The following is a 72,089-nucleotide window of genomic DNA, read 5'->3' on the forward strand; positions in this document are numbered from 1 at the left end:
GAAATGCAAATAATATTTCATATAATGATATACAATACAGTACAATGCATTTTAGAATCCTTCTAGCTTGGTAATAACATTTAAAATCTAATTTAATGATAAATGTAAATCTTACTTCTCAACTGTGCAGTTCTTCGATGAAATTGTTTTAAAATATTATTTTCATAGTTATGTCCTCTGATCCATGCATGAAGCCTTCGGGATGCTCCTGTTCTTGTTTGCACTTCACATCAAAACCAGCTGACTCCCCATAATCCCTCTTTCCCCCAACCTCCTCCTGACATAATGACTGTCTGTGGCAATTATACTCTCCATTGGCTTGCATTGACATCAAATGCACAGACTGGGAAATGTGTAAACATGAATCACCGATTCGACATTGATTACAAATCAATTCTCCTGTATACAGGGCACCCAGAAAGTATTCACAACACTTCACTTTTTCCACATTTTGTTATCTTACAGCCTTTGTCCATTTTTGTCTCCAAATTCTACAGAAAATACCATGTATTGACAATGTGACAAGTATTTCAATTTGTTTTTATTTTGCAAATGTATTAAAATTAAAAAGTAAAAATAATCACATGTACATAAGTATTCACAGCCTTTGCTCAAAACTTTGTTGATGAACCTTTGGCAGTAATTACAGCCTCAAGTATTTTTTGATACGATGCCACACGCTTGGCATATCTATCTTAGGGCAGTTTCTCCCCTTCCTCTTTGCAGCACATCTCAAGCTCCATCAGATTGGATGGGAAGTGTTAGTTTTCATCCAGGATGTCTCTGTACATTGACACACTCATCTCAATCTAGTCAGGGAGGTGACCAAGAACCCGATGGTCACTCTGTCAGAGCTACAGCATTCCTCTGTAGAGAGAGGAGAACCTTCCAGAAGAACAACCATCTCTGCAGCACACCACCAATCAGGTCTGTATGGTATAGTGACCAGACGGAAGCCATTTCTTCGTAAAAGTTTGCCAAATTGCACCTGAAAGACTCTCAGACCATGAGAAACTAAATTATCTGGTCTGATGAGACAAAGATTGAACTGTGAATGTCAGGCGTCATGTTTGGAGGAAACCAGGCACCGCTCATCACCAGGCCAACACCATCCCGACAGTGAAGCATGTTGGTGGCAGCATCATGCTGTGGGGACGTTTCTCAGCGGCAGGAACTGGGAGACTAGTCAGGATAGAGGGAAAGATGAATGCAGCAATGTACAGAGACATCCTGGATAAAAACTTACGCTCCCCATCCAACTTGCCCAAAGATAGGTGTGCAAAGCTTGTGGTGTCGTTATTTAGACCTGAGGCTCTAATTTCTGCCAAAGTTGCATCAACAAAGTATTGAACAAAGGCTGTGAGTTGTTATGTACGTGTGATTTTTTTAAATAGATTTGCATTTTTAAAAAAAACCTTTTCACATTGAATTATTTGGTATTTTCTGTAGAATTTTGAGGACAAAAATGAATGTATTCCATTTTGGAATAAGTCTGTAACATAAAAAATATGGGGAAAAAGTAAAGCACTGTTAATACTTTTTGATGCACTGTACACTTTAGATGCCGAAGATTTTATAATGTTAATATCGATTCAATACCAAGTAAATAGAGGGTGAGTATATCGTAGATGCTGATACTTTTCACTTGGACAATTAGTTTTATATTTTTTAATGAGTTAGTGAGTTTTGCCTTTTAATTTGTTGATCATGATGGTAATCAGAATACAACTCAGGACTAAGATTTTTTGGGAAAAAATGTAGCAACACACTTATTTGTGAACAATTTACCAATACACGACAAAGGAACAAAACAAGACAATGGAGCAATGATAACTACATAATACAATTCATTTTAATTACAATTACAATTTATTTCATTACAATCGAGCAATATAAAAGCAATACTGAAAAACAAGTAAGCAAATGCAACATTGGCTGTCATTCAAATACTTAAGATTTTTTCCCCCAAAGCCTTAGATACAAGCCATTATTTTCTGTTTTTAAAAAAAAAAATTTTTTTTTAAATGCATATTATATTTTAAACAGCACAACATAAACTCACGGATTTTGGTGAAAATTGAAAGTAAAAATAGAACTGCAAATATCGAATTCGTAATATATTATTGTTGTTCTAGCTTCATTTGCACGTATAGCCTAGTATTTATATAACGCTATTTAAATTGAATATCTACAATAAATGGAACAATAAGAGGGGAACTAACACCTCACTCTTTTTTACACACAACAGCAATGGTCTCATGTTTGCTATTTTGTGTGGATTATCATTTGTTATTAATAAAGTAAGCATTTGTTTTTAATAAAGTAAAAATTGTGTCCATCCGGAAACAATTTCGGTTGCACAATCCGTTGGTCGCAAACTACCAGAAACATCTCTCATCTCAACATCTCTACAAGACTGACAAATAAATAACACAATATTTACATGCTATATCTCTGTTTGTTGGCATTTTTAAACAATAATTGGAAAACATTTTTTTACAATGTAAGTAGATTTTTTGCGCTCGGACATAGATTTGGTTGCACTATCCGCATACCGATTTCCGGTTTTAAGCAACAAACAGCCGTCAAACATCTCGAATGTGCTGCATTAGTTGTTCATTATTTTGAACTATATTTTGTGTTTTCTTTCGCCAGAATGTCTCGAGGGTCCATCGAGATCCCCCTGCGGGACACAGATGAGGTAAACGTTGTCTAATTTAAATGTTCGTTCCCTAATGGATGTTGCTAGCCATGCATGTGTGCTAGTTAATGCTACTTGAACAAGTGCTTAGTAGCACAGTCTGGATGATGCATTTCCAACTAAGTCGTGTAACTAAGTGTACCGTTAGAAATTGTAGAACAGGAAAATATTATATTAGCTTGAGATATCACTCTTGGAATGAAGCCAAGTTTACTGTATGTGTTTTTTTCCTCTTAATATATGAAAAGTCAACAAAATGTTAACACTTTTCAGTAGGACATAGAAAAGCGCAAACTACAAGCACAATAATAAACATTGTTAAGACGTTAGCAACCTTCTTATCTTTGTGAATGCACAATTATACATTTATTGTGTTGCATCTCTTAAATGTAAGCATGGTACATGATGTTAAAGTCATGTGTTGCTACAGTTTATTGGTCTACTCAAAATCATTCAAACCGTCAGCTTAAACTATACACTATTGCATTCACGGTGGTTGATTTAGTGCAAACTGTTTATTTTATTAATTTGTTAAATAGAGAAGAGCGTGTACTGTGGTATATGATGAAAGCTTCTGGATAAAAAAATTCAAAACGTTAACGCAGTGGTGATTGCCTTGTATACAGTATATGTTACCATAGCACCCAATATTGTTCATAACATGTATTAATTTTTCTCTGCAGGTCATTGAGCTTGACTTTGACCAGCTGCCTGAAGGGGATGAAGTCATCAGTATCCTGAAGCAAGAACACACGCAGCTGCACATATGGATTGCCTTGGCGGTAAGGTTATACTGTACTTGTTGTTATGATTCTATAAAGTTCCTTAAGCAAAGCGTTCAAATGTTATTAGCAGTGCATGCTAGGAGGTATGTCTGGAAAAAAAGTATACTTTTTTCCATTTTTATTGCAATTAAACAGAAAAATCTGAATGTGAGATATACAACAAATTGTTCACTTGAATTAGTTGGTAATACTGTCTTTGTTTTCCAGCTGGAGTACTACAAGCAGGGCAAAACAGAGGACTTTGTCAAACTTTTAGAGGCGGCGCGTATCGATGGCAACTTGGACTATAGAGACCACGAAAAGGACCAGATGACCTGTCTGGATACTCTGGCAGCTTACTACGTGCAGCAGGCACGCAAAGAGAAAAACAAAGATGCCAAAAAAGAGCTCATCACACAGGCCACGCTGTTGTACACCATGGCAGACAAGATCATCATGTATGATCAGGTGAGAACAAGAGTGCAGAACAGATTAATCTAAATTAAAAAGAGAGAAAACAGTTACAATCTGAACTGTCTTGTCTCTTCCAGAACCATTTGCTGGGAAGAGCTTGTTTCTGCCTTCTGGAAGGAGACAAGATGGACCAGGCTGACGCTCAGTTCCACTTTGTCCTGAACCAGTCTACCAATAATATCCCTGCTTTACTTGGTAATTTGAATTAAAGAAACTTCTAATAATAAGGGTTTGTTTAGCACATATCTACCAAAATCTTTGTGGGGCTGGTTTAGGACCTTATGCAGTATAGCAACCAAAGAACTGTGGCCATTTGCTTCAACAAGCTGGATTACAGATACACAAAGTATAGTGGGATGAGAAAACAACGCACACACTGTTATAACAGCAACCATAGTATTTGATCGATTATGGATTGATATCTTTTAAATATTGCTGTATGAGACATAAGTTCAATATAATACTGATTTAGGAATTTGCCATGGCACCCAGCCTTACAAGTACTACTACCTTAATAACTGAATACCAACAGTATTTTTGTGGGTATAGATCAGGTTAGGGCTGGGCGATTATATGATAGTGATCGATGATTGCGATTAATTTCAGTTCGATCACGGTGATCAGCTGTTGCCATAATTACCTCGATTAAACATGGCGGAAATGTCTGTTAGAATATAGTAGTAGTAAACAATAGAGAAGCAATGGTGCTAGGTATAATTCTGCGTATAAAATCCGTCTTTATTGACCATTGTCCCGTGTGTGTCTGTGAATGTGTGTGAATATGTGTACGTGTGCATGTCGTGTGAATGGGTTTGTGTCCCTGTATGTGCACGACTGTCTCGATAGTCATGCTCATCACAATGTAATTAATGTTCAATCAGTTGTGTCGCTTCCCCTTCACACAGCTGTAAATGCAGCCCAGAAGAATAAAATAAAGAAATATCGCCAACACTAGCATATAAGTTGAAACACAACATTTAAAAGGAGCAGCGACTTCAGTGACAGACTTTAGTCTCACTGACTGCTTGGGCTCACGACTCAAGTTGTGTTGTGTGCAGTAATCCTGCCCAGAATGCGGTTTAGCAGGCAGGCACATGATGTCTATTGGTCTCGATTTGGAGAATAAACACACCTACTAATACAATCAGGAAAAAAATAAATTCTATATCTAAATATTTTTTAATCAGACTTTTTGTTCGTGTTTGCGCTGATTCAACTCCTCTGATATAGCATGTACTAAAAAACTTTGCATATACTTTTATTCAAATAATTTTTGAGTTTGTGGATAAAAACATTTTGTTCCTGAAATAATCATCAAACATGTTTTATGTGTTGGAACTCGGTACGCATTATTTTTTAATTTATTTGTTATTATTATTTTTTCAAACTGCACTTTAATGTATTTTCAATAAATATAAGATACAGAATTTGAGTTTTAAAAAACTCAAAAATTTGGGTGACGGCTTGCCCTTTGCCAAACCACTGGTGAGAAACACTGATGTATACAAGTAATGAAGGAATACAAATAATAAATACATTTTGAAAGTATTGTTTAGTAAATGTTAACTTAAAAAAAGTCTTATGCTAGTATTCAGTACATCACTTGTTTACTGCAGAATGAAGTTTGTAATGACAAGAATAATAACAAATCAACTTTGAGAAGAAAAAAAGTCGGGGAAAAAATGTTTACCCCCCAAAATGTACCGAAAAAGAAGCAAAACCGAGGTATGGAACCTAGCGTCTACCGTTGCACCTCTCATAAACACAATGATAGATATGAATAAAACAATGCCAGTTGTCAGCTGTTAGCATATTGATCAAACAGGGTGGAAATGTCTGCTACAAGATACTAAAGTTATAAAGAGTAGTGTTGCAACGGGACTCTCTGTAGTCGTGCACAGGACAATCCGACTTTATTAAAAATTGTGATATTAATCAAGGTAGAATGTTATGAAAAAAATAATTGTGATACTTTTTTTGACATATGGTCCAGCCCAGATCAGGGGATGATGTTGTAGTTTGGTGAAGACCCCTGTGCTACTTGTGATTAAGGGCTGAAAAAATAAATTGTGATTGATTGAATGATTGAATTGTACCCTGAAAAAGAGGTAATGTTTTATCAGATGTCTATTAGATTAATTAGATTTAGACATGCAAACCAACCGGCCTTGTCTAATGACTTTTCACCCAGGTAGTCTGATCTTCTTCCTCTCACTCACATACACCATTGACCTGCAGAGATTCAGCCACAACCAGGTCTGGGCCATTAGTCGATAATTCAATTAATAAAACAATAAATGAAAATTAACTGGATAACTTTGCCGCCATCCATAAATTACTATGTCCGTGTGAGTGTTTGATTTATTAATCTCCTGCTTTCAAACAGTGTGCAAGGGGGTTCACCTTCAGCACCTAAGCTTTATTCAATAGCAGAATTAAATTATATAATTCTCTTGTCAGTCATCCACAATATTTGTCTCGGTGGGCGGAGGCAGGACCTCTAGCTTACATACACAGAGGATGCACAGGAGCCTCACTAGTTGCGGCCTGCTGGTAAGAAGCACTGCAAGATAACAAAAATTAGGAGTAAAAAAAGATGATTTTAAAGTCAAATAATGTCTTAAAAAGAGTGCGCAAGATGAGCTCATCAAAATGGACGAACAAGCCTGTATGTTCAATTTGTTGCAGAGTGATGGCAACAACAACAAAAAGAAAACGAAACAAACCACCCTACCCAGTTTTTCCAACTGCGGGAAAAATAAACTTCAAGATTTGTTTTGTAAAAGAGGTAGTTTTATATTCAGGGTTGTCTCATATTTCGGTCAATACGATACACAATGCAGTCTTGCAAATCTACTATAAACAAGACTATTGCTATTGTAACTGCTAATAATGATACATGTGGTATTGTTGTTGTCTGCTACACTAAATATATGAGCATTGTAAAAAAAAAAAGTGTGAAAACTCTACACAGGATTGATAATGATGAGTCAAGCTTCACTTTATATTTGATCACATAATGAGCGCTATTTCACTAAATGAACCCTCTTTCTGTTGTTTAACAGGTAAGGCTTGTATATCCTTCAATAAAAAGGATTACAGAGGTGCACTCGCGTACTACAAAAAGGCTCTACGCACAAACCCAGGCTGTCCAGGTGAACCTTTTTTTTAAACTCCAATCACAGTTCTTGTGTAAAGAGAAATTTTAGTTTTTGTCATCTCAAGGCATTCAATCGATCGCAACTGGACTGATTGGTTTGTCTTAGAAGACATTTTGCCGCTCATCCGAGTAGGCTTCATCAGTTCATGCTCATAGACTTGGATTGGTCAGATCTAGTCCGGACCTAGTCAAATCAAACAGTCCAGTTGCGACTGATTGAATGCCCTGAGATGACAATGACCTGGATGAATGAGAACATTCATGGACGTGTCCTCTGTGTCTTCTCTTTCCAGCTGAGGTAAGACTGGGGATGGGCCACTGCTTTGTCAAACTCAACAAACTGGAGAAAGCCCGCTTGGCTTTCGGCCGCGCCCTGGAGCTCAATTCCAAATGTGTGGGAGCTCTTGTCGGCTTGGCTGTGCTGGAGCTCAACAACAAGGAAGCAGACTCCATCAAGAACGGAGTCCAGCTCTTGTCACGCGCATACACCATTGACCCAAGCAATCCCATGGTGCTCAACCACCTCGCCAACCACTTTTTCTTTAAAAAGGTAACCACTGGTATTTGAAGTTCTGTCTATATATGGTTTTAACCATCCTTCACAATATTTTGTGTTGTGTTCTTTAAGGACTACAGCAAAGTGCAGCATTTGGCTCTGCATGCTTTTCACAACACAGAAGTAGAGGCCATGCAGGCTGAGAGTTGCTATCAGTTGGCTCGCTCTTTTCACGTGCAGGTAATGCCCACAATTGGCCATAAGTAGCTTCTGGCTTGTTTACTGCATGTCATTTAATTTCCTCTTCTCTACCCTCAGGAGGACTATGACCAAGCCTTTCAGTATTACTACCAGGCTACTCAGTTTGCCTCGTCCACATTCGTGCTGCCCTTTTTCGGCCTGGGACAGATGTACGTTTATCGAAGAGACAAAGAGAACGCAGCACAGTGCTTTGAAAAGGTGTTAAAGGCCTACCCTAACAACTATGAGACAATCAAAATTTTGGGCTCTCTATATGCAACATCTGAGGACCAGGAGAAGCGAGACATTGCCAAAGTATGTCCCATACCTTCCTCTATCCTCTCATTCATTTCATTGTACATACCACTGAGGTTTTTTTTATTTATTAATGCGACAATACAGTTTTGAATTACATTTTTACCTCTAAATTGTCATACAAGTGTGTGAAATAATTTACTGCTGTTTAAACACATTTATTTTTTACTTAAGTGACAACGCATATCAAGCCGCTTAGCAGTAAGAAATCAGTGTATATTTTTCTCTTAACACCGTTTTAAAGCTGGTGCTTCTTTTTAGAATACGCATTTAACTACGGGACCAAAAACACAATACACATGCCGTGATTGTACTTTTAAACTGACTGAAATGAGCTCTCAGAAAGGTACGCTGAGGTCTTACGATATTTGCTGACATGTCACGTGATTTTGTATCATGGCAGTCAAATAAGGCTAAAGAGAAAACAAATAAAAAGCAGAACCACAACCGCTGTAGTCTTAATCCTTTCATACTCACTTAACTGCACTTCATGGGCATATTTTTAAACTTTAGACTTTTCATTTTGAACAGTTGGACAATTCTTACAAAGAATCCTCATCTCTTCTTCCTAGGGTCATCTAAAGAAAGTTACAGAGCAGTACCCTGATGACGTGGAGGCCTGGATCGAGCTGGCTCAGATTCTAGAGCAGACCGACATCCAAGGAGCGCTTTCCGCCTATGGCACAGCTACACGCATACTGCAGGAGAAGGTGCAGGCTGATGTCCCACCCGAGATTCTCAACAACCTGGGGGCTCTTCACTTCAGACTGGGCAACCTGGAAGAGGCCAAGGTACGTAGCATGTAGACCATATGATGGTCTGTCGGTGTAGGTACAGAGCACCCGTAAAGTATTCACAGCGTTTCACTTTTTCCACATTTTGTTATGTAGCAGCCGTATTCGAAAACAGAATAAATCCACTTTTGTCCTCAAAATTCTACAAACAATACCCCAAAATGACAATGTAATTTGTTTTTTAATTTGCAAATTTGTTAAAAATAAAAAAATCACATTTACCACAGCTTTTGCTCGACACTTTGTTGATGCACCTTTGGCAGCAATTACAGCCTCAAATATTTTTGAATAAGGTGCCACAAGCTTGACACACCTATCTTTCGGCAGTTTCGCCCATTCCTCTTTGCAGCACCTCTCGAACTCCATCAGATTGGATGGGAAGTGTTGGTTTTCATCCAGGATGTCTCTGTACATTGCTGCATTCATCTTAGTATAGTCAGAGAGGTGACTAAGAAACCGATGGTCAGTCTGTCAGAGCTACAGCGTTCCTCTGTAGACAGAAGAGAACCTTCCAGAAAGACAACCATCTCTGCAGCACTCCCCCATCAGGCCTGTATGGTATAGAGGACAGAAGGAAGCTATTTCATAGTAAAAAGTTTGCCAACATGCACCTGAAAGACTCTCACACCATGAGTTACAAAATGATCTGGTCTCATGAGACCAAGATTGAATTCTTTGACATGAATATCAGGCATCATGTTTGGAGGAAACCAGGCACCATTCATCACCAGGCCAATACTGTCCCTACAGTGAAGCATGGTTGTGGCAGCATAATGCTGTGGGGATGTTTTTCAGCAGCAGGAACTAGTCAGGATAGAGGGAAAGATGAACATTCTGGATGAAAACTAACACTTCTCATCCAACCTGATGGAGCTTGAGAGGTTCTGCAAAGAGGAACGGGCGAAACTGCCTAAAGATAGGTGTGCCAAACTTGTGGCATCAAAAGACTTGAGAAAAAAGAACTTGAGGCTGTAATTGCTGCCAAGGGTGCGTTAACAAAGTATTAAGCAAATGCTGTAAATACTTATTATGTATATGTGTATATTTTATTTTATTTTAATATATTTTTACATTTGCAAACAAAAAAAAGCTTTTCACATTGTCATTATGTGGTATTGCTAGGGCTGGACAATTATGACAAAATAAATAATCACAATTGTTTTGACTGATATTGTAATCACAGTTAATAACACAATTATTAATTAGTTTGAAAACATTTGTATTTATTGTACCACCAAAACTCAACTTTAAATATAATTTAAAAAACAGATACAAATTAGTAATGAATAAACCACAAGTAAAATAATAATACCAATACACTTAAATAACAATGGCAATATTAAAAATAAACAATACAATTACGTTTTTTCGTTTTAATTGTTTTTAATTCCTTTTTTTATGTTTTACACTTATTCTACCACCATAGTGTGTGCTTTTTGTGTAAAATTAAATATATCTAAATGTAAAAATTCTCACATTTATTGGTGCAATATATCTCTTGACAGTTTTGGTCGGTGGTGAGCTGCTGCTATCGTAGTGATGCTCAGCCGTCCATCACTCCTAAGGGGTTTAAGCAGTGGCTAAGGTGTGTGTTGGGGGGTGTGCATATGCAGCCATGGTCTATGGTGTGTGTCTGTTAAGTCTGTAGGCCTGGAGTCGCTCTGCAGGTGGTGGCACAGGAACAGAGTTTATCTTTACAGGCGTTGTTGACACAGAAGGAATTTGTTCCGTCTTTGCTGCACTGTCCTCGAGTGGAATCTTGAAGCAACAACCCTGTTATGTCGAAGCCAGAGAAAACAATCAAGGTTAGAATAGTTGTGTTTGAGCGAGCGAAAACAAATTTAAACTTTTCACTCATAATTGTCCATTTTTGATCCTCAAATTCATCCTGCAGGGCAGATAATCCAATGTTATCCAAAATCACAAAAGTCTTGAGTGTCGAGAGTTCTTCCCACATCCTCCAATCATTTGTGGCAGCTTTAGAGTACTTTGAATGGCTGCCAAAGTCTTTTAATTTGTTGATACATCAAGGCAACGCTTACTCCAATCAGCAGCTGTTTTGTTATCATGGTTCCGAATAGGTGCTCAGTGGCCTAGAGGTTAGAGTGTCCGCCCTGAGATCTGTAGGTTGTGAGTTCAAACCCCTGCCGAGTCATACCAAAGACTATAAAAATGGGACCCATTACCTCACTACTTGGCACTCAGCATCAAGGGTTGGAATTGGGGGTTAAATCACCAAAAATGATTGCCGGGCGCTGCTCACTGCTCCCCTCACCTCCTAGGGGGTGAAGGTGATGGGTCAAATGCAGAGGATAATCTCACCACACCTAGTGTGTGTGTGGAAATCATTGGTACTTTAACTTTAACTTTAGATATCGTCAACGTCCTCAACTGAAAGGGTCACCAGGCAAGCGGCACTTCTCCCAAGAGTCCGTCGTATGTCCAGCAAAAAACGTTCTGACAGGACAGACAGATTTCCCTGAACCTGAGAGCTTGTCAATTTGTTGAGAGAAAAGTTGATCAATTCCATTGTTTAGATTTTGGAGAGCAGTGCTAAAAAAAAGAGGCAACGAGAAAGTTAAACAAGACAGGACGAGACAAAGAGGCAGGCAGGGCAGACACGGAGAGGGGAGGGAGTGTGACCGCCCTTGCCATAAGCCAAGAGAGAAAGTGCAGTCAGGCCGGATGTGGCGCACTCTATTATTGTTAAGCAGGGAAGTCTGCTGTGCTTTTGTTCTCAGCTTGACAATTAAAGAAAGGACTTGAGGCTGTTGGGAGAGAAAATAAAGAGTGATTCTCTAGTTGCGGTTGCTGTCCTCCCTGTTTGTACATTGTTACATCGATGATGTCGTTCACAACAACACAAGAAGATAAGGTGTGTTGTGGGTGTACGAATAGTTCCTGCTATCTTTAGCTTCGTAGCTTAGTCGCTGTTTTAAGTAAATGTCTCGACATTTTTTAGTATAGGACGTGTTTCAGGGGTGAATGAGCGGTCCCCGGCACAATATTTTCCCAGACAAATGTTCGTTCTCCTTACAATGACAGTACTTCAGTCACGTTTATGTAAATTTCCCTGATATTATTTTGCGTTTATCAGCTGATTCCGTTTTATTGGCCAAAGTGACTCTGTGCGCAGTTACTTCAACTTGGAAATCATATGCCTTACTTTTTTTGTTGTGTTTAGTGATGATTGATTAAGCATACTAGTGCTTTGTCAAATAAAAAGTAACAACCATGATGGCATCCCAAACTTCTATTAGACGCTATCTTTTTTCGACTCACGCTCACTCATCTGTTCCACTGTTACAAGCTCTGCATGGCCCATTAATCGTTTTCTTTCGATTATTATACTCTTACGATCGTGAGAAGCCATAATCAAAATTGAAATCAAAATTTGATTAAGTGTCTAGCCCTAGGTATTGCGTGTAGAATTTTGTTAACAAAAATGAATTGATTCCAATTCGGACTAAGGCTGTAACATAACACAATGTGGAAAAAGTGAAGTGCTGTAAATACTTTCTGAATACACTGTACTTACACAGGTGCCAAAAAAATAAATTTAAATATTTGTCCACAACAAAATACATATGGCATTTTTATTTATTTATTTATTTTTTTTCATTTGGCATTTTAACACTTAACTATATTCTAGGTTTTGTCACCCAGTAACCTGAACAAAGTCCCCTTTGAATAACCACATTAACAACAACAGCTTAGCCAGAAAAAGGATAGTACTGTATATAGAGATGTCCCACTCTTGATCATATTTGCCTTTTTTAAATGATCGTCTGATGAGCTTCTAAGCCCAGCCAATATTTACCACAGCTGTGTCCCAGTGTTTACATGGGTAAAGATTGTACTCTAGTGAACGAGTATTTCAAAATGATGCACTCTCAGGTAAACATAATTACTTTTCCATATTCCTTGTTACACACATGCAGGAGTTGCATGAATTCCAGGAGAGTCCGTGTCATGCCAGAACACTGGCTCGAATTTCAGAGCAAGCTGCAATGAATGTGTCGTCTATCCACCGTGTGAAGCTGTTTCTAAGATATTAATCCTCACTAACATGGCAAAAAAAAACACATTTTCTTCCAAGTAGCATTATCACTGGAGGACTCAGGGAAAAGGAATGGGTAAGCATGCTACAAATACACACCGAGCAGGATGACACAAGAAGCTAACCGCTTAAGTTTCAATGTTAAGTGAGAGTGATCGATCCAGATGTTGATTCTATTGATACCTAGTATAGTATCAGTATGTAAATAATACTAAAGTGATTAGATGGATATATTATTTTTCTTGTTCTTATTACAAAATAATGTTTGGTTGTTTTTTTTTATTATGTAAAAACTCAGGGAGTAAGTCTCTGGTTACAGGAAAGCTATGAGGGCAAAACCCTAATGATTTAAATGGGAACCAAAGTAGTTTTTGCTTTTTTTTGTTACTGTTCACTAGCCACGTTATTTGTACGTAGCATTTAATGCCACTACATCATCACTATAATATTAGCAAACACTACATTTAATATGATAGGCTTTCTAAAAATGTGTTATTGTGTTTACTTTAGTTACATGCTATACAATATAGTTAGTTCCATAATTTATTGTCAAAGCATCTGATCCCAAATGAGAGGCCAAAATGTTGATTGTGACATCCCTAATAGATTTACCGCATTTCCTCAAATACAGTCCATCACAATTAACTAAACTTCGGAGAGTATATGATGTTTATTAAATGCAAAGTGTTTTAATCGCATCGTTTGGCTTGAAAATCATGGCGGAACACAACTACACAGACTTTGCTACGGAGATTTCCCCTCAGAGTTAACAGAACCTAGTGCTTGGTTTAACTTAATTTTCCCTTGCTTCATTTCCGTGGAGTCTCGGGGTGCATTTAAAGAGCGCACTGCTGTTTTCAGATGGCGACAAGTATGGACAATATTGGAGATAAACTCATTTGTCTCACACTAAAAGTAGACAGCAAAGTAGAAAACTGTTTGATGTTGCTTTTATTTTCCCATACAGCGTCCTTCAGCTGCTGTGACTGAGAGTTAATGATGTGAGGAAACATGCAGCAGGCAATGTGTCGTGAACGTTGCTACAACTTGTCTTTAATTTGTTTACTGGGATTTACTTTATCTAACTCTCTAACTGCAACATTTATCAGTGTTCAAATAACATCAATACTAGCTATAATGTTTTGTAATCTCATCGAATTGAACGCAGGCTATGAAGATTGTGTATTCTTCGTGAGAGGTATCACTCGTGTTTATTTTTCTTGGCCAAACTGTTGCACTAGGAGGCGTTGTTTGAGAAAAACAAAGCTTGTTTATAATACTTTTCCTTCATTAGCCAAACTGCTTTGAGTTTAATATTGATATCAAAAAGTAAACACAATAGGTTTTTTTTAAATGCCTTGTTTTTTTGTTTTTTCAAAGTTATTACTTAAAAAAACATTCATGTGACATAGCGTTTTGTTAATGTTTTATTGTCTATAGTTAATTCCTATACGACCTATTTCTGCTAAAACTCTTAATGGATTTGTCCTGATACAGCATCTACACATAAATGTACATACGGTAACTTAAAATAAATATCTCCCTCCATCAAAATGTAAAAGTAGAGATAAAGGCGTCATGTAATGAGAAAAATATGACACGTTGATTCTATTATTGAACACAAAAAATAATATTTGTCTTTAAATATATGGATAACGTGTATCTATAGACATTACAAATTACACGACAGCGTCGCGTTCACACCACACCCCAAATCTGTTTTACCTAACATACTGGTAATCAATAATCGTGATTTAAATATTAATAAAAAATTATCCTAATTTTTATTTTGGCCATAATAATGCAGTCCTATGTATAAAACTAGATCTCATACATGAACACTATTTTTATCTATATGGACAAAAAGTGCAGTTATGTCTTATGGGCATCGGGTGCCATCTTTCAAAATTCTTACATTAGTTTTTATTTTTGTATCTCTTATATTCATAAAGTGCTATCTTGCACAATTTTCACATTTATTTTATTTATTTATATATTTTTTTGCCATATTACTTTGTTTATCAGGTTTTTGTTGCTTTTATATACACATTCAATTTCTACTTGAGGTCCATGAAACAGTGTTTTTATCTACAATAATGTTTGTTCTACAAAGAAAATAATTTTGAATGTGTTTGTGTTTTTTAAATACAAGTTTGAGCACATTTAAAAATACCGCGATAATGATAACCATGATAAGAAATGTTCATACCGTGACATCCCTTATTTATATATATATATATATATATATATATATATATATATATATGTATATATATATACGTATATATATATATATACACTAGAGATGCGCGGATAGGCAAATATTTCATCCGCAACCGCATCAGAAAGTCGTCAACTATCCGCCATCCACCCGATGTAACGTTTGATCAGAACTGCACCCGCCCGCCATCCGCCCGCACCCGCCCGTTATATCTAATATAGACGATGCAAGGCATTAGTGAGGCACCTGCCAACTACTCTGGTTTTCCCGTAATTCGTACGGTTTTCATAAACCTATTCCGGGTTACGGTTGCAGTGATAAAAAATACGGTTTTTCATTAATTAAAAAAAAAAAAAGGGTGAAAACTACGCGAATTGCACCTTGTGCAGACAAGATTTTTCGATCGGACACGGAGGAATTAGCGATGTAAAAGACCACTTTGGGACAAAAAAACACAAGTCTAATGCCGTTGCTAGCGATACAAGTGGAAAACTTTCAACGTTTTTCGTCGCCCAAACAGATTCTTTGGATGTGATAAATGCCGAAGTTTTATTTACGGAGGCAATAATTGAGCATGGACTTCCAATCGCACTGGCTGATCACATGGGACAGTTAAATGTTTGTAATGCAACCTTTAAAAATCATTACGCGGTGATCGCGGTCCCAAAAATAAACTTTTCTTGCATGATAATGTCCAGAAAAATTCGCTTTATATTACTATAGAGTCCTTTTAACAAATGAGTTTGATGGTTTATCACAAACCTTAAATGAAAGAAGTCCTTTGTTCTCCTGCACTGCATGCGCTTTGGCCTTGCTTCGTGTTTGGTGCGCAATCCTGTCGGCTGTATTTCACAGCACGACATACTGTTAAAAGTGTTTATACTATTTATGCTTTCAAGTCCAAGTTGAGGAAATCTTGTTAAATGTTGACAGCATAACTACCAAAATACAGAAGTATGTCCTTAATATTTTTGCAGTGCTATTTCTGTTGAAAAGTTCAAATGATTACATTAGAGATGTGATGTGCCACTTTTCAAGTGTCTGATGGCTTCAATTAATTTTCATTAATTTTTCATATTTTGAATTCTTTTGAAAGGCTTACAAAAAGACTACATTTGAATTGTAATTCCATGCTATTGACAGGACTATTAATTTTAATGAAGTTAGCTTACCATGTTTACAGTATGATAATTGTGATAGAAATGTGAATTTTAGGCACAGAATATTTTTTACAATTGAACAAGGCAGTAGATTATACAAGCTTGGACAGAAAGTTAATAATGACACCAATTTTTTTTTTATTGGAATTGTTTAGTACTGTTTTACCATTTGTTTACTGTAAAAAGTGTTTATACTGTTTATACTTTCAATTAACAAATTGAAGTCTTGTGAAAGGTTGACAGGATAACTGGCATTGACTGTCAAAATAATTTCAAACTATTGAAGTTAGCTTACAGAATAAACATGCCAATCAACCCATATGATTTTTGCTGTAATATTTTTGTTTTGAAAAGTCACTGTGACTGATAGAAAAGTGATGGTTTTAGCAACATTTTAACCTGTCTGAATGCTAATAATCATTTTGCGTCGGGGGGCGAAGCCCTGAACCCTCCACCAGGACTTTGTCCTGGACCTACCGGGGCCTGCGGCCCTTGGACCCTGGCTACTAGGTTTTTCTGATTTCAAAAGTTGGCAGGTATGGTGAGGTTATAAAGCTTTTGCCTGTTAAAGAAAGGAGACTGATCCAATGCAGCACAGACTTTCGCGTGCCACGCTGTCACGACCCAGACGCACACCAGTGCGCAATCATATGGGAGCCGCGCTGAGCGCACCTCCAAGCGCGTCTCGCTGCCGGCGACGGCCGGGTATGTGCCCAACGCTCCAGCGCCATCCATTTTCAGGGCTAGTTGATTCGGCAGGTGGGTTGTTACACACTCCTTAGCGGGTTCCGACTTCCATGGCCACCGTCCTGCTCTCTATATCAACCAGAGTGAGCCCCACCCCTTTCGTGAGCGCACTGCACGCGGAGTGACCCCTGTTACACGCCCCCGGCAACAGGGGTGGCGGGCAGGTAAGCTGCGCGGGCGGAGCGCGTGGAGTGACCCCTGTTACGAGCCCCCGGCCACGGGGGTGCCGGGCAGGTAAGCTGCTTACCTGCTGCGCGTGACGCCGGCCGCGGCGAAGGCGGACGAGGCGGGGTGTCGGTGCGGTGGGCGCGGTAGTGACCCTGGACGTGCGTCGGGCCCTTCTCGCGGATCGCCTCAGCTACGGCTCCTGGTGGGGCCCTCTCGGGGGAAGGGGCCTCGGTCCCGGACCCCGGCGAGACGTCCCTTCTCCGCTCCGTAAAAGTGTCCATCGCTTTTCTTTTTTTTTCTTCTGTTGTGGCATATGCAGCAGGTGCCTGCTCGTTTTTCGTATGTGGGTAACAACATTTAACTATGTATATATATTTCCGAATTGGTTTAACTGCCACCCGCCTGAATCTATTTAAAATCTAATTTTTTTAAATTTCAATCGCCCGACCCGATCCGACCCGACCCGCGGATAAAATCTAATTTTTTTTAATTTCATCCGCCCGATCCGCGGATAATCCGCGGACTCCGCGGTTGTGCCCGCAAACCGCGCATCTCTAATATACACATATACAGTACGGGCCAAAAGTTTGGACACACCTCATTTCAATGCGTTTTTTTTTTTGTCAAGACTTTTTACCTTGTAGATTGTCATTGAAGGCATCAAAACTATGACACCTGTGAAGTGAAAACCTTTTCAGGTGACTACCTCTTGAAGCTTATAGAGAGAATGCCAAGAGTGTGCAAAGCAGTAATCAGATCAAAGAGTGGCTATTTTGAAGAAACTAGAATATAAAATATGTTTTCAGTTATTTCACCTTTTTTTTGTTAAGTACATAACTCCACATGTGTTTATACATAATTTTGACAATGTGACAATCTACAATGTAAATAGTCATGAAAATACAGAACACGCATTGAATGAGAAGGTGTGTCCAAACTTTTGGCCTGTACTGTATATGTATATATTTATATGTACTGTATGTGTGTGTATATATGTATGTGTATATGTATGCGTATGTATGTATATGTATATATGTATATGTATGTTTATATATATATATATATATATATATATATATATATATATATATATGTGTGTGTGTATATATGTATGTACATGTGTATTTGTATATATGTGTGTATATATGTATATATTGTGTATATATTTGCATATATGTATTTGTTTATATTTGTGTATGTGTGTATTGTATTGACATTTATATCAGATGTCATAGTACAGCCATCTAGTGGGGAAAATAAGGCATTCATATGAGGTAAAGAAATTATTTGCTCAATCGATTGATTACCTGAGGCACAGCATTAAAGCTAATTCCACAGGAAATACAGTACATCTATTTATAGCTTTTTTGTTGTTGTTTCTGTACCATGTATTCCCTCAGTAATTGTAGCTATGAAAGCATGGATTTCATGGTCCTGCCCTTGTTTTTTCTCCTCCAGAAATACTTCTTAGCATCTCTGGATCGGGCAAAAGCTGAGGGCGAACATGACGAGCACTACTACAACGCCATTTCTGTTACCACGTCTTACAACCTGGCCCGTCTGTATGAGGCCATGTGTGAATTCCATGAAGCGGAGAAGCTCTACAAGAACATCCTGAGAGAGCATCCTAACTATGTGGACTGTAAGCATGTCAACCAGTAACTGTCCACCATGCAGCTGAAAATGGTTTGCATGCCAATCATTGTTTTTCGCTTCACAGGCTATTTGCGTCTGGGTGCAATGGCACGTGACAAAGGCAATTTCTACGAAGCTTCTGACTGGTTCAAAGAGGCCCTGCAGATTAATCAGGTATCTTTGTCAAGACGAACAACATATTTTTGCCTCTTTTTACTTCAGCACTTTCTGTTGTTGTTTGTTGCAGGATCACCCAGACGCCTGGTCCCTCATAGGGAACCTTCACTTGGCCAAACAGGAGTGGGGACCGGGACAAAAGAAGTTTGAGCGTATTCTGAAGCAGCCGTCCACCCAGAACGACACCTACTCCATGTTGGCTTTGGGCAACGTGTGGCTGCAGACCCTCCATCAGCCCACTAGAGACAGAGAGAAGGTGCAAACACAAAAATACCTGAACTTTGGCTCATTAGTTTATTTAATTGATGTTTACTTACAAACTATACAAACCCTGGTTAGAAGACAATACCGGTACCTTTTTTTCACAACAACGATTTAGTTAAAAAAAAATACGACCAAATGTCAAAAAGACCAACTTTATCTTTTTTTATCATCATGTTTTTACTCTGTTACTGATGGCTTGCAATATAAACATGCAATCAAACTTTATTTACATTGTACTTTTCAAGCACAGGCAAGTTACAACACAAAGTGTTTTACACTCGTAAAAGAAGAAGAAAATACACATGCACACACACAAAGACATGATCAAAAACAATTTTTTAAAAGAAAATATGAAAACATACTGTGGGATTGGCATTAAAAGAATAGGGATTTCACATATTGTAGGAGGTGCATAGCATTGTTTGTCCTAGTTGGAGGTCTGCTCAGCTAAGTGTTAGCCTAGCTGTGTGTGTAAGAATGTGTCTCTTTCCCTTCTTTTACAGGAAAAGAGACACCAGGATCGTGCCTTGGCCATATACAAACAAGTCCTACGGAATGACTCCAAGAACCTTTACGCTGCGAACGGCATCGGTGTGGCTTCTTTTCTCAATAATAAAACATCATGGTTGTGGGAATTCGATTAAAGAGGAACACTCTGTTCCCAGGTGCCGTCCTGGCCCATAAGGGCTACTTCAGAGAAGCCCGGGACGTGTTTGCCCAGGTGAGGGAAGCCACAGCAGACATCAGCGACGTGTGGTTGAACCTGGCTCACATCTACGTGGAGCAGAAGCAGTACATCAGTGCTGTGCAGATGGTAAGACACCCTTCTTTAACAAACGTGTCCGTACATTTCTTATGAGCGCATTTCTCCCGTTCAGTATGAGAACTGCTTGAAGAAGTTTTACAAACACCAGAACACAGAGGTCCTGCTCTACTTGGCACGAGCTCTCTTCAAATGTGGGAAACTTCAGGAGTGCAAGCAGATGCTGCTCAAGGTTAATCATTTTATTACTCAATATGTGCCTCTTAACAAGGAAGATTAAAACTTGTTTTTCTTTTGTGTGTTTGTGCTTGTAATCAGGCACGCCACGTAGCTCCCAGCGACACTGTGCTCATGTTCAACGTGGCCCTGGTGCTTCAGCGGCTTGCCACTGTAGTGCTGAAAGATGAGAAGAGCAACCTGAAGGCTGTGCTGAGCGCCGTCAAAGAGCTGGAACTGGCTCACAGGTAGCATTCAGTATTTCTTCCTAACATAATGAACTCCGCTTTACTTGAATACTTCAACTTATTTATTCATTACTAATCATTTTCACAAAATGGAATAAAAAATCAGGTATCCGAGATGTCTGCTATTTAACGTATTTTTGCTGTTTTTCTAGCCAAAGTGGTATTTCTTTTAGATTTCCATTTAAAACCGCTAACTCGGCCACACAGTAGGCCTAGTGAAGCCTGCGCTAACTAGTGTGTCCACGCTGTCAAAATATATCTTATTATTTTGTTCTAACATGTGGACACTTGCCTCCAGCAGGGAGAACCTGTCTAAGAGAATTGTGCAATTGTTACACAAAGCCATACTTGCCCTTGTGTCGGAGTGGTAATGTTTTCGGAGCTAGCGAAGCTAGGCTAAGCTAGCCTGCGATGAAAAATCAGAGTGAATGCTTTAAATGATTCAAAATATGTCGCGTGTGTGCCACGTTATAGTATAGGTTCACTCGTGAGGCGGTAAAGAGGGTGAAAGCAGTCAGTAAATGAGAGGGAAAAGACATCGTAATTCAGAATCAGAATCGATTTATTGCCATTGTTTGAGAACGGGTTCACAAACTAGGAATTTTTCTTGGTGCAATCGTGCAACATAAAACACATATAACACAGATTTGGTAATAACAAGAGCTGTAACTGAGCTATCAGATCTTGTTATAGACTTAGAAGGAATTCTAGGGAGCTACTGTTAGGAGTCTTAAGTGTATGGATTCTCTGTGCCACACACTAACTATCACTATCACTGTGTTGTCTACTTTTAGGTATTTTAGTTACCTGAGCAAAGCTGGAGACAAGATGAGATTTGATCTTGCACACGCTGCTTCTGAAGCCAGGTTTGTTATTACACGCTCTCTCTTCTTTCTCGCCCCCTTCAGAAAGCATTTAAAGACAGTAGGTAAACAATTAAATGAAATGAGCTCTGTTTCTTACTACTCTTATGCGCACATGTTGAATTGAAAGTGTAAACGTGTTGTGTAACCTATACAAATACAGTACACATTACTATTTTCTTAGAGGAATATCTTTCTCACAGTGTCAATCAAAGCTGTCTTTATTTATCTTTGTGAAGGCAGAATTATTATTACATATCAATAGATTGTGCAGTAACTTTGCCGTGTGATACAATGTGCTCATCTGCATTTTCTATGTCGACTTGTTCAGTAAACCACTTCATATAGTACTATACTATAAATGTATATTCAGATTCAGAAAACTTTATTCATCCCTGTAGCAGCAACAGAAAAGGGAGGGTAAAAAAACAGTTTAAAATATATTACAATAAAAATAGAGTACAGACACTAATGTACACAACCTAAGGCAGCTGGTGGTTCTGTTAATACAGAATATTGCACATATACAAATATTGTACGTCAACTCTGTGACACAGCTCTTAACTCAAAACACTTGTATCTCAAATCATTTCCTATTTAAATTAATTTAATTGGTGCTTGACCCCCCCAAAACAGCACCATATTAACATGTAACATGACTTAAAAAAACCAAAAATACATTTAGTTAAGAAATATTGTATGAGAACTACAATGGAATGTAGTACGACGACTACAGTAGTTTTTATGAAGTAATGTAATAACAATGCATTGGAGAGTGCACTTCTACGATATCTCCTTCCAGCTGCTTCTCCGTCAAACACACCATCAGCAGCTTGTCCATATTTACGTGGATAAATGTCTGCTGTTTAGATATTATTGTAACATTCTTGGCTGGCGTTGGACTCATTCTGCTTCAGTATGGTGCAGAATCGCCAAGTTGGTGACACATTCAGTCATCATTTTGTTTATTTATTTTTTTAATTCAATGAATATCATTCACACTCACTTTCTTCCTAAATTTCCATGTTTGAAAAACAATGTTATGTCCATCTCTAGCTATAAGCTAATAGTAGCAAGTACGACCAGGTGTTTTGGGCGTGGTTCACTGTGACATTTGCTACACCAAATCATGGCGGGACGCTTGTTACTCAAATGTTTGCTTGCAACTTAAAGCCTTTGTCTCAAAATGCTCTTAAGTTGGGCTACACTGTATAAGAGTGAAGGTGTCCATATTGCACACAAGTATATTCTAAAAGTCGTTTAGTGCAGTGTTGTATTTAATTGTCCATGTGTTGCATTGTGTGCCTTGTGAAACCTTCAGGCAGTGCTCAGATCTGCTGAGTCAGGCGCAGTACCACGTAGCGAGGGCCAGGAAGCAGGACGAGGAGGAGAAGGAACTGCGTGCCAAACAAGAACAAGAGAGGGACCTTCTGCGCCAACAGATGCTAAAAGAGCAGGTGCGTGACTGTTGGCCATGATAGCAATGGAGGCCATGTTGACCTTTGCCCTCTTTGGAACGCTTCAGGAGGACAGAAGGAACAGAGAGGCGGAAGAACAGAAAAAGTTGCTGGAACAAAGAGCTTTGTTTGTGGAGAAGACCAAGAACCTGCTCACCTTCGCCGAGGGCTCCAAGGAGGTGTCCAAGGATAAGAAGAAGGGAGGAGGTGGTGGACGTGTGAGTGGCAACACACACACACACACACACACACACACACACTCTGGTTGACAACACTTGTCGTCCGTGGCTTCTCAGCGTAAGAAAGGAGGCGACATGGACGAGTTTGTCAACGACGACTCCGACGAGGATCTGCCCGTCAAGAAGAAGAGGAGGAAGGTGGACAGCGGGAGCGAGCAGGACGAGAACGAGGACGGAGAGAAGAAGTCACGCAAGAAGAAGAGGAGGTGAGTGTTACCGTCATCTGGCAAGATCCTTCCAAGGGTCCATGAAGACGAGCGATGTTAAGTGTGCGGTTATGGTGTCGCAGAGCTCCGAGAGACGACAGGGACAGTGATGATGAGGAAGGAGGAGCTCAACCCAAGAAGCAGCGCAAAATCAAAGAACGGAAGAAGATTGAAAAGGTATTTTTTTGTTCAAAGTAGAGTGAAAAGTGTGCAAGCTGATCTCATCAGCACTTTGGCAATGAAGCTGAATGGAAATTCATCTTACAAATTGCATACAAAAAGTGAAATGTTACAAGTTTGGGACCTTTTAGCTGCGATGCAGCAGTACTAACCCCTCTATCACCGCGCTGCACCTACAATCCTCTTACTGTCACATTAGAGCACAATTAATTCATCAAAACAATCACTACTGATTGCAATATTAAAGGACAATATTACTAGTCCCTATGCACCAAAATTATGTATTTTAGCGCGCTATATTCATTGTGAAGGTTAAAATGTTGTAAGTTCCTCTAAATATTACTATTATTTTTTATTATTGGTTAATGATAGGAACAGTACTTGAAAGTCACAAAAGAAAAACACGATTTTTAAGGTGCCATTTGATACTATTTGATAGGACTTTGAGGTCCAGTTTTGCCAGATGTACGAAAGTCATCATTTTTTCATAACTATCATATTTGTAAGATAATTTCACCCTTTGTACGATCAATAATTAGAAATGTCCCATAATGTTCAATGCGTGGTTGTTAGCAAACACAAACAGGATGCATCATGTATGATGTTGTGTATTATGTCACATGTCTCATTACAGCCAGGTGAGGGCGCTGTCCTTTGTACAACATTTAAATGTACACGTGGTTTTGTACTGTTCCCTCAATACTTTTCCTCAAAATATGAGACTTTGAAGCCTCTGGTAGAATAATGAGTCATTTCCCACCTGGCAACATCATCTTCTAGAATTGTCTGAGGTATGAAAATGCTGATGAAATCCTCCAATAAATGAACGTCTCGTACATCTTTGTCTTTTTTAGGCCCCGCTTGAGCGTCCTCCACCTTCTCTCAAAGGAAAGATCAAGTCAAAGGCGATCATCTCGTCCTCCGAGTCTTCCTCCGATGAGGATGGCCTAAAAATAGCGGAGGACAGGTAAGCCGCGTTGGAAGTCACGTGCGAGTGGGAGGAGCTTCTGACAAGTCTACTTCCTCAGAAACCAAAGAGACAGCGGTTCTGGTTCTGATGACGACGATGGCGGCAACCACAGGAAGCGCATCGCATCCGACAGCGACTCAGATGGCGGCAGGAACCGTTCCGCCAGCGAGGCAGCCAGCCCTCAGCGCTCGGCAGGTTCCGGCAACGACGACGACTCCGGCAGCGATCGTCCAGTGACAAAGAGGAGGGCGCAGCAGCAGCCCGACTCGGAGCAGTCTGACAATGAGAGCAAGAAGTCCGCGTCAGACGAGTCCCGGCCCGCATCACCCGTTGCCGTGTCGGAGCGGGAATCGGAGCCTGGATCGGACAATGAGGGCTCTCCTCGTCGCTCTGACAACGGATCGGAACCTGAGGCGTCCAACAATGACGATGACAGTGATTAAACCCCACCAAATTTTCTCACTTTCGTCCACACTTTATCTCAAAACTAGTGTAAATTTTTTTTTTTTTACTTCATTATCACATTATCCTTTTCATTTCTATAAATGTTATTTTTCAAACTAGTTTTGTCAGAACAATTATGTCAGGTGAGAAAATTCATTTTAAAGTCAGCATCTATTAAATGACTTTGTGCTCGTTATTTTGTGTGTGCAACATTACTGTTGTTTCCCACTTTGAAATGTGACACTTCACTGAAAAACAAAAGCTTGAGAACTTTTGTCTTTATACTTAAAATCTGGTGATAAAATTTACAAATGTAAACAATCCAGTATGAACTTTGTGTCAATATTATAATAAACACATACAAGGGCACGTTACGGGCAGCAGGGATTCGTGCGTGTCTCTCACAATACTAAGGTCCTGGGTTCGATCCTGGGCTCGGGATCTTTCTGTGTGGAGTTTGCATGTTCTCCCTGTGACTGTGTGGGCTTCCTCCCACCTCCAAAGACATGCACCTGGGGATAGATTGATTGGCAACACTAAATTGGCCCTAGTGTGTGAATGCGAATGTTGTCTATCTGTGTTGGCCCTGTGATGAGATGGCGACTTGTCCAGGGTGTACTCCGCCTTACGCCCAAATGCAGCTGAGATAGGCTCCAGCACCCCCCGCGACCCCCAACGGGACAAGCGGTAGAAAATGAATGGATGGATGGAAGGGCACGTTACAAACAAGAGCAAAGAATTATACACAACATTGGCTATCGGGAACACAAATGCACTTTTTATGAAGTCCCGGACACAGGTCATTTTTTTACTGACCTTGTTAAAATAGATGTATAGTATAGATGGAGTATTTTTGGTTGTTGCGATTGAAATAAGGGATAATGTTTTGAAATAAGGGATAATGTTTTAAGTCTAACAACGTGGCCACATGATAATGCAGTTTTAGCATTATCATGTGGCATTAATCGTGTAGAGAGCTGTTTGTAATAATTATTTAGCACCACTTGAGCACAAATACTAAATCTTGGAGAAAAGGATTTAGTTGTCAATCAAAACCTGGACTTTGCCATCTTCAAGGAACTAAAGTGAAAGTGTGACTGCATGCACGAGACAAAATGCTTCATTACGGTACTTACATTGACGTTCTTTAAACTGCCCTCAAACTGATTTTCTGAATTCATTTTGGTTCTCAGTCTTCTGACAACCCATATTAAACGCCAAATACATCTTACACTTAAAACATTTAAGTAAAACCCCAGACTATCAATGACCATGAAATGAACTTTATTTAAAGTTGATCTGCAGATGCACACTCAACCCTTGTTTACGTTACAGCGACACCCTAAAGAAAGCGCAGGCGACCACATGCACGAAGATTAAAAAGACCACTTTAAAAACCTGATGATATGGCAAACTGGAACCTAAGCTTTGGCTGTCTCAATATGATAACACTTCAAGTATAGTCAGATACAGGAGGTATATTCATAAAAAGTGATAAATTAAAAAAGGCAACACAGATTTATTTTACAGCACATTAAAAGTTCAGACTCCAAAAGCTTGATTTAAGTAAAAAACAGAAATACCAGTCAACAAAACAGGTCATTTTACAAGCATCAAAAAAGATAAACATGGACAAACATTTAAAACACAAAGCAATAAAGAAAACATCAGTCTGGTGCTCCTCTTGAACTTACTTACCACAACAGTGACTCCAAAGCCACAGACTAATGACCGCCTGCTGTTAAAAGAAAAGTGAGCAGGAGGAGCTTCCAGTCAGCTGTCAAGCACAACTTTTTCTAAATTTTTTTGTAAAATGTTATATATATATATATATATATATATATATATATATATATATATAGCAGCTAACTACTACAACTCAAAATTGCTCTTTATATGAAAATTAGGAAAGTGTATGATAGTATTGCAACCACTCATGTTGTGCAGCAAAGTGCATCTAAAGAGAGTCTCTTTACAATGCATGTTCTCATTTTGTAAACGGCTTTAAAGTGAAGTGATGGCAGCACTTCATGACTGCAACCCCACGTGAAACAGGTGGTCTGAGTGTACTGCAACGGCCACCAACATTGCACCAACAACACTACGATAAGTCGATTTAAAAAGATTTTAAAAATCACATCTTTAAATAAAAAGGATAAAATGTCAGACGCTGGTTAATAGATTTGTAACAGTGGTGGTGTTGCTGACTCGGAGTAGTAAAAATAAATCACTTTCCAACATGTGGATCTTAGCCAGCTAATTAGTATTCTTCCTCCTCAGACTCCTCCTCTTCTGCGGTCTCCAACCAGGTGAGCCACTGATTCACCTGTCAATGACAACAAATACATCAGCGAAAAAACAAAAGGTGCTCGCAAGGAGAAGAGAAAATGTAAACATACATGAAACAGGGCTTTTCCTTTTCCTGGATACTCTTGGGTGACGTCTTCTTTCCAGGTTAGGAAGGCTTCTTCTTCGATGATTTCCATGTCGTAAAAATAGGCAAAGTAGCGCAGGAGCATGCCTGGAAGAAAAGCAAACGTTACATTTGTGAGGAGTGTGTTCAGACCTGACGGAATGAGCAGTGACTCACCTTTAGGGAAGTGTTTAGCGTTGCAGTGCACCTGCAAGGCGTAGAGCGCGCTGACTTGCAGCTCAATGTGCTCATGCAGGAACTTCTGCATGACCGGCTTGAAGGACAGCAGGAGTTGCTTCTCCTCATCCAGCTGCTCCTTGCTGGGCGATGCCAGCTGCTCTTCATCATCATCGGGGTTGATCTCATAGGCGATGTACTGCAAGAAACTAGCAGGCAAAAGGACATGATGAGCTTGGGGTCAGAGCAAGGAAGTAGAAGACTGGTCTACCTGGTGGTGAGGATGTTGACAAAGCCTTTGTCAGTGTGAAGTTTGAGAGAGATGTTATCTTTGATCCATTTGTAGATGGACTGCGGAGAAGGATCTACTTTGATCTGCTTCAAAAGCTCCTTCTCCAGCTTCATCAGTGGGAAGAGAAAGCCAAGACCTTTGCCCTCCAGGATCTCCAGCATTCTGTCCTTGTTCTGGTCCATTTCTACCAAGAGAACGAAGTAAATCTATCTCAGACCATTGAGAGATTGTCAAGCAGGTACAACTGGATCACTCCCACGTTGGTATTAGAAATAGTGCTGATCTAACCCCTCTTTTTCTAGCCTTTAATTCTACAACCCTTTTTGGAATAGTTTACTTTTGTTCTTTTTTTATACATCTTGATTTTGTTTGCTCGGCCTAATATTGAAATGCACTGCAATCAGGCAGACAGCTTCTTACAATTGAGTATTTTTGAAAATAAATTCATGAACACAGGTTAGCGGTTATGAATGCATCTCTGGCTGCTGACATGTAATAAGTAGGGGTGCAACAGTACACGTATTGAACCTTTGACACAATGGTCCTTGTTCGCTTTATCAACTTCTGACGGTACGCTCTGCGCTGAAAGCTCAGTTGATCTGCGCTCGACTATGGCACCTTAGGCTGCATAGTCGAGCACAGATCCACTAAGCTGCGCCTCCCACATTGATTCAGACCAAAACAAGCTGCTGAGACAGAAGCTACATGCAAAGCTATAGCAAATATACCTGAATTCCAAGGTCCTCCACCATCATTCAGATCTGGTGTGTGGAACTATTTGGGTTTTTGTATAAAGTAGGATCCTGATGACAAGCGTGTCGTGGACAAAAATACAGCGGGATGTCGCAAGTGTCACACATCGATAAACAGTGGAAATTAAGGCTGAAACGACGCGTCGACGTCATCGGTTACGTAAATACGTCGACGTTGTTTTCATGCTTCGACGCGTCGCATATTTACGTCACACTGCCGTCATGGCGGAGCGCAAAGCAGATGATGCGAGCGAGGGAAAAAAAGCACGCCAAAAGTCGTCAAAAGTGTGGGAGTATTTCAATAAACAAATGTATATAATTCGGCATTATTTCGGCCAGTCGGCTTATAAAATCAGAGCCGATCAGTTTACGTATACGTAGGTATAACGCGGCGCGCTCCTGTCTCATCTGCTGGTGCGCGAGCCCGGTAATTAGACCGCTGTGTCAAATCAAGGAGTACAAAAGACGCCAGCGCAGAGTGGAAAAAGGTTTAGTTCATTACAGATAACCCAGAGTTGTGCCAAAAGTATGTAAGATTTAATATTTCTCTTCGTGGGTGTGGCGCACCTGTTGCGCTGGTGAGATGGGAGGGGGGGTTGTGTGCATGTAGCGTGCTTAGTCTGGAGGCTAAATACACACAGTGTGTTATGTAACTGTTGTTTAGTGTTGATATTCTTTGCTTAGTTTGATAAATGTTGGAGCAGTTTGCTTCATCAGGAGGGTGAAGTCGCTCAATTTAAAGTGTTGGATTTAACTGTGTTGGTGAGGGCGTAGAAAAAGGGGCATTTTTCTACCAGTAGACAGCGTTTAAGATTGAGTGTTTCACTGCTAAATTAATAATATATTTATATTGAATATGGATTTTAAATATGTATCTAAATAGGTGGTTAATTGGTTAGGTATTTATGTATTTGCATATTGGGTTTTCTGTTGCATTTATCTATTGTGTTTCTGGTGTTAAATGTATTTTATATGTATCTTGGTGCATTTATGTTGAGACAATTTATTTAAAATCTGTTTTAACTTAAAGGGAAAAGATGTGTCCATTTTCTTGCACTTGTTTAATGGTTAAGAGTTTGATAGCTAATTAATAGTTGTAAATTATGGGATTGATAATTGATTGATTTTTTACAGCATGTTAATCTTGTGGTGTTTTGTCCTTAAAGGTTTTTCACCTACTAAAGAAGCTAAAGGCTACTAAAGGCTACTAAAGACAGCTAATGACAGCTAAAGAAACTAAAGTCTATTAACACTGCTAAAGACTGCTAAAAAGACTAAAGAAGAAAAAAGAAGCTGTTTCTTGGTTGGAAAAACTGTTGCAAACTAAAGGAAAATAAAAGGAAAAAGTAACTACGGCCTGGTCTTTTGAGTGAAATCCAGAAGCCACATTCAGCATTGGTACATCCCTTCAAGTGTGGGATAAGCACAGCGAAAAAAGCAAAACACTTGACAGTTGTTGTATGCACACTGTGTCGAGCGGAAATGGCCTATCATAGCAGCACAACGGCTATGAAGGAACATTTGAAAAGAAAACACCCGACAGCGTTCTTGCCATCACCATCAACTAGTCAATCGTCCGCGTGAGTATACATTGTCATCATTACACAAAATCACGAATGTGTCATTTGTATCTGCGTTGTAAATTCATAAACTAAAACAGTTTCGCTCTGAGAGGCGCGTTTGGCATGCCTGTTCACTGTTTACAAAGACGCGCTCCTCTTTAACGCTAACGTTAATTAGTTGTGCAAATACCTTTTACAACATTAACAGTTACATATACTATGTACAAACCAACAATTAACTTTCACTTTAATCATACTATCATTGTTGTGTTATTAAGCAAAATAAGCAATACTTTTACTTTTGTTGAAATGTTTACACTGTTACAGAATATTTCGTTTTGCACTTTTTTGTATTGGATGTTTATCTTTATTTTTGCACATTTTAAAGCAAAATAAGCAATACTTTTACTTTAGAAATGCTTATACTATTGCATAATATTAAGATTTGCACTGGATGTTTACTTTTATATTTGCACATTAAAAAGCAAATAAGCTACTTTTAATTTTGTTAAATGTTAAAAGTTTTAAATGTTTACATTGTTACAGAATATTTTGTCATGTTGTTGTCAATGTTGACTGAGTGGCCATACTTTTTTTTTTGTATATAAAAGTCATGCCTTTTGAAAAAACTGGCCAACATTTATTTTTTCATCTTCATTTTAAATAAAAAAAATAATCGGTAAAAGGAAAAATAATCTATAGATTAACCGATTAATCGAAAAAATAATCTATAGATTAATCGATAGAAAAATAATCGTTAGCTGCAGCCTTAATGGAAATACAAAAAATATGACAACACATTTACATCGACATCACCCCGATGCAGAAATGGGTGGAACCAAACTTTACCCAGGGCATTTACACATCCATTAGCACATGATTCAGAGGGCAAATGAAAATCAATAAGGCCATTGCTACTTTTTTCTATTGTGGAAAACGTTGGGTTTGCTGCGGACACTTGAGCACCATTACAAGATTCCTTCACGAACCTATTTCACCGATAACGTAATTCCTGTTTTGTACAAGACAAAAGCCCAGTTAGAGACAGCAGTGTCCGTAGATGGGTGATTTATCAGATGCACATATTTTATTATTGTTTACAAGGTGCTGTTTTTGTTTTATAAGGAGCTAACTAAGTATGCACAGAAGAAAACGGAGCAGGCATAGCTGCACCAGATACATTTAATTTAATTAAAAACTGTACTTTTCAGTTGAAACAAAATCATTGATAATCTTAAACTCAAGTAAAAAAAAAAAAGGCATGAAAATGTATTTTATGTATGGAAAAAATATCAAACCGAGACACTAAAATATTGAACTGAATTTGTGTATCGTTGCACACCTAGTAAAACTGTCAGCGACTAATCTTAATAGTCATGGCAGCACTAATAAGAAAAGCTGACAGTAAATGCTGAATTATGCTTCAGACACCAAGTTTGTCCACTCCCTTCTAATCCTCCGACATCTAACCACAGGTAAACCGCAAGACTGCAGAGCTATAATTGGTCCGCTTTATTATACCTAATGTATTAATAGAATATTTTATTTCCTGCCGCCTTCCTTGTCACTCGAGGACATCGTACAAAACTAATAGGCGTGTTTAAAAAAAGAAATAAATCACATCTAAATCAAATTTCTTATTCATTCTAATTGTAAATCGATTTCTAATTTTCAAGAATCTTTAGGAATGTAACAATTTTAATTTGAATAAAAAGGTGTTTTAGGCCATACCTGCATGCGTATACCTCAGTAACCAAGAGGAGCTTTTGTAACCTGTTTTGATCAATGGTTTAGAATTGTTATACCAGCGGTGTGAATCAACAATCATGGAAAATTTAATAATCACCCCAGGAATCAATCGTAAGTTGTTGTAAGATTCCCATTCCCAACAAATGGGGACCAATAAAAACTTTGAACAATTAGATAAACAAAAGAGAAGATATCAGTTTTAAGTGTATAGCTTTCAACAATCTGGATGTTGCTTCTGCCACCATTGTTCACTAAAACTACACACAAAGCTCAAAAGTCATGAGTTGTGTTTGAACTCAGGAATTTTAGCACATCACCTGGTCAAGCCAAATGCTATACATATATATATATATATATATATACACTACATACCACTATAATGAAAAATAGATTGGAGGGGGCAGCATAGTGAGTACATACACCATAGTTGAGTCTTAAGAACAACCTAAACATACCAGGTAGCATCTTCTGCATGTTGACCGTGCTCTTCTGGAATAGATCGATCAGCCATTCACGGTCCTTGAGCTTGGCCATCTGCTGCAGACAGAGCAGGAAGAGGGGGAAATAGGCGCCGTTTTCCAGCTGGTGGGCCAAATCTGTAATGCTGATCAAGTCAGCAACGACGGCCCGAGCTGCAAATTGAGCCAGGTAGGACTTAACCAAAGGGATTTCTTCTTCAATCTTGGGGCACTGGTCCAGAACACTAATAAAAGCCTGTACAAAAAGAGTTTTGTTAGTTAACAGTGATTTTCCTCAGTGTGAATGCCTTAAATGTACTTCACTCACCTGTAGTACATTTTCACTGGTGACAAGGCTTTCTGTGCAGAGTTCATGAATTAGAGTGCTTACAAGTTCCTTGTCGTCATCTGAACGACTGAGTGAATCCACCACGATCTTGTTCAACATCTCAGACAAAAGGTGTTTTGGAGCTCTCATCTCCTTGACAGCTGCCAGTGCCTCGCTGATATTCTTGCTGTTCATATAGTCTGCAACTAGAGTCTCCTAAAAGACAAGGATTTTCACCATTTCAAAAGAAGAGGCAAAAAAAGAGGAAGATTCCTATCGGCACGCAAACCCCGAAAAATTCCTAGTTTGCGAACCCGTTCTCAAACAATGGCAATAAAAACTATTCTGATTCTGAAAGAACAGTCAGAATCAAGAGTACAATTCCTGCAATTGGGTGCATTTCTACACTGTATTTTTTTACCTTTAGATTATTCTCATCTACAAACCTCTTTTGACACTCACATGTCCCATGTAATCTATCATATATTTTGTGTTTTAGTAGATTTACTAACATTTTTATCACTGAAAATGTAAAATAAAATTCTTGCATGCAAAGAACTAAAATGTTTCCAATTTGGTAACTCTATCCTGTAGTCTCGGGTAATATACTTAAGTGTTGTGACCTCTGATTACAATCCGTCTTGTTAAAAATATACCTTATATGATTGTAATCATCCAAATATTATTAGCAGCAAAGTAGACAACGATCAATGCTATGGCTGGGAGAGCGAACAGAGCTAGCTTGATGCTTAGCTAAAAAGCGAGCTTGTTTCTGTGTTCCTGAACATCTCCCCGTCCAACTCAAAATTGTGCTTACAATCTTATTTTTATTAATATGTCAATAACAAAAAACACAGAAGTGCTATGTTGACGGGAATATTAATGTTTAAAAAAGCGGACTTATGCGTTTTTGCGGAAATTTCACATGCCGGGCATTACTATGGTTTAGGGCATCAGAAAGAACTTTACCGTCATTTTGTGCAGCTCTTCTTTAGTCGGAGGCAGCTTTTTGTTGGGTTTTGCAGGCTTTTCCTGAATTGGTGGAGGATTGGTTTTTAAACCAAGCTGTGGTGGTGACTACGGTGGAAAAAAAAGTACAGTCAATTGATAATTTCCAACGTTTTGATTTTCAATCCAGGCTATTACCTGTCCCATTAAGGAGCCTTGGGCACTCGGAGGCATCATAGTCATCTGTGGCTGCAGCTTTGGCACTTTTTTGCTTAAGATGAAAGACTGAGCTGGCCTCAGGCTGATCTGGAAGAGTGAATGAAGACAGAGTTTAAACTTCCTTTTTTACAAACATAAGTACTTCTGTAAAAATAATTTTTAAACCAGCTTGTTTAAGATCCAACAGGAAGATGGACGTTAAAAAGACTTTTAGTACCTCGTCAGCATTGAGCTTTCCTTTCTTTGAAAAGCGTGGACCCATATCCTTGGACTGCATCTGGACAGAGCCATTCTGTTTGTGGCTGAAAACTGGTGAACCTTGCCCCTATGGAGTGTTTTTAAACTTCGTTATAGTAATGAGTGGGACACCTGGGGCAGAATTCCGCATAATCACCTGCATGGGCTTGACATAAGGCTTGCTTCCTGCATCAAACTGAGGCTGATGAGAACCGTTGCTAATGGCAATATGGCCATTGAATGGGTTTGAGCGGTGGCGTCCCATTGTAGGAGAGTAGTGGTCCTGAATAACTCCTGGGCCTGTGCCGATGCCAATTCCTGCACAAGCCATGACAACAACCAAATTACATTTGAGGTCTTAATTCCAATCATGTGTTGTATGGCAATGTTAGTCATAATTAGGAATTGGTACCTTTCACATTAAAGCCAATACTTGGGAATCGATATCAGTACTTCTGTGTCTTAATAATGTTACCAGTTACCTTTAATGAAAATTTGCTTTCCATTTGCAAGTACTCATTTGTTCGAGTTTTTCCTAGGTGTCTATTGGCATTAAGTTGAATGTGCCAGTCTCATCTTTTGTTGAGTCCTACAAAATGTTTATACTGTAAGTATTGTGATTAATACACACCAGCTGTTTGATTTTAATGTGCATCTTAACTGTAGTTTCAATTTCCAAATTCAGGAGGTGCTGAAATCGCTACGTTAAATTGCCAATTCGTATCAGTTGCATGCATGGGCGGCATGGCGTAGTGGGTAGAGCAACCATGCCAGAAACCTGAGGGTTGCAGGTTCGCTCCCCGCCTCTTCCATCCAAAAATCGCTGCCGTTGTGTCCTTGGGCGGGACACTTCACCCTTTGCCCCCGGTGCCACTCACACCGGTGAACTGAATGATGAATGATAGGTGGTGGTCGGAGGGGCCGTTGGCGCAAATTGCAGCCACGCTTCTGTCAGTCTACCCCAGGGCAGCTGTGGCTATGAAAGTAGCTTACCACCACCAGGTGTGAATGAATGATGGGTTCCACATGTAAAGCGACTTTGGGTACTTAGAAAAGCGCTATATAAATCCCAGTTATTATTATTATTATTATTATATACAATATAAAGTAGCATTGAACAAGCTTCCCATAAGGCATGCTTGCTTTGTTGGCATGGAAAATTGCAACATTCCCTAAAAGGCAATTCGCTACAAATATACCCGTTTGCCCGCCAAGTGCTTGATCTACAACTGGATGTGACATCACGTGCAACAGAGGTATCACAAATTGGAGTGAATTAGTGCTCTGAATTCCATTGGTAACACAAAAAGAAACCATCACTAATCATAATGAAAAACTTTTGCATACCAGGCATTTGTCCAAACATATCAGCCAGCCCACCAAGTGTTTCCTTGTCAAATCTGAGCCTGCCCTGAAGAAAAGTGTTCTCCAGGAATGAACTATCCATGAAGAAGTCAGTTCTCGAGCCATCAGATGAAGGTGGAATAAAGACACCCAGGTCCTACAAAAGACAAATGTTTCAGGTCAGAATGAGGCGATGCAGGTAATCCAAAGAGAGAAAGGGCCTTAAAGCTGATAGTTACTTTTACAGCATCCTGACGAACTTGATTGATCGTCTTTGGTCCATTGTCAACATAAGCTTTACGTGGCACCCAGTTGTTCTCACGCAGCTCTACGGTGTTCTGCAGCAGGAAACGAATCCTAGCAGGCAATTCTTTGTTGCTCGTCAAGGCCTTCATGCGGCCGAAGTACTGATTCATCAAGGACTGGAATAAAAGGAAAGGAGTGGGATTACAAAAAAAACTATAAATAATTAGATTACGGGAATGCTTCAGAGTGCAAGGTGTCTTACAAACATACCCGAGCCCTTTCATGATCAAGTTTAGGACCAATTGTCTTCATTATCTGACAGAGGCACTCCAGGTCTTCCCCCATATCTTTAAGTTGGACTCTCTTCTTCTTCTCCAGGAGCTTAAAAAAAAAAATTGTTAGAAAACTTAAAATAAACCTGATTTGTTATGAGTTTTTTTTTGACACAATTGAACTTACTGTCTTAATGCATTTATGGAGGATGGATTCATGGATAAGGTGGAGTTTTCCAAGTTCCCCAATGAATTTGATATTTCCAAGCATTTTAATCTTCGCAATAGCACGCTGCTCCTCCTCCTCAGAAGTAAGAGGGCCATCGTGTTTGTCAAAGACTGCACAGGAAAAATAATACTCATGAGAAAATGAAATGTACATCTTGAACACATCTTTAACGTGCACAACCTACAGACCTTCAACATTTCTGGCACGATTTTCAAACTCATCTTGAAGCTTGGAAATCAGAAGTCTCCTGAACGTCTGCAGAAAAAGAATATGACAATATAGAAGGAAGGAAATTAAACAGTAAACGTTTTCTGTCTACCGGTAAATTAATTACTTACTGTGTTCTGCTTTTTTGTTGCAGGGGTTTCTGTTGTTGGATCTTCAAAGTTTGGTGCATCTTCTGCCAGGCGGAGACATAGTTGAGCATATAACTGGCTGTACTTGGGTTCTTCAAGGGCTTTGTCAACAATCTAAAAGGCGAATTAAAAAGCATACCAACACAACTTAGTGTGTGCCACACATGTGAACAGAAGTCAGTTATTTGAGAGAACACCTACCAACAAAATTATTCCTTTCAGGACAAGCTTTGAATCTACACCTACATTGAGGAGCTCCAGGCACAGTTTGTCAAACTTCTCAGGTGTCAACTTATTAAGTATGCTAGAAATTGGAGAAGTGACAATGAAAGTTAATATGTGATGTGTCAAAATCAATTTATTGATTCAATCAGAAGTCAACAAATTTCTCTTCTTAAACTCACCCTCTCACTTTTCTGAAGATTGCATCATGCTGCCCTTTCTCGTTGGAGAAGCTGACTTCTCGTCTAGTGTTTCGAGAAGGTATCCATCTCTGAGCGACAGAACCTGGGGCTTTCCCCAGGAACTCGCTGTAATAGACAAAAAGACAATGTTATTATATTAAATGGTGGAAAAAGGTCTACAGTGCAACTGTATTTGTAATTAAGTAATCTAGCATGACTTGTAGGATCTTTGTGTGTATGATTCATACTGCAATAAATATTGCATTTTTCTTGAAATAATATATATCAGTATACATTATTTGGTATACAAATAACAAAAAATTGCTTTCAACAAACATTGCTCCTCCTCTGGCTGCTGACATGTGCAGCAACTTAGTGCTCACTGTAGTAGCTCTGTCTACTTTTACGGTTGTCCCTATAGTCTTGTCTAATTTGCTCATTTCTTGTTCATAGTCATTTCTCGTTTATTCCTGTCGATTAAAAAACATTCCACCAATTAGTATTAATTTTGTATATTTTTATAGCTAGAACCTAAAAATTCTGATTGCGATGTTCTAAAATATGTTTAACATTATGAAAGGGCTCTAAACATGAAATAATACCCACCTTTACACTCTTTATCTAATATAGTAGTGCTGCTAAGGCTGAGCTAATCAGTGGCCACAATATTGAACAGCGTGCTCCGATTGGTTTGGTCTCTTCTAGAGGTCAATACTATTGTAGTATTAATATTTTCAGTTTATCAGCCGTATTTATGCTTAATTTAAAGTGAAAATACATAGAATATGCTTAAAAAGCAAACAGAAAAACAAAAAAACTGCAAAAGAGTGAAGCTGTGATGTGGTGAGGGAAGAGCTGGTAATGAGGTGCCAGATACGAGTCTGATAATGTGCACAAAGCCTATTCTTCTGTTTAGCTACTTTACAGTTAGCATTGTTTCTTATCTTCTCCTGCTCAGGGTGTTGCATGCTTAGCTAATTATTATCCCGCATTTTTCCAGTGATAATGTTACTTGGCTGTAAATGTGGTTAACAGGTTTGTAACAAATTTGTAAATTCCACTGTATTACGGTTTTAAAGTTTTCACAATAATGCTGTGACGGTATCAAACAAACTTGGTGTGTAGTTTTTTTCTGGCGCTTTAGCGTTGGCCAGGTCTGAAAATAAACTACATCTCCCCAAATCCTTTGTGCAGCACGGGGCCAACAAGGCAGAGGCAGGGAGCGCCGTAAGCTGGAAGTGAAGTGTGTTTGTAGTAGATGACAGGAATAGTTTTTGGACATTTTGTGAAAATTGTCATCAAAATCTATCCATAGCTGTTTGAGTTATGTTGAAAAAAAAAAAAAATCTGGCGGAATTATAGCCTCTTTGGCGAAGGTAAAAAAGTCTGCATTCTGCAAAGCGCGCCACTTTCGTCTCGAGCGTTTCCAAAGCTACACAGAGCCAGCAGTTCACAAACAAAACAAAACTACACCACGGGAAACAGAAGTAAACCTAACAGCTACATGATAAATCCTCAATCCAGCCATCCTTTTTTTACCGCTTGTCTTTCTCAATGTCGCGGGGGGGCTGGAGCCAATTCAGCTGCAAAGTGGCGGAAGGCATTTTACACCTTGGACAAGTCGCCACCTTATAAACCATCACCCAGAAAATATATTTGAAGCCAGCAAAGCCAAACATCAGTTTGTGAGGTATTTACATTATCAAAAACTAAATTGTTAGTTAACTTTTCTGGGATTTCCAGACTGATATAAAAATGTCCCCTGTGGAGAACACTGCTTCTCAGAAACTAAAAGTTGAAAGACTAAACATTATTGTTTTACCATGGACGTTTACATTGTCACTGTGGGATTTGAGCAGAGGATTTTGTTGTGGATTGTGCAGCTCTTTGAGACACTTGTCATTAAGGGCTATATAAATAAACTTTGATTGACTTTAAAGACACAACTGTAAGTATTTTTAATATTTGCTGGAAACGGTGGATGTCCCTGCACAATTGTTTTCACTTAAAAATACTTGTTTGTAGTATGATTAGAACATTTCAGCATTAGTAATGTGTTCAATTACAGTAAGTATGTTTATCCTAAAGATTCCTAGCACTTCATTTTACACACTATGCCATTTTAGTCTTTTTTTTTTTTAAATATACTACAATACTATCGTACCATGGCCTTAATACGCAATAATATTGTACTGTGAGATTTTAATACCATTACATCCCTAGTAGTTTAATTTGCCACTATGTATGTGAGGATTAGCAATTTACAGGCAGCTTTGCACGGTGTACGGACATACTTTTGCACTACTAGCTAATCACCTGTTACGGACATGTTAAACAGCTAGAATGTGTCAACATGCTTTGCTACAAAGGGGAATAAAATTCAAGTCTACCTCAGGCCGTTTGTATATCTCACAACTCTACTATTTAAAGTACATTTAGTGCCATTCAAGTTACTAAGGCTATGTTCACACTGCAGGGTCAGACGTCCAATTCGGGTTTCTTGTCAAATACGATCTTTTTATGTAGTCGTTCATATTACAAAACAAGCGTTGTCTAATGTGAATGCAATCTGGTCTGCATGCAGACATGATGTCACAAAGTGCTGCAGTGTTAGTAAACATGGCTCCTATTCTTGTCCGTCTCCAGTACTGGCACAATTTTGTCAAGTTCAAGGATTTTGTACAATCAAAGTCCACATTTTCTAAACTGAATTATTGCGCGTGGATGATTAAGAAGGAAGAGGGAAAGTATTTTGGCTCTTGCAGACATTATGCTTCCATGTCTGCTTTGAAGAGCAATTTAGCGAGCAGTGTCAGACATGAGTGGTGGAACATTGACTTTCCAATGTTCCTAAAACATTATTTTCACCTGTTTTCAGCTCATTTTCAACAATTTCTATTGTAATGGTCTATTATGCCGAGAAATTATGACGCATATCGCGAGGCCTGGGCTGACATTTGATAAGTCAATTAACAGACGATAAATTAAAATTAAAGCCCCTCTTGATAACTGAGTTTTGTTTAATTTTGGCGGGGACAGTGCACCAAAGCGTTAGCGTTTTGCCTGAAGGAAGCGCATAGCGTCGTTAATCGTCAGAAACTACTGTGACGTACATACAGACACGACAATATCACAATGATTCAGTATGACTGATCTTTCCACAGTAGGAACTTTTATATTTTACTGAAACTTTATATTTGCTGTTTGCAGTCATCACATTGTTTTTCTTTATATAGTACTTTTCAGTTTGTTGCTGGTTGTGTCAGTGTGGAACTGCAAACTATCAAGCTTGTGGCTATTTATTGCTACCACGCAAACTTCCTATAGCTAACACTAGCATTATCATTTTGATTTAAGCATCAAAAAATACTAGTCCAGCAGGAATAGAGCTATGGCAGAATTTGTCGAAAATCCTCTGTCTTTGAGCTCACGCCAGCGAGTGAAAGTCGGGCCAAAGATGATCCTTGACTGTCTTTTTATTCGGATAGCCTACCTTTTTTTTTTTTTGTTTCCTCAGACAAAACTTTGTTCTTGTTGTTGTTTTGCAGCTATGGCCATGATAGCAGTAATTGCACGCAGGGGTTCGCATCGATTTCTGTCTTTGTAACGAACGGTAATGGGGGAAGTGACGTATGTCGTAAAGCAGTCAGCACATTTGTAGTTGTTTTGTGTGGTGGGGTTCTTGACACCCTCCTCAAAGTTGCTTAGTGCCAGTGAAAGCGATAGACGCCCTCAGGCCATGACAGAGATGTCATTCAACTACCGGTAGTTGTAAAGTGGATGTACCATCCCAAAAGTTATGAAAATATTTTATGAAGGTTGAAAAGTTACTTAGTGATGCTTTAAGTCGGTAAGATTTCCAGCGTCGATAAATTGCCTTGTGGGTGCGTGTTTACGGACTTCAAGAGCATTTATGTTTTTCATCGATTTCAGCAGCTCCGTTCGTTTGTGCGGGATGAAAAGAAGGAGGTGAATTATCTTGTCCTTCACTAAGTGTGACTTTGTGTGGCGAGGCAGTGCCGCTAACCCGCTAGCATCGCACAGTGCAACAAAACCAAATGCCATCATAACACTGTGGGAATATTTCAGTTTAAATTTTTGGAACATGAGGAGATTAACACAGAGGAGCCAATTTTCCTAATTTGTTCAAATACGACAAACTCGCACGCCCACTTGAAACAAAACCATCTGACAGTCCACATTTCAGGTTTAGTGAAGAAGGTCAGTGCAAACTAAACAGCGCAATATGATGTGCGCCCCACAGAAAGTGTGGTTAAATACATCAAAGACATGCTGCCATTTAATACCGTTATATAACTAGCATTTTTTTAAATGCTGCGATTGTTTGACAGACATTTGTCATGTTGTCATTTCTTCACTCGGATTCTGCATGTGTTTGTATTGTAACTCTGCAATTTTTATTTGCAAAAAAAGTCCTAACTTAAGTGTCAGTTAAGAGATGTACACCTCGACCTCTGCCAACATGTTCAATATTGAAGTGCAACTTTGTTTGTCAATGCTTTAAGTTAAGTTAAAGTACCAATGATTGTCACACACACTAGGTGTGGTGAAATTTGTCCTCTGCATTTGACCCATCCCCTTGTTCACCCCCTGGGAGGTGAGGGGAACAGTGGGCAGCAGCGGTACCGCGCCCGGCAATCATTTTTGGTGATTTAACCCCCATTTCCAACCCTTGATGCTGAGTGCCAAGCAGGGAGGTAATGGGTCCCATTTTTATAGTCTTTGGTATGACTCGGCCGGGTTTGACTCACAACCTACCGATCTCAGGGCGGACACTCTAACCACTAGGCCACAGAGTAGGTATGTATTTATGGTTGTGTATACTTGAGGGCCCCCCTTAACATTGTACTGCTTTTGGTTGTGATTTTTGTTTAAGTGAAAATTCTTGATAACAGAAATTTTATTTTATTGTTTGTTTTGTTTAACATGGAGATTTAAAAGTTGTCATTACAATTACAATGTTAAAATATACGAGGAAGACAAGTGTATTTTATTGTAAGGCTACACATGTATTATTACATCAGTGGTTAATTTGGTCTCAAAACAATAATGACAATAATATTTTTCGCATCGCAAACATCCGATTTTTATCCACATACAAGGCTGGGTCAAATATGAAACAATCTGATATAAGTCGCATATAGGCAAAAAAATTTCAAAATGTTCTTGCAGTGTGAACCCTGTCAAATATTAAAACGAGACAAAACATCTTACCTTTTGCTTTCAGCCTTGGGAAAGTGCTGAGGTGCACCCCCACCTCCTCCCCCAACTCTGTGATGCAAACAAAAAGAAAAACACTCATGTAAGAGGGCATCAATAATGACTCATGTCGCAACGTATTTAGATCGATGACGGAATCGTGTGTCACAAGTTGGCGAATGATCAATACCTGAAATGAGAAGGACCCCCTGGTGCAACAACACTCTCCACTTTGGCGGCTTAGCTAAATATATTTGAAAAGAATTGTGTTCTGGGAATGGAACAGGGAAAACGACCTGGAAGTAGAGGAGAGAATAACAAATGAGTTATATATCTGATGTCAGGTTATTAGAGGGCAGAGCACATGAGTGCTCCATGTGCCAGTCAGGCAGAATACACACAGGCCTGCCGGCACGCGGTGTTAGCATAGCAAACAGCAACCTTTCACAACCTTTTACTACATTCAACCATGGACAATGCCCTGTGATATAACATCTCGATATAACCTACACCCACACTGGTGGATTAATCAAAGTGATGGACAAATTACTTGCATTCATTTTAGCACTAGTACAAAAAACTAATGTAATCAAAAAAGGTGATCAAATTCACCCATGTTTAACCAAATCGCCGGGGTTTTAAGCAAAAGGGCTAAAACAAAGTTGAAAAGATGTTTAAGTGTAAATGGAGACTACCCCTGTTAATGTAGTGTTATTTGTGTAGCCTGTCTGTATTTAAAATGCATTTAAATAGCGAGCAAAAGCAAGCTAGTGAGCACAGGAGCTGTTTTTCCAAAGGTCTTTGTTGAGAAACCGGATGTCAGCACACAGCGACATATTGCTTGGACAGCTCGGTACTATTTTTTTTACTTCGTGTCATCTTAAAAAGGGAAAATACACAATTCACCGATTACATTTCAAACCACTACAGCACAACGTCTTAATTCTGTCCACGTCAGATAACGATGAGATAAATCAAGCCATACTAAGCCTCAACTAGGTCAACGAGCTAATGCTAACTAGCCCGAGCTGTTAAAATACCCAAAGCGCTTACCTTTCACAAAAAATGACTTCAGCTCTTTCGTCTTTTCGACAGATATAGAGAAAACTATGAGATGAATGAGGATGTCTAGTAAATAGTGGTTTACGTAAGATCAAAAGACTCGGTTTTTCCACTAGATAAAAGAGCTATAAAATACGCGGCCTAGCAGTAGTGGCTCCCGGCTGCTGCGAAGAAAGACTGCTGACTGGATGCGTGCGTCACGAGGGAGCCGCTTTTTGACTGGGGGCTGTTTGAGACGTTGTCGCCCTCCTCCGGTGACGTCACGCGCTGGAACGCGGAAGACGTTTCGCAATGAATTGTGTTTCCGGAACATCCGAAGTGTTCTGACAGGGCGGGGCCTTTGTTGTTCTGCCTTTCGTAATTTTCACAACCTTGTCTTTTATCTGATGGTAGCAGGAATAACATTAGAATACTGATTCAAAGAAACCTTTAGAGCTATTACTATGTTACAGGCTCGAATGAGTCATCTAGTTCGACTTCCCTTACTCTTTAAAGATTCGATTCTTATGGCTCAAATCGTCAAAAGGGTCGTCTGTTCGGCTCCTCAGATTCTTTTATTGCTCAAATTAATTAATTTCTAAAAAAAATAACGCTAAATTTTGTGTAAAATTGATTTAAAACAAGGTTTCTGAGGGTCGTTGAAAATCATAAAAAAACTCATTGAATGGATTTTGCAAAAAAGTAGGTCTTAAATGGATTTACAAAGCATTAAATCTTTGGACATTGATCCTGTTCATGAAAGCCAAATATTTTAAAATGTATTCCTGTGGGAGCCATATCATATTTTTTTAACACTGAATACAACTACATGCGTGCATTTCTAAGTAAGACCAACATTTTTGAGTACAATAAGTCCCTTATTCTTTTTAATAACATTGTTATTCTGAAGCTAACCATCAATAAATAAAACACTTATTACCATTAATGCGACTTCTGGTGCTGCATGGTTTTGCTGATGGCTTTGTAGTCTGGTTGATACGTGGTTATTTTTAAAACTGTGATTACCAGCGGAATTATTCATTACTTATCGTGTTAAGCAGTGTCAGCTAAGATTTATCTGAGAGCCAGATGCAGTCATCAAAAGAGCCACATCTAGCTCTAGAGCCATAGGTTCCCTACCCCTGGGTTAGTGCATGTGCCTCACAATACGAAGGTCCTGAGTAGTCCCGAGTTCAATCTCGGGCTCTTGATCTTTCTGTGTGGAGTTTGCATGTTCTCCACGTGACTGCGTGGGTTCCCTCCGGGTACTCCGGCTTCCTCCCACCTCCAAAGACATACCTGCCAACTACTCCGGTTTTCCCGTAATTAGTACGGTTTTCATCAACCTATTCCGGGTTACGGTTGCAGTGATAAAAAATACGTTTTTTCATGAATTCATTATTTTTTTTTTTTTTTAAGTTTTATTCACGAAATCGCGTAACAACAATGACAATCGACACTGCTTCCCGTAACTTCCTATCGAGCCATTCCGAATGCCATGCGCGAGGCTATTTATAGCACCGCTGCCAAGCATGAGGCCATTGTTTCCAAACGAGCGAACGATCATGGAATCAGCCGGAGAAAAATCGCATACGAGTCTTAAACCGAAAAGAAAACTGCAGTCATTCCATGAAGAATATTCAAAAGCCTATCCGGGAATAATTATCCGTTCCAAAAAGGGTGAAAACTACGCGAATTGCACCTTGTGCAGACAAGATTTTTCGATTGGACACAGAGGAATTAGCGATGTAAAAGACCACGTTGGGACAAAAAAACACAAGTCTAATGCTGTTGCTAGCGATACAAGTGGAAAACTTTCAACGTTTTTCGTCGCCCAAACAGATTCTTTGGATGTGATAAATGCCGAAGTTTTATTTACGGAGGCAATAATTGAGCAAACAAAAAGGTAATGACACCAATGTTATCTATTGGAATTGTTTAGTACTGTTATACTGTTAAAAGTGTTTATACTATTTATGCTTTCAAGTCCAAGTTGAAGAAATCTTGTTAAATGTTGACAGCATAACTACCAAAATACAGAAGTATGTCCTTAATATTTTTGCAGTGCTATTTCTGTTGAAAAGTTAAAATGATTACATTAGAGATGTGATGTGCCACTTTTCAAGTGTCTGATGGCTTAAATTAATTTTCATTAATTTTTCATATTTTGAATTCTTTTGAAAGGCTTACAAAAAAACTACATTTGAATTGTAATTCCATGCTATTGACAGGACTATTAATTTTAATGAAGTTAGCTTACCATGTTTACAGTATGATAATTGTGATAGAAATGTGAATTTTAGGCACAGAATATTTTTTACAATTGAACAAGGCAGTAGATTATACAAGCTTGGACAGAAAGTTAATAATGACACCATTTTTTTTTTTAATGGAATTGTTTAGTACTGTTTTACCATTTGTTTACTGTAAAAAGTGTTTATACTGTTTATACTTTCAATTAACAAATTGAAGTCTTGTGAAAGGTTGACAGGATAACTGGCATTAACTGTCAAAATAATTTCAAACTATTGAAGTTAGCTTACAGAATAAACATGTCAATCAACCCATATGATTTTTGCTGTAATATTTTTGTTTTGAAAAGTCACTGTGACTGATAGAAAAGTGATGGTTTTAGCAACATTTTAACCTGTCTGAATGCTAATAATCATTTTGCGTCGGGGGGCGAAGGAACCCCCCACCAGGACTTTGTCCTGGACCTACCGGGGCCTGTGGCCCTTGGACCCTGGCTACTAGGTTTTTCTGATTTCAAAAGTTGGCAGGTATGCAAAGACATGCACCTGGGGATAGGTTGATTGGCAACACTAAATTGGCCCTAGTGTGTGAATGTGAGTGTGAATGTTGTCTGTCTATCTGTGTTGGCCCTGTGATGAGGTGGCGACTTGTCCAGGGTGTACCACGTCTTCCGCCCGAAAGCAGCTGAGATAGGCTCCAGCACCCCCGCGACCCCAAAAGGGACAAGCAGTAGAAAATGGATGGATTATTTAAGTATTTCTGATTATGATTTAAAAAGTTCATACAATTGCCAACTAAAAAGACGACAAAACAAACCACCCGACCCAGTTTTTCTAATTGGGGAAAAACTTCACTTCAAGATGTTCATTATGTATAGAAGTGAAATTTTTTGCCAATGCATATTGAGAGTCCTTTTTATTTTGATGTTTGTTTACCTGTTTAGGGTAATAGGATGATAGAATGCCTTTTTATTGTCACTATACACAGGTACAATAAGATTAAAAGCAACTCCACTATCAGTGCAACAACAAAAGATATAGGAAGGAAAGAAAAAGAAAAATAGTGCAAAAGGAGGTAAGGTACAGAGTCCAGTCCTGAGAACGAATGTTTTGAATGTGTTGTTTAAATATTATACTATATACATATATACAGAAGCATTCAGACTGTGGGTGGAAAGTAACAATTGCACACAGAGAGGTGCTAAACTATAAAATCAGTGCCTATGAGAGTTCACCGTGGTTATGGCTTTAGGGAAAAAAAACTATTCTTGAGTCTGTTTGTCTTAGACCTGATGACCCTGTAGCGCCTTCCTGAGGACAGCAGGTCACACAGGTCAAAGCCAGGGTGGGAGCGATCCTTGATAATGTTGGTAGCTCTGCTGAAGCAGCGGGAGGTGTAATGTTAGGGAGGGGAGAGGGCAGCCGATGATCCGCTGTGTTGCCTTTACCACTCCCTGGAGCCTCTCCCTGTCTTCAGCGGTGCAGCTGCCGTACCATGCTGTGATGCAGTATGTCAGCAGGCTTTCAATGGATGAGCGGTAGAAGGTCAGCAGCAGGTTGGAGTCCAGGTTGTTCTTCTTGAGGACTCTCAGGAAGTGCAGCCGCTGCTGAGCCTTCTTAGTGATAGCAGTAGTGTTATCTGACCAGGAGATGTTGTCAGAGATAAGGACGCCAAGAGACCGGAAGGTGTTGACCCTCTCCACACACTCACCCTTGATGTAGAGGGGGGCTAGGTCAGTGCTGGGTTTCCTGAAGTCGACGACGATCTCCTTGGTTTTCTTGGTGTTCAGAGCAAGGTTGTTCTCTGAGCACCAGTCTGCCAACTTCCGGATCTCCTCTCTGTAGGCTGCCTCGTCCCCCTTTTAAATACTGACCTTCTAATTACAATGGTTAAAATACTACAGTAATGAAAAATATGTATATCGCGCTTGAAAGGATTAGTTGCATTCTGTTATTATATATCATATTTACATTAGTGCAACATTATCATTGTCAAATGTTAGTAATTTTGTTGATACAGACAGTTGTCTGTGTTTGACTATATGTAAGTAGGACATGGTGGGCATTAAATCCGTTTTAAGTTACATTAAAAAGGTAATAAAAAGCATTAAATTAGATTCGCTGCAGAAACTCTGTATAATGTACAAAACATAAATGTGAACACTTATATCAATTGTTTATTATTTACTGCAGGGAATGCAGCTGAGATAGGCTCCTGCACCTCCCGCGACCCCAAAAGGGACAAGCGGTAGAAAATGGATGGATGGATTGATGGATATCCAAAATAAGGGCTGGAGGACATCTTACCTGGCACATTGTACAAATAAAATGTATTGCAAAATAAATAAATAAATTGCTTAACGGCAGACAGAAAAATAACGAAAAGACACAATATAAAGAAAGAAAGCTGAATGTTGATACTCAGGGCCGCCTCTCCCTATATGCAGAACACGCACTGTGTGTAGTAGAGATGCGCGGTTTGCGGACACAACCGCGGAGTCCGCGGATAAACCGCGGGTCGGGCGGGTAAAAATAGATTTTAAATAGATGCGGGCGGGTTGCGGTTGAACCAATTCGGAAATATATATACATAGTTAAATGTTGTTACCCACATACAAAAAACGAGCAGCACTCTTTGAAACAGTCAATTTTTCATCAGGCACCGCGCCCCAGCAACAGTGGCGCAAGTGAGCGCTCCTTCAGCGCAGCAGGGCGCATTTTAGAGGCCAGGCGCTCTCGCATGAATCCTGGCACTGTAGATGCCATTTTATTCCTGCATAGTGCTAACAAAAAAAAAAGTAAGTAGACATACGGTTGGATATGTTAAACGAATTAGTCTACGTTACCTATAGGCTATACCAAATAAGCCCATGTCTAACCTATATTGAGTTCGGTCAGCTGAATAATTTTGATGGTTACGTGTTGTTTGGGCGCACTACAATGCAAAGGAATTAAGGCAATTGCGTTGTTTATTGTGGGGTTTTTTCTATTCGAGATATACTACTATGTGTGTTAATTATTTGGCCTCGCTTTCAAGTGAAGCGCATCTCCGATTGGCGACAATGTAAGGCTATTTAGCCTGCTTTGTTTGTCGCGACCGTCTATTTTCATTATAATTCAAGTTTGATGATAAAGTGCAGTCTGATGGGTTTGATTTCCCCCCTTCAGCTATTTGACTTGGCCAATAAGTTGCAGGTAATTTATTATTATTATTTATTTAATTTATTTTTCTTTAAATAGAGATGACATACATATGTTATTGTATGATTTAAGTTTGTGCGCGTGATTGACAGCCTAAGGCTTATGAGGCACATTTTTTATTTATTTTTTTATTTCAACTTAAAAACGTATGAGCCTATGCCTATGCCTACAACATAGACTATGTGTTTATCTTTATTTTCCTGCCTGTCGTTGACAATGGAGATTGTCTGATATTTTGTCATGGCTGCAGATCAATCAATAAAGGTTCATCTTTGTCGCGAAATTGTTCACTGCTTCACTGTGCACCCCGCCTTCGTCCCTATTTGAGCATTATAGAGTTAACAATTTAATATTCATTGAAATAAATTCAGAACATTTTTTTTACCTAACGAAAATATAGGCCTAGTCTTTCTAAAACATTTTTTTAACTTCTTAAAAGCCTCGTTCGGCTTGCTGCAACTGCGCACACAAAGTGTGAGGAACGCACTCCTGATCTGAGGGCATTGGCAACAATAGTCAACACTTTCTTAATGGAAATGACAATAATATTATAATAATGATAAATAATATTATCACGCATTAATATCTCTTAGCCACGAATGCGTGGCCAAGAGATGCGTGGCACACATTGAATGTCTCTGCTGCATTGGATCAGTCTCCTTTCTTTAACAGGCAAAAGCTTTCTAACCTCACTAATGCCTTGCATCGTCTATATTAGATATATAACAACGGGCGGGTGCGGGCGGGTGTGGTTTTGATAAAATGTTGGTTCGGGTGGATGGCGGATGGTTAACGACTTTTGTGATGCGGTTGTGGATGAAATAATTGCCTATCCGCGCATCTCTAGTGTGTAGGGTCCCGCGATAGGGTCTAGTTTTGCGTGACTAATCGCATTTGATGAATGAATGGCAGTGCGCTTAATATGAAATGTATTCCTAACCCCTGAAATTCATTTCTATTACTTTATTTATTGGTTAGGACAGGGATATTCAACAACATTTTTGGGGGTCACATTTTAAGAAAGCTAAAGACAATGGGGGTAGAGTTCTCCCTTCACTATTAGTCTTGTTTCGTAAATGCCGGAGAACCAGCGTCCTCTACAGTAGACATTTGATTTTTGTAAATGTATTTTGTCAGAGTTACAGGAGCACTCAGCTGTTTTTAAGGAGCTTCTGCAAAAAGCTTGATCATGTCTAGAACAGCACTCTAATGTTTTTAAGAATCTGCTGCAATAGTGTGAGTCTCTCGCAAGTTTTTTTGAACAGAACTTGTGGGCCACCAGTTGAATGACTGAATGATTGAACACATGACGACTGCATCTGAAGTAAACAAGCTACAGCAACACCTTAGTTACATAAAACACATTACAAAAAATATTGTAAAAGTTTTGAAGAACGCCTTGATTAAGTAAATCACAAGTTTGGACCCCAGTGTTCTACAAACCCTGTTTCCATATGAGTTGGGAAATTGTGTTAGATGTAAATATAAATGGAATACAATGATTTACAAATCCTTTTCCACCCATATTCAATTGAATGCACTACAAAGACAAGATATTTGATGTTCAAACTCATAAACTTTATTTTTTTTTTGCAAATAATAATTAACTTAGAATTTCATGGCTGCAACACATGCCAAAGTAGTTGGGAAAGGGCATGTTCACCACTGTGTTACATGGCCTTTCCTTTTAACAACACTCAGTAAACGTTTGGGAACTGAGGAGACACATGTTTTAAGCTTCCCAGGTGGAATTATTTTCCATTCTTGCTTGATGTACAGCTTAAGTTGTTCAACAGTCCGGGGGTCTCCGTTGTGGTATTTTAGGCTTCATAATGCGCCACACATTTTCAATGGGAGACAGGTCTGGACTACAGGCGGGTCAGTCTAGTACCTGCACTCTTTCTATGAAGCCACATTGATGTAACACGTGGCTTGGCATTGTCTTGCTGAAATAAGCAGGGGCGTCCATGGTAACATTGCTTGGATGGCAACATATGTTGTTCCAAAACCTGTATGTACCTTTCAGCATTAATGGCGCCTTCACTGATGTGTAAGTTACCCATGTCTTGGGCATTAATGCACCCCCATACCATCACAGATGCTAGCTTTTCAACTTTGCGCCTATAACAATCCGGATGGTTCTTTTCCTCTTTGGTCCGGAGGACACGACGTCCACAGTTTCCAAAAACAATTTGAAATGTGGACTCGTCAGACCACAGAACACTTTTCCACTTTGTATCAGTCCATCTTAGATGAGCTCAGGCCCAGTGAAGCCGATGGCATTTCTGGGTGTTGTTGATGAACGGTTTTTGCCTTGCATAGGAGAGTTTTATCTTGCACTTACAGATGTGGAGACCAACTGTAGTTACTGACAGTGGGTTTCTGAAGTGTTCCTGAGCCCATGTGGTGATATTCTTTACACACTGATGTCGCTTGTTGATGCAGTACAGCCTGAGGGATCGAAGGTCACGGGCTTAGATGCTTACGTGCAGTGATTTCTCCAGATTCTCTGAACCCTTTGATGATATTATGGACCGTAGATGGTGAAATCCCTAAATTTCTTGCAATAGCTGGTTGAGAAAGGTTTTTCTTAAACTGTTCAACAATTTGCTCACGCATTTGTTGACAAAGTGGTGACCCTCGCCCCATCCTTGTTTGTGAATGACTCAGCATTTCATGGAATCTACTTTTATACCCAATCATTGCACCCACCTGTTCCCAATTTGCTTGTTCACCTGTGGGATGTTCCAAATAAGTGTTTGATGAGCATTCCTCAACTTTATCATTTTTTTTGCCACCTTTCCCAACTTCTTTGTCACGTGTTGCTGGCATCAAATTCTAAAGTTAATGATTATTTGAAAAAAAAAAAAGTTTATCAGTTTGAACATCAAATATGTTGTCTTTGTAGCATATTCAACTGAATATGGGTTGAAAAGGATTTGCAAATCATTGTATTCCGTTTATATTTACATATAACACAATTTCCCAACTCATATGGAAACAGGGTTTGTATGTTTGCAAGGTTAAAATGTCACTGCAAATATCCGTCAATGTGTTTACAGTGGTCCAAGTTCCTTATATCAGTGGTATTCAAACTTTCTTTAACCAAGTACCACCTCAGAAAACACTTTCCTCTCCAAGTACCACCATAATGACCAACATTAAAATACATTAGCGTAGTAGGCCTAAATATTCATTAAAAACAAAGCAGACAAAATACATGCACCTGGGGATAGGTTGATTGGCAACACTAAATGGGCCCTAGTGTGTGAATGTGAGTGTGAATGTTGTCTGTCTATATCTGTGTTGGCCCTGTGATGAGGTGGCGACTTGTCCAGGGTGCACGCCGCCTTCCGCCCGAATTCAGCTGAGATAGGATCCAGTATCCCCAGCATGGGCATCCACAACTCACATGTTGTATGAAAACATTCATCTGCATCTTGTATTTCAGTATACATTAATTTATAGTACTGTTTTTTTAAAATCACAGTTTGAGCTACTTTGACAAAAAGAACATATCTTTGATTGATAATTGATAATTTTACTTAGAAGCGCTGAATTGAACAGTTATAAAAATACTGAGAGCTTAAGCGAATATTATTTCACACTTTGGTGAGCTACTCTAAACCAGTTTGCCAGCTTCTGGTTGGAGACCTACTGTCTATGCCGCTGGAATCTCAAAGGGTTTAAAGCTAAGTTTCTTTTTACACCACAATATTCTTGCTACACTTTGGGCTGCCTCTAATACCATGAAGGATTAGCTTCAAATATGTGACTTGCACTTGCGGTGTGAATTGAGTTAAACATTCATAGATCAGCGAAGGGAATTCTAACATTTAATGAATAAAGGGATCGTAATTGCGCAATGATTTCAAATGTTTATCTGTCTATCTGTGTTGGCCCTGCGAAGAGGTGGCGACTAGTCCAGAGTGCACCTGCCTTCCACCTGAGTGCAGCTGGGATAGAATTCAGACCTCCCTCTACCCTGGACAAGCGGTAGAAAATTAGTTGATGGATGTCTCTAATACTTACAGTATATTTTTCTGAAAAGATCTCTGGTGTTCCTGAGTACTATTAGGGGAAGCCTGTGTGCCACCAGTGGTCCTCTTACCCAAGTTGTTTCCCTTTACAACATGTCCGAAAAGGAGTAGAAAGATTTAATTATTTAATCCTAACCCCTGCCACTTTTTTTTTTTTTACTTCATAGCAATAAAATGGTAAAGAAGTTATTGTTGGATGTTAGGGTTTGTATACATATTTTGACATATTTCAGTAGGTTTTGACTCACTACGCTGCAGTATTTGTTACTGTTACCATAAATAAACCAAGTTATTTGAGTCATTAGGATACAATGCAAGTTTCAATTTAATGTGCAAATAAAGTCAGCTACATTATTTGTATACATATATTTGAATATATTGTTGGCATGTTAAAATGGAAGAAAACTTTAAACCGCGAAAAATTCAGCAAGAAAATTGTACTGTATAAATATATTTTATTTTACAACGGTCAATCTTAGTCCAGATGTTTCAAAAACCTTGGGAAGGTGACTGAATGAAGGTTCTGTCATATCTCTTACCCAACAATCGGATGAAAGAAACAAACAAAAAAAGTGGATTTTTAATAAGTAAAAAAATGTGAATAGAATAAAATACAACCTGTTGAATTTGAGATACATTCGAAATAACTTAAGTTTTGACTCTGCAAAATAATATCTAACTACAATGATCATGCCACATACTACCTACTATAACAACTTGGGCATGGGCATGGAAGTCCACATTAAAGCCTGTGGAGTTTACTCCGCGGGGTGGCGGGGCTCTCCCTTAGAGATAGGGTGAGAAACTCTGCCATCCGGGGGAAGCTCAAAGTAAAGCCGCTGCTCCTCCACATCGAGAGGAGCCAGATGAGGTGGTTCGGGCATCTGGTCAGGATGCCACCCGAACGCCTCCCTGGGGAGGTGTTTCGGGCACGTCCGACCGGTAGGAGGGCACGGGGAAGACCCAGGACACGTTGGTAAGACTATGTCTCCCGGCTGGCCTGGGAATGCCTCGGGATCCCCCGGTGAGAGCTGGATGAAGTGGCTGGGGAGAGGAAAGTCTGGGCTTCCCTGCTTAGGCTGCTGCCCCCGCGACCCAACCTCGGATAAGCGGAAGAAAATGGATCGATGGAAGGTCTAGACTTTTGAAGCAACAAATAGTTCTGCACTGAATTTTCTTTGCACAGAATTTTGAAACACAACATTTTCATAAACTTGAATTTCAAAATACATTATTTTAACAAACTACATTTTTAAACACATGCATTTTGCCCAGTAATTTATAGTCAATGAAAGGATGCAGTTTACAAAATTCCAATGCAACAATGTAGTTACATAAATTCAGTGCAAAAAAAAAAGGCACAAATGAACCTTTATACAAGAGGGTTCACTCTTTGCATCAGTGTCAACAGATTTAGTTCTAAAGCAAAATAAGATTAACAGAGTGAAACCTCTTGTCGGTCATCCACACTGATTGCCTCTGTGGGTGGAGGCAAGGCCGCTAGTTTATAGACACTCGCACGCACACACGCACACACACACACACACACACACACACACACACACACACACACACACACACACACACACACACACACACACACACACACGCACACACACACACACACACACACACACACACACACACACACACACACACACACACACACACACACAAGATCAGTCCCGTACTATAACCGTTGATCATCTCCTGGTGAAGTTATAGGCCCTACCTTAACAAACATCCATCCATCCATTCATTTTCTACCGCTTGTCCCTTTCAGGGTTGCGGGGGATGCTGGAGCCTATCTTAACAAACAATGATGTCAAAATAAATCTTACAAAATTCAATTGTCTGCTTTCACTGGTTTGTCTGTTAGTTAGCAACATAGCTCAAACAGTTATGGATGGATTTTGGTGAAACCTTCAGAAAACGTCAGAAAGTGATTAGATTTTGGTGGTTATCTGTACAACTTAACTTATTTTTTTAACTTTACTTTTGGGACATAATGCCTGGGGGAGGTCTGCGCTCTCTGAGTGCTTTTACATAGTTAGGTTTTTAAAATGCGCCCAGAAATGTGTGAGTATAAGTAAAATAAGTGTCAAATGTCTTTTGTGTTGGTCTGTGTTGTCTGTTGGAGCTTTGAGAGGCCCATGTTGCACATATTAAGAAGTGCAAGTGAGGGAGGTCGTTTTGATGAAAGTGGGTTTCATGTATATTTAATGCAGCGGTCTGCTGAGCTCTGCTTGGATGCAGTTTCTAATGAGGCCTGACATTTGGAAAACAGGCTGCGCCACCAGTCGCCTCCTCAGGTGCACAAAAGAGAGCAGAGAGCAGACCTATTTTTCATCCTGTGCATTTTGTCATGACACTGATACTTGCCACATTGTGTACTTTTCAACTGCTGTGTGTGTGTGTGTGTGGGCAGGGACATTTATTTATTCTCTTTGGCTGCACTTTGTTATCTGAAATGTCTCTGACAATGTTCAAAATGACACGTTTCATTTCTCAGTAGTCCTTTCTACCCACAATGCTGCGGTCTCCTGTAAATAAACGGCTTCCTGTTTTTTCGGTCTCCATGCACTGCATGGAGTTGTTTGTGTTTTCTATGTTTCGTATTTGTTTCTTTTTTGTTGTCTGCAGCGCAGCATTTCAATGTTTTATTGGTTGAAAGGCAGGCAACTTGGTTCTTGTTCTGAATTGCACAAAAGAGGCACATGTACCTGATGGTTTAAAGCCTTTACTTTACTGTTGTATATTATTACAAATATTCAGGTTATTCAGAATCAGAAAATAATCTAAACATTTGTCTCACATTTCTACCCCGACTGTACAGCTAAATCACTTAATAAACCTGAGACGGTAAAATAAAACCATTACAACATAAACAGATTTGCTACACAGTAGCAGTTATGAACGAAACATCTTTAACCTCGTACAACTTTGATGTCATTGCACAGACTGTAATGTTTTTACCAAAAAATAAACCCCGTGTACCAGTTTATCATCAAATACAGTGGATGATTCATTACAAGTTTTATCATTCATAATATGATTTGAATTTATCATCATGGGCTCAAAATGCACATTTAAAAGTTCATCCACTTCTGTTTGGTGTTTTTATGCTGCGTTCCAGAAAACAGGGAAGACAGACATTTTTTTAACTTGGTCAAAAAAAAAAGTGCTGAGTCAGAAGATGACTTCAATGAAATGAAAAGATCAGATGTCGACTATTGTTTAAATTCTAAATGTCAATTGTAAGATGATATATTTGTATTCAACAAGTACAAGGTGTAGTCTGCTTTTTGCCCAAAGTCATCAGGACTAGGCTCCCACTAAGTAATTGGTAGAAAATAAACAAATGAAGAGAACAGATATCAGTGTTTTTAAAAGTTGTTTTACATGTGTGAAAATATGACACCACTGTACATCCACAACCACTACATTGTGTAGTTTGGTCAAATAGAAGCAGAATGAGCATACAGAGGAAATAATGTGTATATCGAGTAGGTTTAAGCATAACCCCTTACTTTTGAGAGATGACCCACATTTTCTAAACAAATATGCATCAAAGGTCAAACAAAAAGCATCTGAAGGATCGACTCCAACACTGTGTTTCGCTTCTTCTTTGGCTTTTTTGTGGCCATCATAGAAAGGTACCAGTTACAGCGAAGACAAAGCGTGTAACGGTAACCATAGAACCAGAACGCATACTTATTAGGATGTAGGATGGCATCTACTCTAGGGTTGCGCGATATTTACAATATAAATGATATCAATCTGGCCGACGATAGAGCTGGTAATACTATCGTTATATCGTGATGATGCATGCTGATGACACATTCTCGCCAGGTCCTGCAAATGTGACAGCGACAAGCGAGCAAACACGTCCTCAAAACAATGTAGCATGCGGCTAATGTCCCTCCACAGTGCAAAACCACGTCTACGTCAGCAGTCCTCACCGCCATAGCGTTGCTAACCGCTAACCGAAAGCTAGAGCTTTTGAATGGACACAGAAGTGGGTGGATTCATAATGATGCGATACTACAGTGAATATATTGATATTTTTTACTATCAAAAATATATATATTTTGTCGTCTTTATCATTGTGTACAAACTCCGGAAATAAGTCACTGGAAACATGAGGGCTCTAAGGGGCAAACTCAAATAATTTAAAAACGGAGCCAACAGTAGGACATCATTTAAATATTTATTTGCTATTGTTAGATTGCCATCTTGTGTTCTTGTCTGATCATAATAGCAATCAAAATTTAAATCTTCAAAAATCTTGATCATTTTAAATATCAGCATTGATAAACTACTTGGTACTGGACCGATACCCAAATAAAAAAAAAATCTGTGGTATCACACAAAACTAATGAGAAGTATCCAAATAGCATAAGAATAAGTGCTTATTACAGAAGTGAAGATAGAACCATGTAACCAGATAATAACAGTAAATTAACAAGTACATTTTTTTTTTTTTGAGAGAATAATGAAAACTGTAAGGATGCAATATGTTAACATATACGTCAGCAGCCAAATTATGAGCCTTTGTAACCCGTTTTGAAATAGTTCTATTATCATTTACATACCAAATAATATATCATGATACAGTATATATCACTATCGCAGGAGGCTGCATCATGCTGTATTTCTCAAAATAGTTTGTAGGCCATATCGTCCATCCCTAAAGTGGCTTATAACTGGCGTGAAAATGAGGAGAGCAACTTTTTTTAGTACGCAATGACTTCAACACTACACAAAATACATGAACTTATGACGAAAACATAAGACAAAAGAGACAGTACAAATACTTCCCTGCTTCAAGTAATCCTTCATAGGTGAGTAGTTTTACTTTATTTTAGTTGTACTTACGCGACAGCAGCTAAAGTTGCTGTATGTCACCGGCTAAAAATAAGACTTGAAAAAAAAATTAAAAAAAAAAATATATAGAAGAACTCCACCAACAGCTAGCATATGTTGCCAATAATAGTTTAAAGAGGAACTGCACTTTATTTTTAATTTTGCCAATCGTTCACAATCATTATGAAAGACAACAGATGTATTTTTTTAATGCATTTTTACTCGTATATAAACGTACAGCAGAGGCAATGTGAGGTCCTCTACTCTGCCCATAAAACCCAACAAAAAAACCATAAAAAAACCCCCACCAACAATCATCCATTTAGATTTTGTGACTTGAATAATAACCAAGTATTACTGATTTTGTTATTATAAGCACTAACGCAGACAAACTATTTATAGCGGCAACGTGATCACAAGCTTGAGTGCTAATGTTGATATGATCGACTGATAAAACTGCTTCCGCGTTTTCTTGCTCGTGGGAATTTATTGTAGATCATAAATCATGCCTCTCACTTGCATAGTAGAAGAAGAAGGACATATTCCCACAAGTTGGTACAGTTTGACAGCCAATTTAGACCCGGAAATGGCGAGAATGACACAAAAAGACGCTTGGTTCCACCACCCTTTTCTTCGCGAGGATTATGGAGTGATTCTTCACCTAAATGGGAATATATGAACATCCTAGCAGTCGGCATCCTAATGACAGCAGACTTTGTACAGTAAGTGATGTTTTATTATGTTTGTTGGCTCTCATGAAGTCTGCAGTGAGTAATAATCAGTGATGGAAAAAAACCAAAAAAACGTTGTGATGCGTTTTTTAATTTAATGCACCGCAAATGCTTAAAATGATCAAAATATGTAAATATGAAATGTTATTATAAATGTGCCCGTTTACATATATACTTCATGTATATAAAACCTTAATGGAGGTGTTTGGATGTTTTTTTAAGGTCTTTATAGGCAAAATAGAGTGACTCCCATAGGCTTTATTGTAAGCTGACTTTTAAACACATTTATTTAATATTTAAATAGCATTAAAAAAATACATCCATAGTCATGTCTTTCATAATGATTGTGAACGATAGGCAAAATTCCCCCAAAACGTTTGGTTCCCCTTTAAAAGAACACATATAACAAATACATGTGCACATTTGTCACAATTAGAAGTTTAACTTTCAAAAATTGCTGTTGGGGCCAAATAAGATGACTGGCGTTGAGGCATACATACGTTGCGCATGTACATGCACAAAAGGGATTTTTGAAAACGAAATGATTTTTTGCTAAGAAACCAGCGAGGCAAACACTGCTAGTGACCTAAAACCTCTAAAATAATGTAGAATGTTAAAATGTTTGTTTGATGTTGATTGAAAGAGTAATTCTATTTCCTCCAGGAAAATGTAAACATTGGAAGATGTACCTTCGTCAGACAGGTTCTTTGTTTTTTTTTTGACTGGAAGGTTTCCAAGAAGGTTATTTCCTACTTCCAAGCTGTCTGGAATGCAGCATTACACTTGTAGACACTCACACACACACACACACACACACACACACACACACACACACACACACACACACACACACACACACACACACACACACACACACACACACACACACACACACACACACACACACACACACACAAAGTAAGTTGTGTGTGTTCATAGTGAACTGCTGTACAACACGTTTGTGATGAACCATTTCTGTTCAGTGCACTTCTGCAGAGCCAGTTTGTAGCCAAACTCATTGTCAGTGTTCACTACCAGCTCCAGGCACCTCTTTGATTTCTTGTTCTGGATGGATCCTCCCTAAAAAGATGAAAGCATGCTGGTTAGAATCGTGCATCTCTTTGCAACACAGATCTGCTGTCTCATTCCCAACACCGTCCTTACTCGGACCACCAGATATGATCTGAACAGCTTCAGAAATGTATTTAAACCTGACAAAACATGTCATATAAGCACATCTTGTTCATTTGAAAATGACCTATTTATTATTACATTCAATTTTGTGTATTAACAAGGATTAAAAGGGACAAGACGTTCTCTCCATTTGACACATGATGCCATGTTACAGTTCTAATGTTACAGTACAACTCCTGAATAATGGGCAATTCAAAACTGCTACAGCTGCAAAAAACAGTCCCTCTAGGATTTCGCAACAGCTTTTCAGAAAGATGCCGCAAAAGTTGCAATGTTTTGAGGTCTTTTTTTTCCCAACAACATTACATCAGTGTGTGATTTTATGCTATATTGATGTTTTTATTTTGCACACTTACAGGAAGACACTAGGTGGCAGTAAGAGCTCATACTCAGAGCTCTTTGTCAAATTGCTGTACAGTTTTAATTCATTACAACTAACAATAAAAACAATTATTTAACACCACCAAAAGCTTCCTTTTTGACTGCTATCGTCCACAAGTTGCAAACAATTTGTATCAATGTTTTAAGTGTTCCTTGTAACTTTGACCTAAAAAAAACAATTTCAACAAAAAGTTGTCCTTGTTTTAGACCACACAAATTTAAAAGCAGACACTAGATAGCAGTAAAAGCACACACTCAGAGCTCATTGTTAAATTACTGTACTGTTTTAATTAAATATTGCTAATAATATTAATAATACATTTTTATTACAGAAATAAACACCACCAAAGACTTCCTTATTTTCTGCTGTCTGTCGTCCACACGTTGCATACCAGTTACGTTTTACGCTTGAAAATTGTTTGTCCATCTTGAACATTCATTTATGCTCTAACACATTAAGAGCAATTGTAAACTGTTGAGCCCGATTTATAGCGCAAATCTTTGTTGGTAAATGAGAGACGATGAGAGATTACCATCACACTTCAACATCTCTAACATGTAAATGCTGCCTCTCTGCTAAGTCAGCAATGCAAAGGGGACTATGTTTCCCAATTGTCTTACCCTAGATAAACAAACATTAAATATATATTCAAATGCATGTAAACTACGAAGTAAATAATTATATAATACATTACCCCTAAGTCTAATAAGCGCAGTAGACAGGAACAGGATGTAGGTGCTGTTTGAGCAAAAAAGAGTTGATAAATTGTTACAGGTTGCTGTTTTTGCTTCTTCTCCACAAAAAACAAACATATGTTTTTTTAGACAGAGCACCGCCGGGAGACAAATTTGATTGGCGAAAATTACGTTTATTAACCAAAAGTTGTGCGGAAGTTCCAGGCATTAGACAAAGTTGCGTGGCCGCACATAATTCGCAAAATTGGTTGAATTTGCATGCATTGGTTGAATTTGCATGCATTGGTTTGATGGCAACATTGCAAATTCCTGGAGGCGCTGACAAAGGAAGTATCCATACCAGTTCGTTTTCTAGTTGTCAAAACCGTCTGAATTATTGATTTAGCTCATTCACGTAAGAGACTAGACGTATAAGATTTCATGGGATTTAGCGATTAGGAGTGACAGATTGTTTGGTAAACGTATAGCATGTTCTATATGTTATAGTTATTTGATAATATGTTACGTTAACATACCAGGCACGTTCTCAGTTGGTTATTTATGCGTCATATAACGTACGCTTATTCAGCCTGTTGTTCACTATTCTTTATTTATTTTAAATTGCCTTTCAAATGTCTATTCTTGGTGTTGGGATTTATCAAATACATTTCCCCCAAAAATGTGACTTATACTCCAGTGCGACTTATATGTTTTTTTCCTTCTTTATTATGCATTTTCGGCAGGTGCGACTTATACTCTGGTGCGACTTATACTCCGAAAAATACGGTATATGAATTCATTCACTGCTCTTTCACATTGGAAAAGAAAATGGTTGAACTAACTAAATACACCAGAAGCCTATCTATTGTAAAATAATTGTAAAAAATATTAACAAACATAACAGCATTTTTTCACATTTGCCATTTAACTGTTTTCTTGCAAGAGGTGCAGTGTGCTTCATTTCAAATGTTTTCACGTAACAACAGTAACAACCAGAACGTCAGCAATGGTAGAGGAAAGCAAAACAATATATTCTTTGTGAAAGGAGCAGTTAGCATCTCTGTTAAAGCTAAATGGTTAACTTTTGCAGTGTTGTTGCGGCTGTCGGAATTGAGCAAACCGATAAAACATCTACAGTACTACTGTATCTGCACAAAGTTGTGAAAAGCAGAGAGTGCAGACAGAGTGATTGTCTAAAAAGAAGGAAGGTGATTATGGCTTGCAAGCCTCAAACAGCAGTTGGATGTGAATAATGTGGATAACATTCAAATTTACGCCACCATAAACTGAGTGTAAACACTAAACACACAACATTTACAGCTTTAAATGTCAGTTGCTGTATAAACTTGGAAAATGATTAGGCATGAGTTGCTGACCTGATATATATGTAATAAATAATAGAAATAATATTAGAGACATTTAAAAAAAAATAGTTTTACTGCCGTGAGTACACTACAAACAAAGATAAATTAGCGTGTGCTTACTGTATGTAATAGTATGATTTCACTAGTAAAACATTTCATATTGATCTCATTCGGCAATTTAGCACCACATTACCCACATAACACTCCTTTGGGGGGGGGGTTACGTTTATCTTTGTTTAGTTGTACAAGTGTTTGTGGCGTTTCAGCATCTTTTGACACGGACTTATCCCAGATTTTTTACTTTTACATTATCATTCCATTCACTATTACCGCCATGTTTGTAAACGCTACCCTCCTCGATGGCGCCACATCTGGGTCCTAAACGCTTTATATGTTTCCATCCACCAGCTTCAACTATGCATTCAATTGATCGTTCTGTAGCCACAACCCGTTGAACTTGCACTGACTCATCTTGTACAAGTAATTACGTTTTCTCTGCTGCTATGCTAAGCTGTAACAACACACAACAGACTACTTTGGTTCCGTTTTGTAGTTACGTTATAGCGTCCTCAAAAATGTAAACATTTAACAGCAAGACCGAAGTATATGCATGTTTTAAAAAAAAGTAACATAACTAGATTTTTAAGACCTTTCAAAATCATATGTAAGACCTTTTATGAGATTTTAGGAGAATTTTTAAACATTTTAAAACCTTAAATTCAAATTGTTGGAATAAATAATTTTTAAGACCCAGCGGATACTGCGAAGTATACACTCTCATTGATCGATCATCTAATTCAGCGTGCACGTGCCAGTCCTGCCAACCTGATAACCCGGAAGCACAGTGAATGGTGCACTCAATGATCAGAATGGCCATAAAATGTACATGTTTTGGCCTTAGTTTCATCAATAATGTTTTTCAGCAAACGTTCGAACCAGTGTCCTCGTTTGGCCTTTTTGGGCTCTTTAAAATATAATAAACTCCTTAAAATGTTTTGGTGTTGTTTTATTTGACAGTCATTTTTAATTAATTAATTAATTGGGCATTGGGCACGGGGTCTTTCTGTGTGGATTGCATGTTTTCCTCGTGATTGCGTGGGTTCTCTCCGGATACTCTGGCTTCCTCCCACCTGGGGATAGATAAAATTGGCTCTTGTATGAATGTGAATGTTGTCTATCTGTGTTGGCCCTGCGATGAGGTGGCGACTTGTCCAGGGTGTACTCTGTCTTCCGTCCGAGTGCAGATGGACACCGGCCGGTAGTTTACGATGAAGTCAGGATTGAGGTTGGTATTTTGAGCAGAGGATGAATAACCGCTTTTTGAATGCTAGGGGAACAGTACCAGAGGAAAGTGATACGTTAATAATATTTAGCACTGATGGTCTTAATATCGCGACTTGTCCAGGGTGTACCCCCCGACCGCCCGAATGCAGCTGAGATAGGCTCCAGCGACCCCCCCCCCCCGACTCCAAAAGGGACAAGCGGTAGAAAATGGATGGATGGATGGTCTTAATATTACAAACAGCTCCTTGATAAGTTTCCAAGGAAGTGGGTCAAGTAAACATGTTGTTTGTTTTGTCCTATTTATGAGTCGCAGGAGTTCCTCCATTGTTCTTTCTTTAAAAAGAGAGAGATTAATTTGATATCCGTCGTACATACATTCGTATCTTTATTAATAGAACCCAGTTGGAGCTGAGACGTGTTATCTTTAATCTCTTTTCTAATGAGTCAATTTTCTTAGTAAAGAATTTCATAAAGTCATCAGCCGAGTGGGTGGGACTACTGGGAGGAGTCTCTTGTTGGGTTAGCGATGCTACTGTACTGAACAAATATTTAGGATTGTTTTTTATTGAGGCAGATGAGATTGGAGTAGTAATTAGTTTTAGCTAAGGTAAGCGCATGTTTATAAGTTTTCAAACTATCACTTCATGCTTGATGGAAAACCTCAAGTTTAGTCGCACGCCATTTGCGTTCCAGCTTTCTACATGATAGTTTAAGAGCTCTGGTTTCTTCTGTAAACCAGGGGGGATACGCCTTTTAGGGGCCTTTTTTAGCTTTCGCGGTGCTATACTATCAATGGTGGTGCGCAGGGCATCGTTAAATTTGTTTGAGAGGTGATCGATAGAGCCCACATAATTTGGAAATGGCGCCATTACCGACAGTAAGCCAGCAAGAGTCATAGTTGTGACAGCATTAATGTTGCGGCTGCTAAAGCATTGGTTATTTGTAGCTTGTTGACAATGAGTCAGAACTTCACATTTTTTAAAGTAATGATTGGACATTACTTTAGTGAACTAACTTTGGAGGTGGTGACACCATCGACAAGGACTAAGTCTATCATTTTACCGTTGCAATGCGTGGGTTTATTTATTATTTGTGTAAGACCACAGCCTTTCAATTATAGTCTAAAGTGCCACGCACAGAGGGTCTGACGGGGTATTCATATGGATATTAAAATCCGTCATTATAATTTTTATTATCTGCGTGTGTTACTCGATCAGCGACAAACTCTGAAAATTCACTGATAAAATCCGAATAGGGCCCAGGGGGGCGGTAGATAACAGCCAGATAGAGAGGTAGCGGTGTGACAGAACTCATAGTAAGCACCTCAAATGATTTATGTTTATTACTTAGGTTAGGGGTAAGGTTAAGGTTTTCATTGGATATTAGTGCAATCCCCTCCACCCCTTTAAAGGGGACGGGCAATATGTGCACTCGAATAGTTAGGAGGAGATGCCTCGTTAAGCGGGAAAGATTCATCTGGTTTTAGCCAAGTTTTGCTGAGACCAATTTTGTTGATTGTTGTCTCTATTGACCTCATTAACTAATAATGTTTTGGGAGACAATGATCTGATGTTTAAAAAGCCCATATTATAGTTAGTGGGTTGTTTTGAAGCATTTTTGTTAATGGTAATACGATAATAACGTTACGTTTATTTTGTGTAGTGCGCCTTAAATAATTTTGATCACATCTAGGAATTGATATGATGGGGATCTTGAGCTTATTTACTTGGTGCGGCAATAGATTTGACACGTCATAATTTGCCACCTCAGTAGAATGCATTTCTACCTCTGGCACAGTCGCTACAGTAAAAACATTATGTGAGTTATGTATTATTCTATGAGAAATGCTACGTGTGCAGGAATTTTACAGCCTGGTACTGATTAGTTCTAGCTAAACTGACTCCTCACCCAGACTAAAAGAGACTGTAATTGCCTGTGTCCGAGCTTGCTCTAGTGTAGTTAGTCAAGCTTGACTCAAATAGTATTCTACATTTTTGGAAAGAGTGATGGCGCCTTCCCGATCAGGGTGAAGGCCGTCTCTCCTCAGCATGCCCAGTTTGCCCCAGAAAGAGGGCAAATTATCAATAAACGTTACTGCCTGTTCTCTACAAAAACTAGCCAGCCACTTGTTCAGCGAGACATATCTGCTATACCTCTCATCATTGCTTCTTGCAGGCAGGGGGTCAGAGACAAGTACTCAATTCCGAGACATCTTTCTAGCGAGATTACAAGTCCTAGCTACAGTATGTTCCCCTTTTTATTCTCTGACTGTCTCAACCTAGTGTCATTGGAGCCAACGTGTAGAACTATGTTCGCGTACATGTTTACTAGGCCTGTTGCGAGTCAGCTCCCTAAGACTAGCTTCAATGTCAGGTGCTCTGGCCCCGGGAATACACTTATTTATGGCTGGTTTACTAAGCTGTATGTTTCGGTTGATGGAGGCCCCTATGATTAAGGTGTGGTGTCCTGTAGACTGGGGTGTAGGATTAGCTTAAGGGCTACATCTATTATGCATCGCAACCAGTTCACCGTGGTTTTTAGGCTGCATATGGAAGCTACAAGCTGTGCTAGTCAGCACGCTACAGCTAACGCTAACGCTAGCAAACATGTCTGTAGCGTCTAAAGTTACGAAATTACTCTGCTCTAATTGGCGGATGCGGTCCTCTAGCAGGGCCAACCTATCCATGAGAATGGTGCAAGAAGAGCAGGGAGGCATTCTTTCACCGAGTCGAGTTCTTGCTGTCTTCGAAGCTATAGGCGAAGATTAGCAGCAGCGCGAGGGAGCAGACACTTTCGGAGCGTAGTTGCTTTGGATTGCGACTAGTTTAGCTTCATTAGCTTAGCCGCTAGCTAGCAGAGAGAGTGGGTGCTTTGTAAGTTTTCATAAGACTACTAAATATGCTGTATAACACAGATAGAAATATAATACTTAGCTTTTTTGCGACAGCAGACTTGTATGCAACCACCCATTCACCCAGGCCCATAATAACACATCATTAATATTATTAAATAATTACTGCATCTCCTTGGGGTTAATGCTTCCCCTGTCTTTAAAACCTAGTGATGCCTTTGTTTCGAACTTTGAGCAAGGGTTCCTGAACGCACCAAAAATTCCCCAAAAATGTGGTTTGTTGACAAGAAGACTGAACTCTCTTCACAAAGCAAACAAACACTACCTTATCACATCAGCCATTTATTATGTTTACTAGAATGTTTTGAGGTCAGCCCCTGATAGCTCCAAGAAATATTTTTTCCTACTTTCAAGCCGAATGTGAGATTTGAAACTGTGTTTTGAAGAATACAAATAAAGGTACGAGTTAGCGATTAAAATGTATTGTAATGACCTGAATATAAGACGACATTTCATGAAAGACAATCTTTTACGTACTCATGTTTTCAATATCAGTAAAATCGCAACTTGTAGATTACAATAAAAATAATATCATATTTCTTAGCTGCTCGAGAGTTGTTCTCAAGGCCACTGGTATGTGAGTGTATTGCGCCACCTACTGCTTTGTACAGATTCTGATACAGGTCTAGGGCCCCAATATACTCTATACTTAGAACCAATTTTTAATTGAATGGTCAACTTAAAGCTAATGCTAAACATTTGTGGTCACCTGAGTGAAGAGCCAATTTAGTTTCATGCGTTTTGCTGTGGCATAGCCACACTCGATGAGGCGTGGTCTGCTGTTCACGTCCACCAGGCACTTGTTGTCGTCGTCATCGATGGTGGGACTGAGGAGGCCCACTTGGAGCTGCTGAGTACTGGTGTAGTACACATTCTGCAAGAACAACACAACCTGCTCTCAAATGGACTGTGCAATCAGGCACACTCTTTTTCGAGCAGTGTCAGGTCAGGTAAAGATCGAGGCTAGGGTTACAAGCTGGAATTATATATATATTTTTAAACATTTGTTTATGGAATTTTTTTGACACAGAGTTAACAGAAATACAATACAATACAAATCAAAGATAATTTTTCCCCCCACTCAAAAGAAGAATACACAAGCAACCAAATAGGTAGAGGCAAATATTGATATAAAGCCACAGACAACATCACTTTCGAATGGTCCCAACATGGTGGGACCATCAATACACAAAAGCAAACAAAAGGTTCATCAATCATCTACAATTCAACTACCGGTAGTCTAAATCGAGGCCAAACTGGAGATCAGTCTCCTTTACATATTTTAAGAAAGCAGCCCATACTTCCTGAAATTTTACAGAACAACCATTCAATGTCAGCCTAATTTTCTACAATTTAAGGAAATAAAGAATATCTCTGATGCAGCAGGTGTGGTAGGGAGGTGCTGCAGCCTTCTATTTAAAGTACCAATGATAGTCACACACACCCTAGGTGTGGCGAAATTATTCTCTGCATTTGACCCATCACCCTTGATCACCCACTGGGAGGTGAGGGGAGCAGTGGGCAGCAGCAGTGGCCACGCCCTGGGAATCATTTTGGTGATTTAACCTTCAATTCCAACCCTTGATGCTGAGTGCCAAGCAGGGAGGTAGTGGGTCCCATTTTTATAGTCTTTGGTATGACTCGGCCGGGGTTTGAACTCCCAACCTACCGATCTCAGGGCGGACACTCTAACCACTAGGCCATGAGTAGGTATTTAACTATTAACAAAGTAGTAAATGCCACCAGAATCTTTTTGGATTTGCTGAGGGAAGGTGACAGCGGGAGTACCCCGAATAGTCCACTTAGAGGATTCGGTTCAATACTTGGAACTATTAATGCTGCACTTCAGGCAATAAGGAACATTAATTATTAGATATTCCACTAATTTAAGTTTATGACAGTCATTATCATCATACGGGTTAAATTTCGTTCCTTGATTAACCCCTCCCTGGACTCCAACCATTGACGTCTATCTTAAACAAGTCCCTTCCAAGAGAAGCCCATGTGTTGTGTAAAGTCATCTCCATTTTGTTTTTTATCATCCTTTTGGTCATCTCTGTTCACGAGGAGTCCATTCGGTCGTTCTAATGGTCCACCGATTATCCTGTTGTCTGGCCACATGTCCTGCCCATCTGTGTTATGATGTCTTAATGGCAAGATTTTGTGTCAGTGACTCCTGTTTTATGTCGGGTACAGATGTTAGTTCTTCTGTCATTTAGAGTGATGCCAAGCATGATTCTCTTCATCTTTCTCTGTGCCACTGCCATAAGTTCAGTTTGGCTTGACAAGAAGACCCATGTCTTCCTGCCATATATTAACACAGGGAGTATGTACCTATTACAGTAAATATTTTTCTTTTAGTTGTCATACTTATTTGTGGGTTATTCATGATCTTTTTTTCCCCAAAAGCAGCCCAGCCGAGTCCTATTCTTTTGTTTTATCTCTGGCAGCAGGTCTCCATTGTTTGTTTCCATCTTACCGATATAGATATAGCTGTCAACTTCTTTGATAATGTTTCCATCTACAGCGATTGGTGCCCTGGTAGAGTACTTATTCAACATTACTTTGGTCTTTCGAAGGTGCATATTTAGGCCCACTGGTTTGCTTTTGAGGGGGATTTCATTCAGCATATCATTCAGTTCTTGTGGAGTGTGTGCCACCAATATTATATCATCAGCAAAAATCTGATGAGTTAGGTTTTGGGCATTCATATTGACTCCCTTTCCTTCCCAGTTGATACTGTTGATAATAGCATCTTGGAGACAGGCTGTGAAAAGTTTTGGCGAGACATTGTCACCTTGTCTGGCTCCTCTCTCAAGGTTGATCTTATTGTTATCTCGGTGCAATGTCAATGTTGGACCGAGATGTATGCTGTGTTAAGTCCTTAGTTTTCGAGTGCAGCAAAAAGTGGGTAAAAGTCGATTGAGTCTAATGCCTTTTCATAGTAGTAAAAATGCAAAGCAAAGTGGGATATTATATTCACTAGCTTTCAGTCTGAATGTGGTCAATAGTAGAAAAGCCCACCTTGAATCCAGCTTATTCTCTTGGTTGGTGACTTTCTAGGGCTCTAAGCATCTGTTTGAATAAAACCTGTGAGAATACCTTATATGTAACAGGTACAAGACAGGTCTATAGTTTATTTTCTTTTAGATGTCTGCAGTGTCTCCCTTCTTGTTGTTGAGTATGACTGATGCATTTGTCCATAAGAGTTGTAAAAATGATTGGAAATTCAAGACAACCATGACATTATGTCCTTCACAAGTGTATGTAAACTTTTGACCACGACTGTATCTATGAGATAGCTCACCTTGACTTGGTCATTTGAAATGTAGTTCGTCTGCTGAAAAAGTGTGGGCACCCCTCCTCTATACCTTTGTTTTCTTTGAGGGTTCTCAGTATCTCTTGTTTAATAAAGTCTGAGATTTCTTGTGCCATTCTAAATCTTATGGTCGTACATATCTTAGATTACACAATGTGTTGTCTGTCTTTCCCCTCTCTTTTACTTATTTATGCCATTTTTATCTCAATTGTTTTGTTACTGTGGAAAGTTTTACTGGTTTTGGTGGCGTAACATGTCCAGATGTTTCCAGTGCAGCTTTATATATCTGAATTGATATTCTATTGTAGGCTAGGCTCAATTCTTTCGACATAGTTAGTGTCACAAATCTACTGAACTTACTGAACTTTTGAGCGCCATTTTCTTGATTTGTTGGCATGGAAAACTATAAAATTACCTAGAGGCAGTCCAACTGCTTGTTTCCTGGCCAAGTGCTTGAGCAAGTCTGCAACCGGACATGACGTCACATGCAACTATAGTATGGAAATATGGCACCGTTTGGTTTTACGTGAATCAGTATCAGGTGGTACAGACATACACCATATGGCCAATTGTATTTGGCCACCCATCCAAATGATCAGAATCAGGTGTCCTAATCACTTGGCCCGGCCACAGGTGTATAAAATCAAGCTCTTAGGCATGGAGACTGTTTCTGCAAACATTTGTGAAAGAATGGGCCGCCCTCAGGAGCTCAGTGGTTTCCAGTGTGGAACTGTCATAGGATGCCACCTGTGCAACAAATACAGTCATGAAATTTTCTCGCTCCTAAATATTCCAAAGTCAACTGTCAGCTTTATTATAAGAACATGGCAGAGTTTGGGAACAACAGCTACTCAGCCTCGAAGTGGTAGGCCACGTAAACTGACAGAGAGGGGTCAGCGGATGCTGAGGCGCATAGTGCAAAGAGGTCGCCGACTTTCTGCACAGTCAGTTGCTACAGAGCTCCAAACTTCATGTGACTTTCCAATTAGCCCACGTACAGTACGCAGAGAGCTTCATGGAATCGGTTTCCATGGCCGAGCAGCTGCATCTAAGCTATACATCACCAAGTCCAATGCAAAGCATCGGATGCAGTGGTGTAAAGCACGTCGCCACTGGACTCTAGAGCAGTGGAGACTCGTTCTCTGGAGTGATGAATCACACTTTTCCATCTGGCAATCTGATGGACGAGTCTGAGTTCGGAGGTTGCCAGGAGAACGGTACATTTTGGACTGCATTGTGCCGAGTGTGAAATTTGGTGGAAGAGGAATTATGGTGTGGGGTTGTTTTTCAGGAGTTGGGCTTGGCCCCTTAGTTCCAGTGAAAGGAATTTTGAATGCTCCAGGTTACCAAAACATTTTGGACAATTCCATGCTACCCAACCTTGTGGGAAAAGTTTGGGGCTGGCCCCTTCCTCTTCCAACATGACTGTGCACCAGTGCACAAAGCAAGGTCCATAAAGACATGGATGACAGAGTCTGGTGTGGATGAACTTGACTGGCCTGCACAGAGTCCTGACCTGAACCCGATAGAACACCTTTGGGATGAATTAGAACGGACACTGAGAGCCAGGCCTTCTTGACCAACATCAGTGTGTGACCTCACCAATGCGCTTTTGAAAGAATGGTCGAAAATTCCTATAAACACATTCTGCAACCTTGTGGACAGCCTTCCCAGAAGAGTTGAAGCTGTAATAGCTGCAAAAGGTGGACCGGCATCATATTGAACCCTATGGGTTAGGAATGGGATGGCATTTCAAGTTCATATGTGAGTCAAGGCAGGTGGCCAAATACTTTTGGCAATATAGTTTATGTCGGTACCTATATAAGTACTGAATATCCATCTCTAGTTTGACCCCTAATATCTATCTATATGTCTGATTTACATTCACCAAGTGTGTTGAGTAGAGGAAATATGTGAACTGTACATAGCGGAGAACACAAACATTCAGGAGTAAGCATGAATATTTCATCATTTCAGCCCCCCCGCTCCCCCACAAGGTAATCGGCTTGCCTATATTTAGCTGAGGGATACTGATCATTGGAGACTTCAGTGGGGAAAAGGCTTAACATTTACATATTGGAGAGTGAGTTTGCAGTTACTCGCTGCCAGAGCATCATATTTTAATTTTGTCGATACAAATCACAAACTATAGTATTCGATAATATTAATGCAGCAGCGAGGCCTCCGGTAATGTGTTAGAAATAGCATCCGTTCTAATACTATAGTTCAGTTTTGATGCAGAGCTTTCTTTCAACGTTGACATTCACCAAAACGATCAGACAATGTCTTTGTAAAGACATGGTGCCTGATCTACCAAAGGCCAAAGGTTTGTGTGTATTAAAAGCACATGCAAACTTAATAGTACACGCAAAGCCAATCTTGTGAGCAGAGTGTTGCTTCTCTTAAGTGAGCAAAACAAGGAGCACAACGTGTCTGTTTTCATGAATATATGTTGATCATCAGAACGGCAACAATACTGGGATGAGAAAATGAAAATGTAATTATTTATCACAAGCAGTGTCATTTATCATGGCTGAAACTCTTCTGTGTACGCTGTTTTGCATCTATATTTAGTACGTCTAGGAAGGACGTGCAAACTGGCTGTTGCGCAGAAATGGCTGTGAGAAAGGAGGTGATTGCGATGCAGCTCCGTCCTACATAA

General features: G+C 39.2%; 3 protein-coding genes and 1 long non-coding RNA gene across 5 annotated transcripts in view; 1 reads left to right on the plus strand and 3 right to left on the minus strand.

Annotated features, from left to right (window-relative positions):
- Window positions 1-2,386: 2,386 nt before the first annotated feature.
- ctr9 (CTR9 homolog, Paf1/RNA polymerase II complex component) lies at window positions 2,387-25,323 on the plus strand. Of its 2 annotated transcripts, XM_061963996.1 has the most exons (24): window positions 2,387-2,503; window positions 2,656-2,701; window positions 3,385-3,483; window positions 3,694-3,933; window positions 4,017-4,134; window positions 7,005-7,094; window positions 7,393-7,649; window positions 7,728-7,835; window positions 7,914-8,150; window positions 8,723-8,941; window positions 18,759-18,942; window positions 19,021-19,109; window positions 19,183-19,368; window positions 19,880-19,967; window positions 20,042-20,190; window positions 20,255-20,371; window positions 20,458-20,603; window positions 21,398-21,469; window positions 22,788-22,923; window positions 22,992-23,141; window positions 23,220-23,368; window positions 23,452-23,545; window positions 24,403-24,515; window positions 24,577-25,323. In XM_061963996.1, exons 2-24 carry the CDS (start codon window positions 2,657-2,659, stop codon window positions 24,959-24,961), a joined length of 3,471 nt encoding a protein of 1,156 aa, XP_061819980.1. In that variant the 5' UTR covers window positions 2,387-2,503; window position 2,656; the 3' UTR covers window positions 24,962-25,323. The 2 variants fall into 2 exon arrangements, with proteins under 2 accessions (XP_061819980.1, XP_061819981.1); XM_061963997.1 differs by lacking the exon at window positions 2,387-2,503 and having other exon boundaries at window positions 2,562-2,701.
- A 906-nt stretch (window positions 25,324-26,229) lies between these two features.
- eif4g2a (eukaryotic translation initiation factor 4, gamma 2a) lies at window positions 26,230-36,601 on the minus strand. Its single transcript, XM_061963410.2, has 16 exons — window positions 36,527-36,601; window positions 36,377-36,443; window positions 36,147-36,298; window positions 35,958-36,068; window positions 35,681-35,863; window positions 35,445-35,598; window positions 34,255-34,415; window positions 34,078-34,185; window positions 33,840-33,947; window positions 33,663-33,770; window positions 32,694-32,909; window positions 32,363-32,621; window positions 27,824-28,028; window positions 27,553-27,761; window positions 27,362-27,483; window positions 26,230-27,288 (listed from the first exon to the last, which is right to left on the minus strand). The coding sequence occupies exons 3-16, from the start codon at window positions 36,228-36,230 to the stop codon at window positions 27,223-27,225; spliced, it is 2,094 nt and encodes a 697-aa protein (XP_061819394.2). The 5' UTR covers window positions 36,231-36,298; window positions 36,377-36,443; window positions 36,527-36,601; the 3' UTR covers window positions 26,230-27,222.
- Window positions 36,602-36,986: 385 nt separating this feature from the next.
- Window positions 36,987-43,503, minus strand: LOC140678864 (uncharacterized). Its single transcript, XR_012050512.1, has 4 exons — window positions 43,222-43,503; window positions 42,359-42,464; window positions 42,184-42,240; window positions 36,987-37,074 (listed from the first exon to the last, which is right to left on the minus strand). It is a non-coding gene; the product is annotated as an uncharacterized lncRNA (long non-coding RNA).
- A 15,604-nt stretch (window positions 43,504-59,107) lies between these two features.
- galnt18b (UDP-N-acetyl-alpha-D-galactosamine:polypeptide N-acetylgalactosaminyltransferase 18b) overlaps window positions 59,108-72,089 on the minus strand; it is a 247,983-nt gene continuing 235,001 nt past the window's right edge. Inside the window, exons 10-11 of the mRNA XM_061963999.1 lie at window positions 66,818-66,982; window positions 59,108-59,379 (exon numbers count right to left, since the gene is read on the minus strand). Of these exons, the coding sequence (XP_061819983.1) occupies window positions 59,233-59,379; window positions 66,818-66,982 (312 nt within the window). The 3' untranslated portion in view covers window positions 59,108-59,232. The remainder of the gene's footprint in view (window positions 59,380-66,817; window positions 66,983-72,089) is intronic.

The sequence above is a fragment of the Nerophis lumbriciformis genome, linkage group LG06, assembly GCF_033978685.3.
Source record: "Nerophis lumbriciformis linkage group LG06, RoL_Nlum_v2.1, whole genome shotgun sequence".
NCBI lineage: Eukaryota > Metazoa > Chordata > Actinopteri > Syngnathiformes > Syngnathidae > Nerophis > Nerophis lumbriciformis.

What these genes read in the sequence shown, in the direction of transcription:
- ctr9 (XM_061963996.1), top strand. Translation starts at nt 2,657, where the DNA reads ATGTCTCGAGGGTCCATCGAGATCCCCCTGCGGGACACAGATGAG. An exon ending in CCACTAGAGACAGAGAGAAG is followed by an intron (nt 19,369 to 19,879) that starts GTGCAAACACAA and finishes CTTCTTTTACAG; the next exon opens with GAAAAGAGACACCAGGATCG. An exon ending in AACGGAAGAAGATTGAAAAG is followed by an intron (nt 23,546 to 24,402) that starts GTATTTTTTTGT and finishes TGTCTTTTTTAG; the next exon opens with GCCCCGCTTGAGCGTCCTCC.
- eif4g2a (XM_061963410.2), bottom strand. Translation starts at nt 36,230, where the DNA reads ATGCTTGGAAATATCAAATTCATTGGGGAACTTGGAAAACTCCACCTT. An exon ending in CATGCAGAAGATGCTACCTG is followed by an intron (nt 28,029 to 32,362) that starts GTATGTTTAGGT and finishes TTCTCTTGGTAG; the next exon opens with AAATGGACCAGAACAAGGAC. An exon ending in AAGGAAAAGCCCTGTTTCAT is followed by an intron (nt 27,289 to 27,361) that starts GTATGTTTACAT and finishes TGTCATTGACAG; the next exon opens with GTGAATCAGTGGCTCACCTG.